General features: G+C 43.8%; 1 protein-coding gene across 1 annotated transcript; it reads right to left on the minus strand.

The window, feature by feature from the left end:
• Window positions 1–4,626: 4,626 nt before the first annotated feature.
• On the minus strand, window positions 4,627–49,330 carry LOC144821626 (uncharacterized). The gene is made up of 3 exons (XM_078678879.1): window positions 48,696–49,330; window positions 36,286–38,135; window positions 4,627–6,608 (listed from the first exon to the last, which is right to left on the minus strand). The coding sequence occupies exons 2-3, from the start codon at window positions 38,102–38,104 to the stop codon at window positions 5,257–5,259; spliced, it is 3,171 nt and encodes a 1,056-aa protein (XP_078535005.1). The 5' UTR covers window positions 38,105–38,135; window positions 48,696–49,330; the 3' UTR covers window positions 4,627–5,256.
• Between the last annotated feature and the right edge of the window lie 22,759 nt (window positions 49,331–72,089).

Raw genomic sequence — 72,089 nt, forward strand, 5'->3', positions numbered from 1 at the left:
TACTGGATTCATGGCCCACACGATCTGCCTAATCAGTGCCTGGAGAGAGACTCCGCACACCCCCACAGAAACTTTTCAAGGCTCCAGCCCGCCAAATAGGAGTTTTTGATCTACTGAACACTACATCACATGCATGGTGGAGCTTGTGAGATCAACAAGGGGCCCACTCTTGTATTCCCGCATGTTAAACTAGAGTGGTGCACCTGGCTCTCATTAGTACTGGTAACAAATATGAGAACTGCCCTTCAAACGCAAGGGGTAACAAAGATGGGAGATCTTTTTCACAAAGTAAAGGTTGGGAATTGGAGGAATATCCCTGAGCAAGGCACCCGCCATCAGCCCTGACTCGATATCACGCCCATGAATTGAGAGAACTATTAGGACAAGACTTGCAAGAGCCACCAGACATGCTGGCACGTTCTGCCCTGAAACAGAAGAAGCCCCAGACAAGTTAGTAAGAGTGCTCTATGCTTACGCACAGGCAATCGCAGACCCAGTGTGACCAAAGCAAGATCGGAATTGCCGAGAGACTTGGGTAGGCCCATAGAAGATACAATATGGCAGTCCTGCTGCGCTAGAACTAAGGAGGGATCTGTAAATGGGGACACCAGTTGATACACTTTAAGTACATAAACCGTGTGTATTATACGCTGGAAAGATTTACCGATATGGCCTACGGGAATCTGCAAACTGCCTGCGATGCAATGAGCAGGAACCGGGGTTTATACATGCTGCTTGGAACTGCCCAGCGATACTTCAATTCTGGGAGGGAGTTTTCCGGACATTGACTGTTATAACAGCCTCACTCTACAGATGGAACCAATGCTAGCTTTATTGGGATACGATAAGGACATAGAAAAATCGGTCAGGAAGCTACTCGCTATTGGACTACTATTAGCTAAGCGCAGAGTAGCGATGCGCTGGGCAAGTGGCCCAGACCCAAAATTGAGGGTTCGGCACTCGGACATGGCACACTGTAATGAGTAGTTGGATACTTTTAATGAGCTTCAGTCTGCACAGAACCGCGCTAGGGACTACTGGGCCCTTTATAAGGTCTGCTTAGTGGACAAAGGCGAAAATTCAGAGGAGGAAGAGCACGCAGAGGGGCGATGCAGGACAAAGGATACTAAAAGAGGATTGCAGGTTGCAGCGCGGTGGGCTTTGGAATGGGGCTGCGGTAACACCAGACCCCTGCAAAAGACGAACGAATGTATGCAGTTGAAGAATGTATGGACAATAGGTCATGTGGGGCAGATCCACTGCGGACATCTGCAGCACGCAGAGCACAGCCTTGAAGCCTTTTAAGATGCCACACGTCCTTGACCCTTCTTTTTTGAAGGCGTCCCCTCCCTATGATGGGGAATGCTATACAACAAGTGGACTGGAGTATAATGGACATAAGGTGTGGATATTTTTAAAAGGGTTGATGCGTGTGTGTGTGTGTCTGTTTTGTATTTCCAAAAAGATTGCAGGTATAATCCTATGTGCTGTTCATCCCACTAAAATCTAACTTTGCCGTTGCATTTAGGAAGCAAACTGTGTTGTTAAATGAAACATACGGGAACCTTATGTTAGGCAGAATGAAGTCCCGCATGAACCAAGAAGAGGTAGATGAAGGGTTCCTGCTGCTCAGGCATCGGCAGTGCAGTGACTCGTAATAATAATAATTTTATCTGTTCATGGTCCTGAGAGATTGACTCTCTTTCTAAAACATACAGCCCTCCATCAGTGCTAGCAGTGACGCCCAGCTCGGGTTTATGCATATTTGTGGAAAGACCAGGATGCCATGAGCTCAGGCTCTGAGCTGGGATGGTGCAGTGAGATAAATAACGGTGATGGATCAAGCCCTGATCTTTGGACTGGGTAAGAGTGGTCTGTTTAATTCAGACACTCTGTTCATCACCACCCCCTTTTCTGAATCGTTTTTGGCCACTATAGGTGTGGCAGGGTATACTCAGACATGAGTCCCTTTCTCACTGCACCATCAGGATTCAAGCAAGCCGGGCCGAAGAAGGCTGAAATGCCAGAAACCGGTCCCCGGAAGCTTGTCTCCTTTCTGGTGAAGAATTGGCTTGGTAGTTTAGTCTGCCCTGTTCCCATGATGCACTGGGCCAGGGACAGACTGATTTGCATATAGCCAGGTTCTGAGCTGGGATGGTGTAGTGAGATTAATAACGGTGATGGATCAAGCCCTGATCTTTGGACTGGGTAAGAGTGGTCTGTTTAATTCAGACACTCTGTTCATCACCACCCCCTTTTCTGAATCGTTTTTGGCCACTATAGGTGTGGCAGGGTATACTCAGACATGAGTCCCTTTCTCACTGCACTATCAGGATTCAAGCAAGCCGGGCCGAAGAAGGCTGAAATGCCAGAAACCGGTCCCCGGTAGCTTGTCTCCTTTCTGGTGAAGAATTGGCTTGGTAGTTTAGTCTGCCCTGTTCCCATGATGCACTGGGCCAGGGACAGACTGATTTGCATATAGCCAGGTTCTGAGCTGGGATGGTGCAGTGAGATAAATAACGGTGATGGATTAAGCCCTGATCTTTGGACTGGGTAAGAGTGGTCTGTTTAATTCAGACACTCTGTTCATCACCACCCCCTTTTCTGAATCGTTTTTGGCCACTATAGGTGTGGCAGGGTATACTCAGACATGAGTCCCTTTCTCACTGCACCATCAGGATTCAAGCAAGCCGGGCCGAAGAAGGCTGAAATGCCAGAAACCGGTCCCCGGTAGCTTGTCTCCTTTCTGGTGAAGAATTGGCTTGGTAGTTTAGTCTGCCCTGTTCCAATGATGCACTGGGCCAGGGACAGACTGATTTGCATATAGCCAGGTTCTGAGCTGGGATGGTGCAGTGAGATAAATAACGGTGATGGATCAAGCCCTGATCTTTGGACTGGGTAAGAGTGGTCTGTTTAATTCAGACACTCTGTTCATCACCACCCCTTTTTCTGAATCGTTTTTGGCCACTATAGGTGTGGTAGGGTATACTCAGACATGAGTCCCTTTCTCACTGCACCATCAGGATTCAAGCAAGCCGGGCCGAAGAAGGCTGAAATGGTGGTGCAGTGAGATAAATAACGGTGATGGATCAAGCCCTGATCTTTGGACTGGGTAAGAGTGGTCTGTTTAATTCAGACACTCTGTTCATCACCACCCCCTTTTCTGAATCGATGAGCTCAGGTGCAAGCAAAGAAAATCACCAATTTGACTGTTGTTGGGCAGCTAATATACAGTAATTTACAGGGTCAACAGGCCCTCACAGCCCTGGTCCCCGTGCCACTGCACCTGCTGCACCAATGGTAAAGTGCACAGAAGCATGAGGAGTCAGCAGGCACCAGCAGGAGTGTGTGATGAATGGACCAAGAACAGCAGGAGCATCTGCCGTCCGCTGGGAAAACACGAGCATGGACTTCAAACAAAATTTTATCTCCAAGCCTAAGACTGAAAGAGATATCTTCAATCACGAGGAGCACAAATAAATGAATGCTTGCAGTGATTAATTTTTTTTTTTTTAAACTAAGTGCCGGTTGCTGCACACGGCAAAGCTGGCGCTGCCCCATTAGTTTAGTGCCCTATTGGCTAGTTCTCCTGCTGGGGGAGTAAATCATTAGGGGTCACTTGTACGAAGCATTTTTACAGTCAGAAACGTCCAACCGTAAAAATGCTTTTAGAAATGTACCAAATACAAATTGTGATTCAGTAACCCGCTATCTACTCGCAATTAGTGTTTGCGATTTGGTATTCAAAAGGGGCGTGTTTACGACATCTCTTCCAATTACTGAATCTGAATGCGCTGAATTAAGGTCACATTTTACTGACTCCCATTTGCAATAGGTAGGGGTCCTTTGAAAATGGAAAATAATAAAACAAATAATTTTAAGAACAAGCAGCTGTCCCACGGACCCCTCTGTCTACTCTTAAAAAATTAAATGAAAAAACGTATTTTCTTGTAAGTAGTAGTTTAGTGTGTGTTTTGTAAGATGCTGTGAGAGCGTTGCGGCTGTGCCCTCATGTAATGATGTGAGAGAGGTGGTAAATTAATCCTATATTCGGTTGGTACAATAGAATCAACTAGCAGTGAGAAAGACTCAGCACATTTATAAAGAAATACCACGAGGATGTGATTGGTTACCGATCATATCTCCATACTTGAATGGCTGCTCGCAATCACGCTTCACAGGTGACCAGAGCTGCAATTACGGAGCCCAGGTCTAGGCTGGGAAAATGACACTTCTTAATGATGCTGCCTCACTGGGGGCACATATGCCTTAGCATGCTTGCGGCAGGGTCAGAAATGACTTCTCTAAATAAGGTTAGTACAGGCATACCATTATGCACTGAGCCTTTTGAACACACCTTTAGCTGGGACTTAAACATCAGTATGCCATACATCATGCCCTTAAATACCGAACAATGCTAATTAGTGCATGGCCTAATAAAATTAATTAATCTGCAAGGCACGAATCACGCCCAGAGAGCCACAGCTGCCTCTAAAGCCCTGCAGCCTCTCTCAGAAACTAGTGCAGCAAACGGCATGTGAAGAAGAAAGATGCTGCACAACTTGTGACCCTCGGCAACCCGATACACTGCCGTTTAAGAGGCACGCTGCAACTTTCTCCCCTCTTCCACGATGGTATGTTGCTAGACCCAAGATCTGCTCTCTGTACTCCTTCAAGCAAGAGATCTTTTTTTCCACGCTGCTCCCTTTTTAAAAGCAAGAGCTGCAAATGGTGCCTCGGTGATGTATAAAGTGTATGCGCGTCGCAAAGGAGTTTGTGCGCTCAGGGTTATTACACTAAATGCACGTACCCTACAGGGAACACTGGCCATTAGGCATTTTTGACTATAAGCCCTCGCCAAGTTACAACATTCCAGTAAAACGTACTTTTGTGGTAAGCAGGACAAAAGATTGTTACAGTGAAAATGGATCTAGTTTGCATTTATTGGTGTTGTAGAAACTTTCGTTTTGAGTGAAGTTCCTGGCATAAACTGTGCAGTGATAGGGTTCAGTTTAGTGTGTATTATTTGGAGCTGTTGAAGATGTGCCTTTTGAGTTAAGCTCTTCTCACACACAGTGCAGTGATAAGGCCTCTCTCCGGTGTGTGTTCTTTGATGCAACACAAGGGTTACCTTCTGAGAAAAGAGCTTGGAAGGCACTGTGCAGTGATAAGGTTTCTCTCCGAAGTGTTTGGTGTTGCGAGACTTGACTTTTGATTTAAGCTCTTCTCGCACACAGTGCAGTGAAAAGGTTTCTCTCATGTGTGTACGCTTTGATGCTGTACAAGGGTTGCCTTACGAGAAAAGCGCTTTGAACACACAGTGCAATGATGAAGTCTCTCTCCTGTGTGTACGCTTTGATGCCGTACAAGGCCTCCGTTCTGGGAAAAGCCCTTTGAACACACAGTGCAGTGATAAGGTCTCTCTCCAGTGTGTACGCTTTGATGCTGTACAAGGCCTTTTTTATAAGTAAAGCGCTTTGAACACTCAGTGCATTGATAAAGCTTCTTTCCTGTGTGTATGATTTGATGCCGTACAAGGGATCCCTTATCAGCAAAGTTCTTGGAACACAGAGTGCAGTGATAAGGCCGCTCTCCAGTGTGAGTTGTTTGATGCAGTACAAGGTGTGCCTTCCGAGAGAAGGTTTTGGAACACACAGTACAATGATGAGGCCTCTCTCCTGTGTGTACACTTTGATGCTGTACAAGGTGTGCCTTACGAGAAAAGCGCTTTGAACACACAGTGCAGTGATATGGTCTCTCTCTGGTGTGTTTTCTTTGGTGCTGTAGTAGATTTGCTTTTTGATTGAAGCTCTTCTCACACATGGTGCAGTGATAAGGTCTCTCTCCAGTGTGTATTAGTTCGTGCTTTAGTAGATTTGCCTTTTGACTGAAGCTCTTCTCACATATGGTGCAGTGATAAGGTCTCTCTCGGGTGTGTTTTCTTTGGTGCTGTAGTAGATTTGCCTTTTGATTGAAGCTCTTCTCACACACAGTGCAGTGATAAGGTCTCTCTCCGGTGTGTATTAGTTCGTGCTTTAGTAGATTTGCCTTTTGACGGAAGCTCTTTTCACACATGATGCACCGATAAGGCTTTTCTCCTGTGTGTATGCGTTGATGCTGAAGAAGGATTTTCTTTCGAGTGAAGCTCTTTGCACAAACAGTACAGTGATAAGGCCTGTCTACTGTGTGTACACTTTGATGGGGCCTCTCTCCTGTATGTACACTTTGATGAGGCCTCTCTCCTGTGTGTAAGCTTTGATGTCGTACAAGGCCTTTCCTATGAGCAAAGCGCTTGGAACACACTGTGCAGTGATAAGGCCTCTCTCCAGTTTGTATTTTTTGATGCTGTAAAAAAGTAGCCTTTTGAGTGAAACACTTTTTATATGTTTCGCAGGGATATGGCCTGAGGCTGGTGTGTCCTTTTTTGTGCCTCACAAGAAGTGTCTCATTGATAAATCCTTTGTCACACACATTACAAGCAAAGTGTCTCTCCCTCATGTGCATTCTGCGCCGTTTTCTTAAGTAGCTTTTTTGAGTATAATTCATCTTGCCTCCAGAACCTTTATGGCTTTTTATCCCATTCATATTTTCTAGATGTGATTGTTGTTCTGCAAAATAGAAAAAACATTGAAAATTACATGAAGAAAATATTTTTTGAAAAAGCTGCATTGATATAATATGGAGAAGTGAACAGTTACAATTCAGAGAAAACAATGTATGTTCTAAGAAAAAGAGTCACACTTCCTTTTGAGACACAAATGGTGGCTAGTCCTCCTACACAAAGTGCGGTGACTTACTTCTACAGCAGGAGCATGCTGGGAAATCAAGTGATTCACAAGAACTACTGTTAGACATGGGCTTTCTGGTTGGCTAGGGTAGACACCTAAGCCAGGCAGAATCCACCACTCTAGTCAGTGTAAGCCAGATACACACCTGAGATAATCTGCGCTCACCCTCTGGTAGCTTGGCGCAGAGCAGTCAGGCTAGTTTAAAGATGCAATGTGCAGAGCATTTGTGCAACACACTAGTGCAGCAACACAGTGAGTAAACCACAAAAGGGAATCCACGCAGGATTAAGTAAAAATAGATTCTATATTGTACATCAAACAAGACCAAAATGACTTAAATCACACCGTTAGTGCAAATAATGCAGGTTTGAAAGAGAAAAACACAAATGACTATGAAAACATAGGTCACAGCGCACCTGCGCTTCTATTACACTTCATACGGTAATTATAGTGAACGTGGTTAAAGGGATTGCATTTAGAAACCAAACGTACGGCGCAGGAGCACCTACTAAACGCTAAACAGTAATTGAGCTTGAGTCTTCCAGCAGTTCTCCTCTATGGACGGCCCTTCGCCATTCTTGCAGTCATCTCCAGAGCAGAGACAATGCTGAACAAGAAATGCCCCTCGCGCTCTTGCGAATTTGGAGCCTGCCGGGGCCGCTTGAATCGCGTCTCTTTGCCCAAGGGAAACCAAGCCACCCGTGAAGGAGAGCAGGGCGGCTTTACCACTCTTCTGGACCCAACCCGCCTCACAGTACCTTCGTGGGTGCCGGGTCACTGTCCTCAGGGCATCTGTAACTTGCTAACAATGTTGTCATGTCTCTGGAGTGGGACCCGACGTTGAGAGCTTCGTGCAGTATACGCGTTAAAACCGGAGGGTGAGTCTGGCTGGAATGAGCCTCAGAATGCTGGCCCGCCACATGTTACAGAACAACGTGTCGTCGAAAGGCCTGCCTTGAAGGCTTTCTGCAGCTACTGTAGCTCTGCAGCCTTAGACGCTGCACTGTACCACCTCAGAGCAGTACAAGTCTTCAGGGGGCTGTTCCTCGAGTCTCACGACCAGAGGGGCCACACTAGTTTGTTCTTGGTGGCATCTGACGGTGGCGATATCTTGCAGGCTCCGGGGGTGAGGGTCACAATACAATTCAGCTGCAGTGAGCACGATGCTCAAGGACGTGTTTGTTTCTCTGGTAATGCCTCCAGGCGAAACAACGCTGTTCACGCTAGAGAAAAACGCTCACCACATGCTGGTTTGTAAAAGATGGAGCACTTCCCTAGAATGCACAAAGGCACTCCCTTGGTCAGGGCGCTGCACTGTAGGCCCATGGTGCACTGTCCTGTAATGCACAAAGTTTTACCTTGGTGTAGAAGGGAGCACTGGCGACATGCTAGCCCTTGTAAAATGGGCTCACCCAGCAGAAGTCTTGGAGAAAAGAGGCAACAAGGTCTTTGATGGCCCTGAGATCTCGAGAGAACAGGGGGCAAGCAAACAAGCACTTCGGGGCACAAAGGAGGTGGCAGGCAGCAGACAGCACATTTATTTATTTTGAAAGTTTTATAGAGCGCGAACAAGGCCCTTGCGGGTATCAGAGCGCTTTACAGTAAATGTGTATAGGCATAACAAACAATAAAATTAAGCAGGATCATAAGAATAACATCAGAAAACTTAATAAACAAAAGGATAAATCAAACATTAAGGATAAACAGGACCATAATGAAAATCAGCAAAGACAATCACAGATAGAAGGACAAATCAGATCAGATAAGGTGCAGAACCGGACCTCGGTCTGAAGGTGATGGTAATACATTGATGATAAAGACGTCAGATAAATGGACCAGACTATACATATAAAAAGCCATGCAGTGCGGTGCACAGCAAGGGCGAAACATGTGGATCATGGTAGTGGCAAAAATTGATTAGGTTGTTAGGTAGGATGAATGGAGTAGGGGGTCTCACAGTCATATGAGGCTATGTTTACGTAAATTTTGCCATAAGGATGCCTTTTACTTCCAGTTTGAAGGAAGAGGTGAAGGGGTTCAGTCTTATTTCTGGTGGAAGGACATTCCCTATCCTGGGTGCCAATCCTGAAAAGGAACAATTATACGTTTTTTTCTTATTTAATTTTTGTGGCTTCAGAAGGAGGTTTTCTGCACTTCTTTTTGATCTTGACCCTCCAGATATTGTGAGGCTTTGTGTGAGATAGCTGGGTGCATTATGATGTAAGGCCTTGTGCGTCATGCAAGCTATTTTCAGGTGGGTTCTGGCTTCAAATGGCAGCCAGTTTAAAGTTTTTAGATCCGGGGAGATGTGTGCCCTTCTTTTCGAGCCAGTGATGAGTGTCGCTGCCGCGTTGGTGCAGGCTCTTAGAGGAGCTGTAGTGGCTTTGGGGAGACCGCATAACGAGACACTTCCATAGTCCAGCCACGGTAGAACTAGAGCCTGAACCACTAACTTGTCATTGGGAGGTAGGAAGGGCTTCAGCTTCCTCAGTGTATTGATATGAAAGTTTGCTCCCTTCATTGCATTACTAATATGCTTCTGCATATTGAGGTTACAGTCCAGAGTTATACCCAGAGATTTTGCCGAATCCACAATGGTTGGTTGAACATCGAGTGCTGTGAGGTGTTTGATCAAATTGTGCATTGTGGGGACTTGGGCAGGTGGGGCAACAAGGAGGAATTCAGTTTTTAACGCATTCAGTTTGAGGTGATTCACTGCCAGCCATGTTTGGGTGGTCTTAAGAGTATTGTTAAGCAAACTAATGTCGTCCAAGGTGTTGATCTTGAGGTAAAGTTGAACAACCAGATATGGAGACAGAATGGAAGGCGCACTCAAAGGAATTACGCGGGTTCTTGTAGCTTTGGATTTTCTTTTCTTTATTTAGGCAATTCTACCAAAAAGGACATACACAGCCAACGCGTTTCATTTACGTGTTGTAACTTCGTCAGGGCTAGGTCTGTGATGTTGATTCAGAATAGTAAGTGACCAGTAAAGTACAGAGGATAGGCGTAGTATGAAGCAGGCACCGTAACAGGTAACGGAAACTCTAGATAATATACTGGGTGAAACTGCTCAATATGCCTCGTTCCAAAAAGAAGTGAAGCGTGGCCTGCCGCCATTGATGGAAATCAATACTGATAGGTACAGAAATCTTATCTCTGTGATACAGCTAATGATGGTTTCTATATCGGATGTCGCTCAGCAACATGTGTGGTATAACGAAATAATTGGTGCGATGCATGCTATTGGGCTGCGTCGGAAATGAAGACAACGGCCCACTGGACATAATAGTCTCCCCAATAAGAAATGACGGTCTCCCGGCACGGTAACACGGGTTCGGGAGGTAAAGTTGGGTATCGTCGGCATACATGTGAAATTGCACGCTGGATGTTTGTAGCAGATCGGTGAGTGGTTCCATGAACAGGTTGAAGAGTGTAGGAGATAAAGAGGAATCTTGTGGGACTCCTAGCGTAACAGGAACTGGTTTGGACAGGGTGTTGTTGACCTTGAATTTTTGAGTCTGGTTATACAGAAAAGAGGTAAACCATTTGAGCACTAATCCTGAGAGACCCATTCTGTGTTTCAACAGATCTATCAAGTGTTCCTGTTTGACGGTGTCGAACGCTGAGGAAAGGTCTAGTAGGATGAGGAGGCATGCTTCTTTTTGATCAAGTAATTGAAGTGCATCATCAATGATGTATGTCATGGCTGATTCCGTGCTTTGATTTGCACGGAAGCCGGATTGGTGTTTGTTTAGGAGGTTGAAGTGATCGATATGTTTTGTCAGTTCGTGTTGAACACATTTTTCCAGAAGTTTGGCCAGGGTGGGAATATTGGAGATAGGGCGGTTGTTGTTAAGGTCCGTGGGGTCAGCTGAGGGTTTCTTAAGGATGGGAGCCACCTGCCCCACCTTTAGGGAGTCGGGGATGCAGCCTTGTTGAAGTGAGCTGTTGATGATCTTGGTCCATAGGGATAGTAGCATAGGTGTAAGACCTTTAACCGCATTTGCGGGAAGGAGGTCAGTGAGGTGATTGAAAGGCTTCAGTGCACTGAGAAATTTGCCTATAGATTCTTCAGAATAGGTGTAAAAGTATGACCATGTTGCATCGTTTTCTAAGGTAAACTTTGATATGATTTGTTGAGAAGCGTTTTGGGGTAGGGGGGAGGTTTTGATGAGGGGGCCAGAATTAGAGATTAGGTCCTTAAGGAGATCTTTCTTGATGTTCTCAGTCTTTAGGTTAAAGTGGTTAGAAAAGTCCTGACATGTTGGTTGTGGGTGAGTTAGTTCTTGTGGCCGTTGAGGATGGTCCTTAGATTGCGTTTTGATTAATTCAAAAGGTTTTTTGGGTCAATTTCTTGCCTGGTTAAGTTGTTGACTGAAGAAGTCTGCTTTGGCAGCGTTTGACCTATCGAAAATAAGCATTTCTCTTTCTTTTTAGAGTCAAGAGGAGCTTGGCGGATAGTACTGATCTCCAGTTATGTTCGGCAGTTCTGAGAGAACTTCTGTCCTCATTAAGGAGACCGTTGAACCAGGGTTTAGAGTCTTTCGTGGAGATTCTCTTTAGTTGCAAGGGAGCAATTCGTTAATTATCGAGGTCATGGAGTTTAGGTAGTGGTTGGTGAGGTCAATTACATTGGAAGTTCCAGCAGGGTGTAGAAGTAGATTCTGACTAGAGGTGGGTAACGTGTTTGTTTTGAGCTTTTTCGATCTCTTTTCCATATCTTCGCCTTTGTGGCTTGGGCCGAGTTCAGTTTGATTGTTTCCTTGATGAAGAAGGTGATGATGTGATGGTCAGACCAATCACAAGGGAGGATAGATTCCAGATGTGTGGAATCAGTCTTAGAGATGATTAAGTCTAAGATTGCGGCTTTATTGTGCGTCGGGCTGCTGCACAGTTGGTTGAGGTCTAAGGCGTTGAGGAAGTTTTTGAGGCTGTTGACCACTGTGTCATTAGGGTCATTCCAGTGGAGGTTAAAGTCACCCAGAAAAATGTGTTTGTTTCGTCGACTGGTGAGTGATGTGATCAGGTCCATGAGGTGTTCTCTGAATAGGAGGTTGTCGCCAGGTGGGTGATAGATGATGTGGAGCGAGCAGACAGGTTTACCATTACTGTTGATGTGGAGGCTGATGTATTCACAGGAAGGGAGTAAAGAGGGTATGGCTCTATTTACGGTGATGTTGCTCCGGTGTATGCATGCAATACCACCTCCAATCTTGCCTGCAGACCTGTCTAGTCTGATGATGTCATAGTTGGGGGAACCAAAATGCAGCCCAGCAGCAGCAGGTCAACACAACAAGGCAGTTAGTCAAAATTGTTATTGCTCCTGGCAGCACAGCAGTCCTCATGGCAATGAGCAGTTTGTAGAGCCAACAGTGTCTGGCTACAAGTCCCAAGCAGCGTCTAAAAACATGGGATCAGAGCTCCAGTACATATACTCAAAAATGTCTTTAATGAACGGGTGACTTCAAATGAACCCTCAGAAGTGTGCAACAGTCCCTTGCAGCCCATTCCTGGCTCGAGATGATCAGCAGGGGGTAAACCAGCCCTTTGAGTGAGGGCAGGACACAACCTATTCAAATGAAAGTGTGAACCACCTCTCTCCCAGCCCAAGGAGACTATCAGCATGCAGATGTATGCAGATGTATCCCCTGTAACACCAAGCCCCTCCCATTGGGAAAGCTTGGTTGTCATGGCTCTTCCCAACATGATAGTTGCAGGGGTTTCCTCTGTGGTCGAGTGAGGGGGTCACACGCTAACCTCAAAGAATAGTGTTCAAAGCACCGTCAAGGTCGAGCTTTCCCAATGCAGAATGCTGAACAGCTTTATTTAGAGTACTCATGAGGCGTCTACCAGACCATTGGCCTGGGGTCAAAGGGGAGTGCTTTTGATGCTTTATATTGAGGTGATTTAGAACGCTTTTTAATTCTTGACTATTAAAAGGTGGGTCGTTGTCAGATTTTAAGATTGCAGGTACAAGTCATGTCGCAAAGATGTCATCTAGTTTTTGAATAACCCTGCTCATGTGTAGTGGATGAAAGGTCTTCTACCAATGGAAAATGGGAGTATTGATCAACAATAACTAGAAGATGATGTCCATTCTCTGGAGTCCCATAAAAAATCAATAGCAATTCTCACCCAAGCATGATGTGGCAATTCTGACATAATCAAAGGTCGCTGACTAACTTGGGATGAAAGATAGTTGCATATGTGACAAGTCTTCAATTTTTTTTGACCCTTTTGTCAAGATCCAGAAACCAGACTTGATCACGGAGAGCTCTCTCAGAGGCAACTATTCCTCGATCTCCTTCTTGGGCAAATTCGACTACTTGTTGTCAGAGACTTTGCTGAATAACAATCTGTGTACCTTGCAGGATGAGACCTTCCTGCGTTACTGAAAGTTCATCTCTTACATTTCAGAACTTCATATACTCGCTGTCATTAGTGAGAGGTCTAGAATACTGGTCCCACAACCTTTAATCTTGACATGTCTTGACCTTGGCTTGTGGCAGTGACAACTTGCTCTAAAGACATGGCAGTTGGTGTGCTCAATTTCACAATACATTTGAAGTAATCCTCCACTGTCTTAGATGGGGGACCAGGGCACAATAAGCCAGTTTCTGATCATTCCCTGGATGATGAAGAATCGTTTAGTTGTAATTCTTGTGACCTCAAACCCCAATGCTCAATTCTAGGAGGCATTTTTGCTGTGGGATTGCCAAATATCATCAACAATGCTTGGGGATCAGCCACTAATGTGAAGGGCTTTCCATACACAAACACATGGAAATTATTCACAAGCCCAAACCACTGCCAAACTTTCTTACTCAGGTTGCAAGTAAGCACGTTCAGTTTGTGACAGGCTCTTATTGGCATGTACCACAATATGTCTTCGGGCATTTGGCGGTCCGTTATGCTGTGCAAGGACTGCGCCTAACCCTACAGGGCTAGCATCAACTACAACCTCTGTATGGAATTTGGTATAAAAGTAGGGCATTTCAATGGCGTTCTCAATGGCTTGCTTGATTTTTTGGACATCCTTCTCACACTCACGTGCCCATTGAAGAGACACATTCTTTTTGGTTAGTTCTGGTGCAATGACCATAGCAAAGTCTTGTATGAATCTAGAACAGTAATTGACCGTTCCAAGAAATGATCGTAAGATAGAAATGCCTTGTGGTGGATTTGCAGTTGACAATGCTTGTACTCTAGCTGGATCAGGTTTCATACCCCCATCACCAAAGACATGGCTGAAGAATTTCCAGTTTTTCTTTTGGAATTCACATTTGACAGCATTCAAAGTTAAGGCAGCATCATTCGGCAAATGACATACTTGCATGAGAGTTTTGTAATGTTCTTTCTGTGCAGCCCCACAATACCAATATATCACTATAGTTAAATGTATTTACTACAGGCTATATGATAAGTCAAATGACGTCTTGGAAAAGTTTTGCAGCAGAGGATATACCAAAATTCAATCACTTGTAGCAAAACAAACCAATATGCATAGAGAAGGTTGCAAAGTACCTGGATTGTTCTTCACGTTCCAATTGGTAAGATCCTTTATTTAGGTTGAGTCGAGAGAAGAACTTTGCGCCATTCAATTGAGTCATTATATCAGCAATGTGCGGACTGTGAGGTTTCTCTCGCTCAGTTGTCTAGTTGGCCTGACGCATGTCAACACTTATGCGTACAGCTCCTTCCCTGTCTCTTTTAGGCACTGTTACAATGGGAGAAAGCCATGATGTCGGACCAATGGAGCGTTCAATGATGCCATGTATAAGTTAAAAATGAAGTTCCTTTTCAACAGCTTCTTGCAAGTGAAACGCGACCCGTCTGTGTCTTTGATGAAAATTCTCATTTATGTGTAACCTTACTTTCATTGTTTGACTTTTTCTGACCCATGAAATAATGAAGGAAATTTACTTACAATTTCATGATGAGCATTCATAGTGTTGTTCACTGATATCAGTCCCATATCAGCAGCACTATGGAAACTCAACAAACACTTGAAGCTGTTCCTTGAAGTATATGAATAGGCGCATTCACCACAGTTTTCACATCTTTCATCGTGGCTACAAATTTTTTATTTGACTTTTGAAGAGCATTGAGGCAGCCCAGGAGTATACATTAGTTTTTGAATTGGTAAGCTGTGGTACTGGAGATATTTTGTGATACATCACCAGGGGTATAATATTTATCGAAACACAGCTGTCTTCATGTTGAATTGTTTTCAAATTGGATTTTTTCTCACATTCGACTAGCCCCATATGTGCATGCCTTTTTGAAGTAAACATCAATATTGCACAATTGTCATTGTCCCTTTCATTGTAAACAGACACAGAGGAATTATTTCTCTATGATTTAGACGATGATCAACTTCATTTTTCGTCGATTTACCTTAATTGGTGTGACCAGGAGTACGTCGAATGTCACTGATGTAGCGTTTGGTCGGCCATTTTGTCTTCACGCTGTAATGCACTTACGTTTATCTTCACGCTGGAAGTCATCACAAAATGATTCGCTTTACCACAGTCTATACATATCTGTCCAATGGCGGGTCATTTACCTTCGTGTGGAAATGACATTCAATATCTGTAAAAAGTTTTCTTTTTCTGTGGAGACAGGACATTGTGCCCTCTGCCTTGAACCTTGGCTTACTTTTCATGCTCATGTCCGACGCACTTTGGACGCCTACGGCCTCCATGTCTGTCACTTGGCGATAGGCACGCTTGTCAGCGCAAACAGCCTTGAGAACTTGATACAAGTTCAGTTTCCATCAGCATTCTTCTTTGAAATGGGATCACTGAAACAATATCGATGTAAAGAATATCGAGTTACAAAAATATCGAGTTCAAAATATCTAATACCAAAATATCGACCTCCTATCTCCAAACAGGTAAGTACGAAAATATCGAATCAAAAATATCGATGTAAAAAATATAGTTAGTCAAAATATCGAATTTTTTTAAATGCTTTAAATTAATTAAAAATTAATAAATAATAAATATAATTAACTTAAACATAATTAAACTACTTAAATAACTTGAAAATTAATAAATAATGAATGTAAGTAAAAAAAAAATTTTTGAAAATTAATTTGTTAATACATATATATATATAAACGTAATATTAATTAAATATTTACAATATTTTTACCGTAGGATAGCGAAAAGTGTAAAATTTACTATAATCAGTCCATTAAGTGCAACAGTAGAGAAAGCGTTGGATAGCATAGGGTTAAAATTACTATTCAAACTCCAGGGAGTGCAACAGTAGGGAAAGCGTTGGATAGCGTAGGGGTAAAAATTACTATTCCCACTCCAAATAGTGCAACAGTAGGGAAAACATTGGATAGCGTAGGGGTAAAAATTACTATTTCCACTCCAGAAATTGCAACAGTAGGGAAAGCGTTGGATAGCGGGAGGGTTAAAATTACTATTCCCACTCCAGAGAGTGCAACAGTAGGGAAAGCGTTGGATAGCGTAGGGGTAAAAATTAATATTCCCACTCCAGTGAGTGTAAATGTAAATGTAAATGTATTTGAGCTTATATAGCGCACAGCTACCCACAAAGGGTTTCCCGGCGCTTGCTTAGGGAACCCGTCCTGGTATTCCCCTGTGAGATAACCCCGGCAGGGTATCCACAAGGTGAAAGCCAGGCATCCCGCCGCGAGGGGCCGTTGTGGAGATTAAGCAAGCTATTGCCCAGAGTCGCAGAGTGTGAACCCATGAGTCGAGAAGGCACCGGAGCGAGAATTATCGAGTCCGTGGAATTTTTGAGCCCAAGACCCGCCGAGGCGGGGAATTGAACCCTGGTCCAGGGCCGATCTCAGCTTCTGGGTCTGCCGCCTCTAACCCCTGAGCCACACTTCTCCACAACGTGGAGTGCAACAATAGGGAAAGCGTTGGATAGCGTAGGTGTAAAAATAACTATTCCCACTTCAAAGAGTGCAACAGTAGGGAAATTATTGGATAGTGGGAGGGTTAAAATTACTATTCCCACTCCAGAAAATGCAACAGTAGGGAAAGCGTTGGATGGCGTAGAGATAAAAATTACTATTCCCACTCCAGAGAGTGCAACAATATAGAAAGCGTTGGATAGTGTAGGGGTACAAATTACTATTCCCACTCCAGAGAGTGCAACAGTAGGGAAAGCGTTGGATAGCGTAGGGGTAAAAATTACTATTCCCACTCCAGTAAGTGCAACAGTAGGGAAAGCGTTGGATAGCGTAGGGGTAAAAATTACTATTCCCACTCCAGTGAGAGCAACAGTAGGGAAAGCGTTGGATAGCTTAGGGGTAAAAATTACTATTCTCACTCCAAAAAGGGCTACAGTAGGTAAAGCATTGAATAGCGTAGGGGTAAAAATTACTATTCCCTTTCCAAAAGGTGCAACAGTAGGGAAAGCGTTGGATAGCGGGAGGGTTAAAATTACTATTCCCACTCCAGAGAGTGCAACAGTAGTGAAAGCCTTGGATAGCGTAGGGGTAAAAATTACTATTCCCACTCCAGTGAGTGCAACAGTAGGGAAAGCGTTGGATAGCGTAGGGGTAAAAATTACTATTCCCACTCCAGAGAGTGCAACAGTAGGGAAAGCGTTGGATGGCGTAGAGGTAAAAATTACTATTCCCACTCCAGAGAGTGCAACAATATAGAAAGCGTTGGATAGCATAGGGGTAAAAATTACTATTCCCACTCCAGAGAGTGCAACAGTAGGGAAAGCGTTGGATAGCGTAGGGGTAAAAATTACTATTCCCACTCCAGTGAGTGCAACAGTAGGGAAAGCGTTGGATAGCATTGGGGTAAAAATTACTATTCCCACTCCAGTAAATGCAACAGTAGGGAAAGCGTTGGATAGCGTAGGGGTAAAAATTGCTATTCCCACTCCAAAGAGTGCAACAGTAGGGAAAGCATTGGATAGCGTAGGGGTAAATATTACTATTCCCACTCCAGAAAGTGCAACAGTAGAAAAAGCGTTGGATAGCGGGAGGGTTAAAATTACAATTCCCACTCCAGAGACTGCAACAGTAGGGAAAGCGTTGGGTAGCGTAGGGGTAAAAATTACTATTCCCACTCCAGTGAGTGCAACAGTAGGGAAAATGTTGGATAGCATAGGGGTAAAAATTACTATTCCCACTCCAGAGAGTGCAACAGTAGAGAAAGCTTTGGATGGCGTAGGGGTAAAAATTACTATTCCCACTCAAGAGAGTGCAACAATATAGAAGGCGTTGGATAGCATAGGGGTAAAAATTACTATTCCCACTCCAGAGAGTGCAACAGTAGGGAAAGCGTTGGATAGCGTAGGGGTAAAAATTACTATTCCCACTCCACAGAGTGCAACAGTAGGGAAAGCGTTGGATAGTGTAGGAGTAAAAATTACTATTCCCACTCCAGTGAGTGCAACAGTAGGGAAAGTGTTGGATAGCGTAGGGGTAAAAATTACTATTCACACTCCAAAGAATGCAACAGTAGGGAAAGCGTTGGATAGCGGGAGGGTTAAAATTACTATTCCCACTCCACAGAGTGCAACAGTAGGGAAAAGATTGGATAGCGTAGTGGTAAAAATTACTATTCCCACTCCAAATAGTGCAACAGTAGGGAAAACATTGGATAGCGTAGGGGTAAAAATTACTATTTCCACTCCAGAAATTGCAACAGTAGGGAAAGCGTTGGATAGCGGGAGGGTTAAAATTACTATTCCCACTCCAGAGAGTGCAACAGTAGGGAAAGCGTTGGATAGCGTAGGGGTAAAAATTAATATTCCCACTCCAGTGAGTGCAACAATAGGGAAAGCGTTGGATAGCGTAGGTGTAAAAATAACTATTCCCACTCCAAAGAGTGCAACAGTAGGGAAATTATTGGATAGTGGGAGGGTTAAAATTACTATTCCCACTCCAGAAAATGCAACAGTAGGGAAAGCCTTGGATGGCGTAGAGATAAAAATGACTATTCCCACTCCAGAGAGTGCAACAATATAGAAAGCGTTGGATAGTGTAGGGGTAAAAATTACTATTCCCACTCCAGAGAGTGCAACAGTAGGGAAAGCGTTGGATAGCGTAGGGGTAAAAATTACTATTCCCACTCCAGTAAGTGCAACAGTAGGGAAAGCGTTGGATAGCGTAGGGGTAAAAATTACTATTCCCACTCCAGTGAGAGCAACAGTAGGGAAAGCGTTGGATAGCTTAGGGGTAAAAATTACTATTCTCACTCCAAAAATGGGCTACAGTAGGTAAAGCATTGAATAGCGTAGGGGTAAAAATTACTATTCCCACTCCAAAAGGTGCAACAGTAGGGAAAGCGTTGGATAGCGGGAGGGTTAAAATTACTATTCCCACTCCAGAGAGTGCAACAGTAGTGAAAGCCTTGGATAGCGTAGGGGTAAAAATTACTATTCCCACTCCAGTGAGTGCAACAGTAGGGAAAGCGTTGGATAGCGTAGGGGTAAAAATTACTATTCCCACTCCAGAGAGTGCAACAGTAGGGAAAGCGTTGGATGGCGTAGAGCTAAAAATTACTATTCCCACTCCAGAGAGTGCAACAATATAGAAAGCGTTGGATAGCATAGGGGTAAAAATTACTATTCCCACTCCAGAGAGTGCAACAGTAGGGAAAGCGTTGGATAGCGTAGGGGTAAAAATTACTATTCCCACTCCAATAAATGCAACAGTAGGGAAAGCGTTGGATAGCGTAGGGGTAAAAATTACTATTCCCACTCCAAAGAGTGCAACAGTAGGTAAAGCATTGGATAGCGTAGGGGTAAAAATTACTATTCCCACTCCAGAAAGTGCAACAGTAGAAAAAGCGTTGGATAGCGGGAGGGTTAAAATTACAATTCCCACTCCAGAGACTGCAACAGTAGGGAAAGCGTTGGATAGCGTAGGGGTAAAAATTACTATTCCCACTCCAGTGAGTGCAACAGTAGGGAAAATGTTGGATAGCATAGGGGTAAAAATTACTATTCCCACTCCAGAGAGTGCAACAGTAGAGAAAGCGTTGGATGGCATAGGGGTAAAAATTACTATTCCCACTCAAGAGAGTGCAACAATATAGAAGGCGTTGGATAGCGTAGGGGTAAAAATTACTATTCCCACTCCAGAGAGTGCAACAGTAGGGAAAGCGTTGGATAGCGTAGGGGTAAAAATTACTATTCCCACTCCACAGAGTGCAACAGTAGGGAAAGCGTTGGATAGTGTAGGAGTAAAAATTACTATTCCCACTCCAGTGAGTGCAACAGTAGGGAAAGCGTTGGATAGCGTAGGGGTAAAAATTACTATTCACACTCCAAAGAATGCAACAGTAGGGAAAGCGTTGGATAGCGGGAGGGTTAAAATTACTATTCCCACTCCACAGAGTGCAACAGTAGGGAAAAGATTGGATAGCGTAGTGGTAAAAATTACTATTCCCACTCCAGAAATTGCAACAGTAGGGAAAGCGTTGGATAGTGGGAGAGTTAAAGTTACAATTCCCACTCCAGAGAGTGCAACAGTAGGGAAAGCATTGGATAGCGTAGGGGGTAAACATTACTATTCCCACTCCAGAGAGTGCAACAGTAGGGAAAGCATTGGTTAGTGTAGGGGTAAAAATTACTATTCACACTCCAGAGAGTGCAACAGTAGAGAAAGTAAATACTTCATATATGAATAAAAATAAAATAAATATTAATAGCAAATACAAATTAATTAAAAGTAATTAACAATTTTATATAATATAATAATTAATCAAATACAAATACAAAAAAAATGTATCACAAATATTTACCTATTAATACAAATTATTTACAAATTAACAATTAAATAGTAACAATTAAATATGTATTAAAATGTACAACAAAACAAAACCAATAAATAAATAACAATATGTATTTATTCACAAAATTAATTCCCACCCTATTCCCCTATAAATCCACAACCCGCTACAGACAATAAATTAATAAAATTAACATAATTAACAATTAAACTATTAATTAAAATTAATTACCAATTATATTTTAATTAATTACCAAATAAAAATATACACTTTTCACACATATACTAACATAACAAATACTTAAAAAAATTAATATTAACTTACTTACCTCAAATTCTATATTTTTGTTGTCTATATTCTGTCTTTCTATATTTTTGTTGTCTATATTCTGTCATTCTATATTTTTGTTGTCTATATTCTGTCCATTCGATGTTTTGTCCATTCTATATTTTTTAATTCGATATTTATGCTATTCTATTCGATATTTTTGTATTCTATATTCTGTCCATTCGATATTGTGTCCATTCTATATTTTTAACTCGATATTAATGTAACTCGATATTAAAAACTCAATATTTTGACTGTATACCGTTGAAATGCATACAACAGACATCCATTGATTACTCCGAGGAGGGTAGCCTCCTCATCATAAATTAATTGAATTTACAGTGCTTTACCAAACATCCAGTCTTTCAACAAACTCATCAATGGTCTTACCTGGTCTCTGGCATTCTTGGCTGAATATGTATCTTTTATAATTCACATTTGGCACTGGCTTAAACTTGACATTAAAGGCCTTTTCGATTTGATCATATGTCTTTTCACATTCTTGTAAATTCTTTTTCATGGCTTCTTTCACTCCTTCACCAGCCATGTTTCTCAAGATACTTTATACTCTTTTTCATCTATTGCATCTATGAACTCTTCAAAAGTCTCTATCCATCCATCTATCGCCAATATTATGTGGTACCCTATGTAAAAGCTCTCAGGACCAACTAGGCTTCCCCACTGGTACTCCCTAGCTGTCCGCGGCCAGGACCAGGCCCTAGGCCAACCAGATGCCACTGGTCCTTGCCCATCCACAGAGTGGGGGTAGTTACCCCTGGCACATAGTAGACATTCTCCACTCTTCCCCTCATCAGGTCAGTTCTAGACTGCCACTGATTCTCCAGCCTAGGGTCCGCACCTTCAGGCTGACCAGAAGTCATGGACGAGGCTTTCCTCCACCTACCTCTCCTCCTAGTGTTCCGCACTCTCCTCCTTTGAGAGGCCCCCCCAGAACACAACTCTCCCACCAGTTCAGGACGTCTCTCCAGCAGCTGGTCTCCAAACCTAGGGTCTAAACCCTCTGGTTGCACCGGGGTCAGAGGCGCCCCATCTGCACCCCCTTCCAGAGTTCTGCACCCTCACAACTGGAGCGGTACCACTGAAATCCAAACTGGTCAGGACACTGGTTACAGATGTCCCTCCCTCCAGGTCAGCAGATCCTGAACCTGTCCTTCCAACCCAGGGACTAACCCCTGGGGTTGAACACTTGCCTGGTACGCCAGGACTTCTCGGGGCACACACAGGCTCAACCACATGAGGGTAACACATGACTCATGTGTCGTGTGAAGGTCTGCCTGGCGCAGATCTCCGACCCCTGTTCATCTGACAGCACGCGAAGACCCCCCAGGACAGAAGTGGTGTCACCACTGCCATTTATCGGTGTCTCATCCCTTCTGGCTGGCCCCTAACCCACTGGTTCTTCCACTGGGGAACGCATCCCCCTCTCACCCCTCAATTTGGACTTCTGCACCCTCCCAACTGGAGCGGTACTGGCAGACAACAGAACCACTGGAGCTCCGTTTACAGACGCACCAGGGTCTCCTGACACTAGGAGATCTCCCTCAAATGGCTTCCTAGTACAGCCTAGGCCCTCAACCTGGTGTTCCCTTAGGGAACCCTCCAGGCCCTGAGACTGGGTTTGGGGCACCTGGGGCACCTGGGGACACACAGTCCCACACTTACTCCTACTCCACTGAGACAGGAAGTGAGCCCCTACATCCCTCCCACTACACAGGGACCTAGCTGGGCTACACTGAACCTCTTCCCCCACACAAGACGGGAAGATACCCAAGCCACTACTTTTGTAATCACTCTCCAATGCCTTGGCAGAACTTTGGGCACTTACCCAGAAGCCTGCCTCCTGTGCAAGTTCCCAAGGATTAAAGGACTCACACTCCAACAGGTGTTGCACAACCCCGGCAAACAACAACTGAGCATGTGCTCTTTGATAACCATATTGATCAGTCCCTCAAAATCATGTTCCGGGTTAACCGTCACCCTATCAACCAGTGCAACAAAACATTCATCCGCAAACTCCCCCCAAGACTGGTGAGACAGTTCCTTACTGCCCCCGAACTTCAACCTGTACTCCTCTTCTTGGGAACAAGGTACCATACTTTGGGAACTGGGAACTGGGACTTCCTGCACTGGACTCCATATTGCTGTCACCACTGGACCCCACCCTCACTAGTGAATCCAGAAAACCACAACTGCACTCAGGGGATAATCTACCCTCCAGAGATAATTTCTCCCTGGCGAAGGCCCTCTCAGCCTCTGCCATCTTCTCCTACGCTAAGACCCTTTCGGTCTCTAGCATTTTCTCCTCCACCCTCTGTTGCGCTATCTCCTTGGCATGCTCTAACCTGAACTTCTCCAAAGCCAGTTGATGCTCCCTTTCTTCCCTCCTGTCTACCCACTCCTCTGGGGATAGGGAAAGAGATGGGGCACTGCCCCGACACTGGACCCAGCTAGAGACTCCCTATCTATGGGGTCCTCACTATCTACTAGCGTCCCTGTCCTGTCATTTTCTTCCTCCCCTTCAGACTCTACAGGGCCCCCCTCAGACCCAACATCCTCTTGGCGTGCTGTCAGGGCCTCATCTCCTCATTGTGCTCATGTTCCCATTCATCCTTTTGCCATTGGATGAGGTTTTCCCGAAGTTTGACGTGGTGTCTGACCCACTCACTGCTATGTCTCTCTCCTCACAGAACCCACCAAACCCCAGATACTGTATCTAATCAGACAATAAAAATTAAAGGCAGACTCCATTTTGGCAGGACGCTCAGAGACATGTGCAACACAGGAGACCTAGGTGCAAGAGCTGCAGCAGGGGTACGTAATGAAAAAAATGACACTTTTAGGAGAAAAAATCAAATAAAACTCAGAAACAATAATCCCCAAACATGTTATTGGGAGACCCCAGCAAAGTGCAGCCAGGCAGGCCAGCACGCAGGGACCCCCAGGAAAGAGAAACTGGGTCCCACGGTGGTTCCTCCTGGCAGAGTGTCCTCCCAAAGTAAGAACAAGCACAACACTTTCATGGGGTCACAGCCCCTACATTTATAGGACAATTTGCTTTGTGTTACAGCATTGGGCATGAGAAACCAGATGCAACTGGTTTTGGAGCACTCTGTTTATCAGGCTCCTCTTCCCTATTGTTAGGTGGGGGCTCAGTTATCAGACGCACCACAGGGGGTGGAGCCAGCATTGTGGAGGGAAGGCACAGCCCCATTCAGGTCCCAGGTGCAACTCCTCTCTCCCATCTGCATGCAGATCTTTCTATTCACTACTGGGCTGACTCACCCTGTCTCCTGGAGCCACCTACACCATCCAGCCCCTGTCACTCAGAAGCCAGACATGCAATTCACATCAGGCAGGCAGACACAAAGCAATGGCAACTTCTAAAAGTGGTATTTCTCCACCAGTCACCATAAATCTGTGCACATCATTGCTCAGCATTTATTCTCACGAGTTCATACATACTAAACTCGACCCTGCACTCCTCTCATACCAGGAATTACCATGGACACACATATCCCCCATGCATTCCTATGGGAGGGCAGGCCAATCTCACCACATGTACTCAGAGAGCACACACACTCTACACTGGGCCACAGTGCTAAAGTGCCCAGAGGTCTAAAATCACTACCACCATGTCAGAGCTCAAGGCAAAAAGTTCAGGGGTGAACCTGCCAAAAGGGCCAAGTCCAACACAGATGAAAAGTGGGTGGAGTCAAGGGAAGAGCGAGCGCCGCACTCAGCTTTAAAGTTACAAAATAAACCTTAAAAGACACGGCTGAAGCGGCGAAAGGAGAGGGGGTTGTTTGTAGTGACGCTTCTGGTGTATGCGTAGAAGGGGGGTAAGATTGATGAAGCAATAGGAAAAAAATGTGAGTAGACTGACAGCAACATACTGGTTACCTTGGACTTCTGCGCATTATACACTAGTATCCCCAAATCTGGGGGGATTGCCGCCATACAGCATTTTTTGGAAACACCACTCTACTTGAGCATTCTGAAATGCTAATAGATTTGAATACTGTTGTTTTGGCTAACAATGACTTTATCCGGAGAGTAGTATGGCTTTACAGCAAGTTGCAATAACTTAGCATGGTCTGATTATCAGGCACAATCTGTTTTAGGATTTCACCCGATGCACTTGGCTCCTCACAAGGTATCCTTCAGGATCACAACAGTGTTCTTCTTGTTCTATCTGGTGGTGGTGACTTAACAGCTGCATTTCTTATCCCTATGTCGTCGTTACAATTGTGTAAGATACTTTATATATCCTCTTGCAGCCTTGAAAAAGTCTCTATGACAAAACACGTGACGGCTGTGTGTCAGTAATGGATTTTACGTCTCCGACGCAAGAAAGGCGAATAAGTGTGGAAACAATAAATCACACAAACATCTCTGATCTTGCAGTACTTCTTTACTGGCCACAAGGCATGGCCATTGGACTACGCTGAGAGCGTCAGTATTCCTCTGTTCATTTGGAAGCAAGGTGTGGCAGGATAGGCCTCTTTGACTTAACAAGTGGGAGCAGCTGTCACTTATCACATAGGCTCTGCATGAGCACTCTAACAAGGGAGTTATCATTGGTCTTTTGTGACTCCAAACTAGCTGGACCCAGGGCAAGGAGGAAGGGGATGCCTGACACGTCATGGCGGTGGAAGCCTCTAGAAACTCCTACTAGTGGGCGCAAGGTATAAATATTGGACTCCAGACCGCAAAAGAATGAATGAGGTCCCAGTGCCACCTACGGTCCCTTCTAATACTTCATGCCAGTAAAAACAACTCTCAACAAAGTCCCACAAATTATAGTGTCTGAGACAATTTACATCACTGACACCTAGTGAGCCCTCCTAACATATCTCACCATTGAAATGAACTCTCAACGAAGTTCCACAATGCTGAAGTGTAAGATGTTCTCTTGCGTGTTTACTGTGTCTTTATATCTACACTGTTTTTCTAAGCCTACATGGGGATTGTTTTGCCCATCTTCTTCCAATATTATCTCGTGCATATACTGTTATCTCAAGTTGATGCTGCTTCCTATCCTACCATGTGCCTATAGCAGTGAGCCATCCTTGGTGATGTCTACTAGTCTATGCTGATATTGATATACTACCTATGATGTGGGTGTATAACTTGTATATATGCCATCGAATATAAAGGACGTTTCTGCAGACTGACCACTAAACTCCATCACAACCACCAGCTCCTAGATACCATGGCCACTAAGAACCCAGTGACATCAACAGGCCCTCTGGCGCTTTTCAGCATTCAAGGCCCCCTAGGGAACACACACTGAATCCCCCAGGCAGAGTTAGAAGCATTAGTCAGTTCCCAAATTCCAAGGTGATGACCTGACCGGCCACTACAAAACAAAAATGGGAGAACTCCTTGACATAAACGCCCCTTTGAAACTGAAGAAATCAAGAAGTATCCCTTTCAGATCTTGGTTTGGAGAGGTGTGGTGCAGCGGCCAGGGCAGCTGACTTCGGAGCACAGGGTTCATGGTTCGATCCCCGGCTCTGGCGGCAGCTCAGCCAGCACCATGTGACTTAATTTCCACAACAGCCCCAGCTCCTTGAGACCCACAAGGGTGACTAGTTCTGCACTTTACAAATACGGATTTAGATTTTATTTGGTTTAACAATGACCTTAACAAAGAGGCAACAACTCCGATTTGCTGAAAGAAACTGAAGACAACAACCCTTGGTAACACATCTTGCGATCCAGGGAGCTAAATGTATAAAATACAAAAAACACCTCTTCAGAGAAAAATCCCCCTTCTTCTGTGTCAAACTTGACCGTTCTGGGAACAGACCTAAAGGCCTTCTCAACATCATCAAACAGCAAACCTCCTCTTTCCCTCAAAACTCAATAAAAGACTCTCCCATGCGCTGAATTTAAGGAGGCTAAAATTCTCATCGATAAACTCAAGAACAGAGGGTACCCGAAGAAATTGGTACGCCGCTCTCTAAAAAGAGCTTGGTACTGCCCCCGTGAGGTCTTGCTAGAACCCAAGCCCAAAAAGAACCAAGACAGACTTATATGCGTGACTACTTTCTCACCAGCCTCAAACTCTATAAGGAAAAGCATACTGTAATAAATTGGCCAGTACTGAATGCAGCGGAACTACAATTAGAACGCCCCATGTTTGCTTTCAAATGGGCCAAAAATATGGGCCAAAAATATCAAAGACCACCTGGTACATGCGTCCCTCCCACAACCCACACCCAAAGTCACATTAAATGATGTATGGGGACTACCCGCACTAACTGGCCACACGAAATGTGGAAACTGTGTAGCCTGTGACTCAACTATTGAAGGCAAAACCTTTTAATTTGACTCAATCAAGTTTGAAAGAAAACAATTTACTAATTGTAATTCATCAAATGTGGTGTATGCAATCTTTTGCCCATGCATGAAAATATATATAGGTCAAACCACCCAGAAAATAAAGCTTCGCATTGGGCAGCACAGGAGCAGAATAAGATGCAACACGGAAAACGCCCCCTTGCTGGAACACTTTATAGAAAAGGCACACAATTAAAGAGACTTGACTTGGACAATTACCACACAGATCAAACCACCACCACGTGGTGCGGATGTGTCACAACTTCTAAACAAGGAGGAGCTCCATTGGATACTAAGAACTAACAGTATCCGCATGGGACTCAACCGCCTTGAGGATTGAACAACCCTCCTCTAATTGAATGACCACAATATGTCTGGTTAGAAATTACTGTGTCAAAGAAATGTTCTGTCTCTGTCTATGGATAGAAAATATTCTCTCAATGCGATCATCTGTCTTCATTTTCTAATAGCTGAATTGTCATTTTGAATGTACATTATTACCACATTTTTGAATTTTTCACTGTAACTCACGTCACCACCACTACCACTTTACAACTTCTCATTTCTCCACTCCAAGATGGCCCCCGTGTCTTAGCTACCTGACTCCCAATCCAAAATGGCCACCACACTTCTAGCGTTAGTCCCTCCTTTATTTTTCCAGACCACATGCCCAGTGCTAGCTTTATAGCCGGCTCTCACAGTACAGTCTAACAGCGATCCCCGCCAGAGATGCCATGCCCTGCGATCCTGCAACCGGTACAACTGTAAGTACACCAACCCTACCCCGCATAGCCTTGCTCTGGCCCCATTGTCACATAATTCTGAATTGTGCCCGTGCTTCCTTTCCCTAGCGAGCCGTGATTTGGACGGTTTCCCTGACAAACACGCGGGATATCCTGACAATATCGCGCTACCATTGGTAACTATACTCTGCCCACTTTTCTCACGCCCAATCTGCCCTAACTGCACTATACTTATATACTTATGAATGCTACCTTCCCCATAGGTCTTAATCAAACCACTCCTCTCGACCTGAGCTATCTTCCCCGCCCTAAGGATCAGCCTCGGAAATACCTTTTTCCTCAAATGTCACCGCGCCGCTTTCACTAATATTGCTCATTGAATAGACACAAATGTCACTGCGCTGTTTTTACAAAATTGCTCACTGTATAGACAATTGTGTACCCAGCACTGTTAAGGATCAGCCTTGTGAATACCTTCCTCCTCATATGTCACCGCGCCGTTTACACTAAATTGCTCACTGTAGAGACAACTGTGTACTTAGCAAATGTTAAGTCTCCGCTAATGCACGGACCAATTTTGACCCTTTCACTTCTATTCCAAATTTTGCCTCGCACTGCGCCATTTATATCGACCCGTTTTTTAACTTGCCTTTTTTCCCGAAATGTTTTCCTTATTGTTCCAAATCTGAACTCTGGTTTTTAACTCAAACACCATTTCACACTGCGCCGTCATGTATCTATTGCTTCATCCTTCTATTTTGCGACGAGCACCGATCACAGTTCCTAGACAAACTTCACTGTACTGTTGTTTAGTGCACAGCATGACATCATTGTTCTAGCACTAAGCATGCCAGAAAAGAACAGTCTTTGAGGTGCGAACAGTAAACTGTACCACTACCTGTATTCATGTCGCTTCTGTTCTAATTTAACATGCCTGGCCACGTATCCACAGTGTCTTTCCCTTCTCTCCTTCATTTTTCCCACAAATGTCGTTTGTATGTAGCATGAAAGGCAACTGTTTATAATTCTAAGACAAACATGATTTATATATTTGTCCTGAAGATGATGCCATTTATCTTGTTTTTCGGCATCGAAACGTCATCGACACAATAGGATCATATGTACTGAATATGCTTGTGAATACTATGTACAATGGTCACTCAAACTATAATCAAGTCTGTTCCCTGATTATAAGTATACAGACCGAATTGCTCGCTCTTGCCTATATTTGTTGTTTTGTCTTGTTCACTGTATGTCACAGGCTGTGCCCCCTTGACATCACTTTCTGATTTTGTGTATCACCAAATAAATTCCTGTCCGGCTGGACAAAGGACATAAATGCTATTCAGTTTGTGTCTATCCTTATCTTGATTCCCCAAACTACTAGGGTCCACTGTTTTTTGTAATAAGAATCTCAGTCACATCATATCTTGCCTGCATGGACCAAAATCATCAACTCCTCCTCTTCGAGCAGCTCCATGCTGACATCCCTCAAACTTGGCCAAGTCACCCCCCTCATCAAACAACACCGACGCCGTCTAGAACAACCTTAACAATTACAGACCTATATTTATTCACATCTACCTTCAGAAGCAAGTCTCATCAAAGCACAAGAGTGCTAATTTTTTTTAATTTTATTTCTGAATTTGTAAAGCGCATGGTTACACTTTCAGTGTGTCCCCGCGCTGTCAGAAGAGCCATCTACTCCGTCAGTCAGACAAGACGGGCTAATCTTTAGGAAAGAGGAATGTTTTGAGCTTTCTACGGAAGATGAGCTCCGATGTTTCCACTCTTAAGCTCAGGGGGAGAGAGTTCCATTTATGTGCCGCCAAATGGCCTAATGAACTTAGTAGTCCATACGCTGGTACTTTTCAGACTGGATTATTGGAACTCTTTCCTGTCTGGCCTTCCCTAAGAAAATTAGCATCACTGAGAGAAATGCTTCATACAGTTATCCACGTTGTGACAGGTCACAGCATATTTTTTTATTGCATTTCTTCTGTACTTCGCATCCTACAATGGCTTCCCATTGAAGCAACAGTCCAATGTAACAATGAATACATCACCCACAAAGCCCTCCAAAACTCCACACCCTCCTACTTGGTAGAAAAACTCAAAATCTCTGGATCTGAACAACGATCGAGAATTTGTAAAGTCCTTCTGTTGGAACAAGCGACATTCAGGCAAGAACGCTATATAAAGCTCGCCTTCTCTGCCAGCGCTACAAGGATCTGGAACTCCCTCCCACAACCTCCTTGAACAACCACAAGTCTTGCCACAATTAAAAAGCATTCGCATAGCCAATTGTTTTAGTCTTTGGGGCCTTGTAAGTGTTTGACCATGCAACAATTAATGTTGTTGCACCAAGGATATTGTGCTGCATAACTAAATACTTATAAGGTCCCAAAAGCGAGACCTATTGGCTATGCCAATGCTTGTTATCTGAAGACTTTGGGGAATGCTCGGTAGGTTCAATTTTGGGGATCCACACAGATTCCAGAGCGTTCCACAACAGAAATTAGAGGTTTGTTTCTTATTTACAAAGTTTGAGGTTTGCAAGGGATTCTGGGTAACAGAACCTGGTGAGAGCCATACAAGTAATGCAACACGTGCACGTTTTTGCAGGGAAAGCTGTGTCAATTACTGAAGGTCTCTTTCCTATGCAACGCATGCGCGCTGTGTGGGCGAGACCTAAAAAGGAACTCAAAATCTTCCTATTTGTGAGACGCTTTGGATAAATCTGTGATCGATTTTCTGCATCCACTTTTCCAATGTATCCAGATTTTAACTGTTTGAACTTTTTTCCCTGACGTGATCTGTGGGATTAGTCTATTTTCTTTGATGCTTATCTGTTATTTTATGGCACATCTAATCTGCATTTTGGTCTTCCTTCTTTAGAAAAGTGCTTCAATGCCCTTCAGCCAAGATTGCACTATATATAACCACAAAATAAACACATTTGGTATAATAAAGAGAAACCAGAAAAAAGATCTTTTTGAAAAGATTGTGCAGATTTGTCAAAAGATTCCAAAGTTGTTAGCAAAGAAATAATTGCTTTTCAATAGAAACTCTTATAACCACAAACTACGTGGGAGGGAAGGAAGGAAGAGTGGGAGAGAGAGAGAGAGTGAGAGAGAAAGAGAAATAGAGAAAGATAGAAAGAGTAAGAGAGAGTAAGAGAAAGAGAAAGAGAGAGAAAGATAGAAAGGAAGAGAGAGAGAAAGAGAAAGATAGAAATTAAGAGAAAGAGAGCGATAGAGAAGACGGAGAAAGAGAGAGAGAAAGAGAGAGAGAATGAGAGAGAGAGAATGAGAGAAAGAGAGAGAGAGAGAAAGAAAAGAAAGGGAGAGAGAAAGATAGAAAGAGAAAGAGAGAGAGAGAGAGAGAGAGAGAGAGAGAGACACACACACTATGGTTTAAATGAGTTTCAAATCATTTTTTTCATTAGGATGTTAAAAGCAATCGCAATTTTAACTTCACTGTAACCTTTGTGTTTTAGATCCACGACTGCCAGACAGCACTAAAGACATCTTAAAGATATTCAGGAAGCATCCCTGGGAATACATTCCAACCATTCCTTACCATTGGGTTTGTGGCAGGTTGAGTTGTAGAGTTCTTTGTTATGAGCTGGATTTGGAATTAGGCGCCTTGATGCCCATTGGGCTAAGTTTGCGCATGATAAGATCCCTTTATTATTATTATTATTATTTGTAACTCACATCAGTCCCTCCCGCTGCCCAAACCTTGTTTACTTTATTCTTCCACAAACACGCTTTCTGTAAAAAAGGCCTTTAAATCTTGTTTTTATCTGGTCACATTTGCTGTGCATTCAAAGACAGAGGTCAAATGTCAAGCTCTCTCTTTGAGGGAGCTTGGTGTTTACTTTTCTTCCTATGTCTTCAAAATTAGAGAATGTTTGTGACAATTCTGCTGAGTATCCATACAAGAGGAGAAAGTGTAAGATTTTTTTCCTAGCACACAACAAAAAAACAAGCACTGGCAAAGCCAATTGGTCTTTCCTTGCGAACCTACTAACTTTGCAAATGACTTTTAGCAGTGTCCCACACCATCAGTCGAAAAATAAATATCCTACTGCATTTTGCCGGTTTACAAAGATTGACACATAGTTATTGAGGCCTACCCTTTGAATTTCAATCAAATGTGGTGGATATGATTAATGAAAATAGAATGCCGGGAACAGAGAGTTACTGTGCCACCAATAAGCTCATTAGGTGCTGCACCTAAAAATGCTAAGATTTAAAAAAATTCTGAATGCCGGGAAAGGGGGCTATTAGTCTGAGAAGAAGCTAGATACGGTTGCTCGCTGTTGCAGGGAATCCCAGCTCACAATCAGAGCCTGAGAAGTCTTTCCCTAGTGTGAGCATGTTATTTTTTAAAAGTAGTTTGATCGCGCCATACTTTACTTGACTATTTTCCTCAAGATACCTTTAGCAAAGCACCCAATGATTTCCAAATCAGCCTACGGGCTTGCGGTCTTTCACGGTATTGGGTGTAAATGCCTGTGATGTTCTGATAGTTTTCTGCTTGAATATGGCCACCATGCAGGCAGCATCGAATGCGCTGGCCTTGCAGGGCGTGAAGGTAATTTAACAGCCCTCACACACCTCCTTCACAGCAGGCACAAGGTGTGGGGGGTCTCCCCGCACTCAGGTGTGTTATTTATTTATTCATTCAGTGTTTTATATAGTGCGAACGTGACCCACTGGGTATCAGAGTGCTTCACAATTCTATAGCATTGTACTTCTGACATTTGGGTTGATTAGTCCTTTAAACAAACTACCAAGTATATATATTCAATTTTAAGTGGAAAGCATTTCTGCTTTACAAATAATACATGTCCTAAACATTACTAGAGATCAACTTGCATTACAATAGTATGTGTCGTAAATATTACAACATGTGACATTTTAGAAATACATGTACTAAGAATACCTCATATCATTTAGTACAGTGGATTGTACGTAGCAAACAGACTGGTTACAGAATATACAGCTATTATCCTATACTGCTTTTGGCCCGGAAATGTTGTACAGATGTGGCAGGGTCGTGTCATGATGCTGCTTGTGACAGCTGCCAGAAGATGCTTCAATGTCACAACCCTCTGTACATGCCAATGTCCGCGCCACCCCAAGCCATCCTTCCATTACCTTAGGTGCCAACTTTACAGTCGACAGTGAAGTTTCTGTTCCGCAGCAGTATACATGAGCACTTTAGTTGAAACGGCTGCTACCATTATGCGAAGGGGAGGTGGTGAAGGCAAGAAAATGAAGTAATTTGCTTTTATAAATAACAAGCAAGGAGAGGCAAGCAGCAATGAGTGAGACGGTGAGGAGCTGGCTCTCTTACTTTGAAGTCAGAGAAAGAACAGGCTTTTTAGGGAAAACATCGTCTGACATTTGATCTCGGTCTGTGAATAAACAGCAAATGTGACGAGATATGAACAAGAATTACAGCCGTTTAAAAAAAAAAAAGCTTGGAGTGAGTGAAAAAAGTGCTCATATGAAGTGCTCTTAGACAAAGAAAAAAGAAAAAGTGCCTAAAACAGTTGATAATATGGGACCATTGCAAGGATACAAGTAACGGGACGGTGCTCCATGGGAGGGAACAATCTACGAACATTTGGAAGCAAGGCTGTTTAAAGGAGATTGGAAGAAACAAATAAAAAGCAATGGGTGGGCAGTAAGCCCACAAAGTTAAGCGCTGCTGCGGCAAGACCTAAAAAAAAGAACTGTGCGGATGTTTCAGAATATATCAGAATTAGTACAAATGAAGCCCATTTGTTTTGAATTACTGAAGTGTGGAGAAAAATATTTGAATATGATTGAAACACATTAATACACTAGGGGATGACATTTGCAAACATTATCATTTGTGTGCAGTAAAACCATATTTCGGTGTAAATGTAATGATCATTTCAATTGAGAATGTGTTGTTTGTAATGGCAGTGCGCTACCACACCAAGTATACACCACACTACGCCACTCACCTCCACACCACACCACTCCAATCTATGCCACTCACTCCACGAAACAAGCAACACCCACTCCATGCTCCTCTACTCCATACCACTTAACCCACACCAATCCACCCCACTCCACTCCAATCTATCCCACTCCACTCCAATCTATCCCACTCCACTCCAAAGTACGCCAATCCATCCCACTCTAGTTCACCCTATTCCAATCTATCCATTCCCAATTTACCCACTGCAATCTACCCCACTCTAACTCAATCTTCCCCATCCCACTCCAAACTACCCCTCTCCAATCTACCCTACTACACTCAATCTAACCCAATGAACCCCACCACACTCCAATCTTCCCCACTCTACCCCAATCTACCGCACTCCACTCAGATTTAGCCCACTCTGCTCCAACATACCCCAGTCTGCCCCCACTCTACTTCAATTTCCCCCAACTCTAATCTACTCCAATCTAACTGACTTCACCCCAATCTACCTCACTCTACTTCAATCCAACTTACCCAACTCCATTTCAATTTACCCCACTGCAATCTATCCAACTCAACTACCACAATCTACCCCACTCCATCCAATCTATCCCTCTCCACTCCATCCAATCTATCCCTCTCCACTTCATCCAATCTACCCCACTCCATCCAATCTACCTCACTCCATCCTATCCACCCCACTACAATCCACCCAATCTACCCCATTCCACTCCACCCTAATCTACCCCACAACACTCCAATCTATCCAATTCCACTCCACTCCACCCAAACCTACCTCATTCCAGTCAAATCTAATCGACTCCACCCTACTCCAATCTACCCTACCCCACTCCACCCCATACTTACCAATCCCAATCTAACCCATCCAATCTACCCCACTCAAATGTACTCCAATCAATTCTACCACACTCTACCCCACCCCAGCCAAATCTACCCTACACCACTCTATATAGCTCCACTCCATTCTACTCCAGTCAAATGTACCGCAATCCAAACTACCCCAATATACTGCACTCTAATCTACTCCACTCCAGTCTTCCCCACTCTACTCCAATCTACCTCACTCCATTCCACCCCAATCCATCCTACTCCACCTCAATCTACTCCACTCCACCCAAATCTACCCCAATTTAATCTACCCCACTTGACTCCAATCTACCCCATTCTACTCTACCCCAGGATGGCACCACAGCTCATATTGGCTTCTATAGTATTCTTACAGGATTATTGTAAGTCACCTCAGAGTTCCATAACCTTATAAAGGAACTCTGCCTTCCTCGTTCCTCTATATGGTTATGGAACACCTTGTTGACTTGCAATATCCTTAAAAGGTGCGGCAGGGGTTACTTTATCCATGATATATTTTCACTAATTTTGGTTAAAGTGACGTTGTAGATGGCTTTGTTAAAACACCTTAATGGGTCTTTAAAAAAATCAGAAATTCACTTAAAAACAAGGGTAAAGTGTATATATGGTTAAGACTAAAAGCCGAACAAACCTCTGAAATGTGTAAGTTATGGTTAGAACCACAATCCATTACTCGCACTACAGGTGTGCAAACCCTAACTCAGCATGTTACGTGTGATGATGCAATGACATTTTCATAATTAAAGAGTTTGCTACAGGTAGGATGCTGCTGTAGGGAGATCATGGCTACGTTTGTCTGCCCATAAAACAATGAACTCTTTACTGAGCTAGAGGTTGGGAGGGTGAACTCACAAGTGAGACATAACAAATTACTTTGTGTATCTGTCTACCATGAGGAGGTGTGCACTCCTGGAGAACCCTGCAGTGGCAACAACATCCCTGGTCGGCCCTGTTGCTGAGGCCGAATACAGATTAGGATTTTTATATCAGGAACTGGAGACGACTGCGTCTTACCCAATGTAACTGTGCAACAGGAAACAGTTCCCTCTCTAGACTGTGCATGTCGGCTATTCTCAATGAACACCACATCACTTACATCCGACTATTACGTGTGATTCTAGCCAGTAATTCCTACCATGAATAGCGCTATTTCCAGTTCCTCAGCCTGGAATAGGGACAGACAAGGAAGAACGAGAGCTGCTGGCCTACTTGTCTCATGCAGAGTCCCATAACCAGGCCTGTTTCTGCACAGGAAGGATGCAGTCCTGTGTGGAACCAGAGAAGGGTGCAGGGACTCATCTGCACCCAGTGTACTCGGGGGTCAGTATCGCTCAGGGGGTTCCACCCAAACCCAAATGATCACCTTGGAGACTTTGTAAATTCTGCCCATATGCATTCTCAAGAGGTTACATGTGTTAGTGCACTCCACGTGTCCATGTATAGCGAAACACATACCTGGGGTGGCTTTGGACGGCAATACATGTGATTTTGCATTTCTTCTCTTCATGGAGTCTTCATCTGCAGAATTTGTGTCCAGTTCTAGGCATGATGGGGGCACAGGCTGACCCCGCTCCTCAGGACAGAGCAGTTCTGTGTTGCAGTTCTGATGTTGATCCTGTGATTCAGGGTTCAGTAACTTGTTGTTCTGATCTGAGCCCTGTGCATCAGTACAAGCTGGTTCTAGCATGTAGTTCTGATTTGAATCCTTCTCCTCAGGGTGCAGTGATTCCACCGTGTAGTTCTGATCTGGTTCCTGTGCTTCAGGAAGCACTGACTCTAGCTCTCGGTCCTGTGCCACAGTGTGCAGTGGTTCTAGCTTGTACTTCTGATCTGAACGGTGTGCATCAGTACAGGCCGGTTCTAGATTGTCATTTTGATCTGGTTCCTGTGCTTCAGGGTGCATAGATTCTAGCTCGTAGTTCACGTTTGGATCCGGCGCATAAGGAAGTTCCTGCTTCAAGCATAGGTGTTGCTGTAGGCATTGGGTTTGTTGTGACCCCAACTCATCAAAGGATAACAGCACAAACTTTATGTGTTCGTCTGATGACATCCCATCAGGTGACACGGGTTGTAGGCTGCGGTTCTCCTGGGGATCTAGGAAATCAAAACACATCAATTCTTTCTCCAAGGGATCATCCTGTCCATTCCCATTTAGTAGCACGGGTTGTACACAGTGGTTTTGCTGTGGTTTGTGTCCATCAGGAAATAGTGGGTGTGGGCAGAGGTTCTGTTGCTGGTCCCAGCTATTAGTAGACAATGGGGATGGTTCTTGCTTCAGGGGCGCATCTGGTTCACTCTTTTTTGGGAACGCTGATTGTATGCTGTGGTCTTGCTGTGGTGTCTGCCCATCAACAAATTCCGAGTGAAGACGCCGCTTTGCCTCCAGTGATCTGCCTGGAGGATCTGTCTGAGGGCACCTGGATACAGTACAATCCTGCTGTACTCCATTTCCATCTGGAAACCCAGTTTGCATGCACTGGTCTCGCTTTGACTTGTGTACATCTGGAAATCCAGGTTGCATGCACCGGTCTCGCTTCGACTCATGTACATCTGGAAACTCAGGTTGCATGCACTTGTCCTGCTGGGACTCATGTACATCTGGATACCCAGGTTGCATGCACTCATCCTGCTGCGACTCGTGTACATCTGGAAACCCAGGTTGCATGCACTGGTCTCGCTTCGACTCGTGTACATCTGGAAACCCAGGTTGCACGCACTGGTCCTGCTGTGGGTCACATCGATGTAGAAACATTGGCTGTAGACAAAGGTTTGGCTCCTCTGGACGCCCTTGAATATTGGTTGGAGAAGAGAGCGTACAGTCCTGCTTTGGTGCATACCCATCAGAGAACACCGGCTGACGACACAAGCTCGGTCCACCTGGCCTATCAGGCTGAGGTGTCGCACGAGACCGGCTAACAGCACAATCTCTAATGCTCGTCGGACAGACCACCTCCAAAGACACTGCGCCATTATCTAGGGAACCTTGATCCTTTTCTATCCAGATTTTCTTAATCATCACAGCAACTCTAGAAGGTACGCCCTCCACAATACTCAGCAAGTTATCCAGTTTGGCTTCCAACTCCTCCAGCATGGATAAAAGGATAATGTGGGGCAGGTCCTCCAAAAGCGATTCCAGGTCCTGGTCCCTCTGAGCATCATTTCGGGATCTTGAAGTTGAGACGTCATGAAGAGGTAAAGATGGGACTGTGGCTCTTACGGATTTACGTGAACACTGCACTTTCACTTTCTTTCCTGGAGCCTGTCTTCTACCCATTCTGGTTCTCTGATTTTCAAGTCTCAAGTGTCTGCAGAGGAAAGGAAAAGAGAAAAGACAACACGTTATCACAGGACAACTAGGTCAAAATACTCCTTCCTGTATCACCAACCCCAGTGTGATCAGAGGAAATTGCGAATTTTTAACACCAGAAAACAATGCAATCATTAAAATGTAACAATATGTCTGTTCCTTGGTCTGCTCAAATTGCACACTTTTATGAAAAAAATTGAATACTGTACCAGCCTTGCAGCAATGAAAGGTTTATAATACTCTAGAAGACAAGACTGCGCTATCATTTTCACCTGCACTGTACACCTCTCTTTTGCAATATTCGGTTCAGTGACTGAAGCACGCGCCAACATATCAAACCTCTACAGGATCTACAAAATGCTTGTTATGTCATTGCATATATAGAGAGAATATTCAAGCTGGGGTGTCTTGGCACTGAATCAGAAATACATAAAAGAGGCAACAACCAATCAGACCAGGGAAGAATCTAGCATGAATTGGTTTGTGGGTTGTCAGATTTCTGGGACAACACTTGAAGTTAGATTCAAAATGGATTTCGCTGGGAGAGAGATCAGAATGGAAGGAGCTTGTACCAAAGCTGCTTCCAACTGATCTGATTTTCTGTAATTTGGAATAGAAAGTAAATTCAAGTGAGTCGATCTCTGGTTTTGTACGGGTGTATGCATTTTCACCTGGTTTGCAATGAAGTGAGGGGCTAGACCTCTCAACCCTTTAGGGCTGAGGCAGAGGGTCTTAGTGAGTTTGTTATTTCAATATAGGTGTGGAGTGTGCTCACCTCTGAAGATGATGTAGTAAACAAGCTGCGTCGCTGTGAATTACTTCTAGGCTATGAATGGTGATACTGGGTAATCTTAGATATACTCGGTTGGCATAATGCGTTCTAGATAGGACTGCGGCCTCCACTATTGCTTTTCTTGTCTTGTCTCTTGGGAGGAGTGGGGTTAGTTTCTAAAGCAGTTTCAGCACAAATCTGTATTTAGATCCTACTGCTCCAGCAGCTGGGTCTTGCTCAGATTGCTATCGATTATCACTCAGAGGCTTTTAGCTGTGGGTTTAGGCTCCGGTATCAATCTACTTTTTGTTGGAGAGTAAAGTTGGTTCTAAAGATTGGTCTTATTCTTTAGAATTACAATCTCAGTTTTGTCAGTATTCAATTTTAGCTGATTGAACCTCACCAAGTAATCATCAAATTGCATCATATTTTGAGACTGGAGTGGTGAGACGGAAATTCTGCCCACACAAATTAACAACTGAGAGCCGGTGTAGTTATAAAGCCTGGAACCTCTTGAAGACAGGTCTCTAACCAATAGTTTTTGCAGGTTAAGGGAGCAGAGGTATTGGCCTATAATTCTTGGTTATATCCGGGACTTCTCCCTGGTTTTTCAGTGACTTGAGCTCTACAGCATTTTGAAACGCACTTGGAGCGACAGCTTGAGCTGCTGAATTGACAAACGCTCTGCAGGGGATTGCTCGAGACCTGGCTTTTCAACGGAGACGCAACACCCTCAGCGCCCAGATATCCTTGGAGTGCACCTTAGAAATGCTGATTGATTGATTGTTGAGGTCAGAGATTCTATGACTGCTGGAGGGCAAGGGTCAGTTTATGACCCGGATTTTACCTTGCATTTGAAATTTACAAGGGAACCCAAGGAAGCAATATGCTAGGGACCTTAGGGTGATTATATCTATAAACAGGACAGTGGTCCCTAGACACAGCAATATTGTCAAATAAATATAGGCTAAATAGACACTATATTCTTAGTCCAGCCGGACAGATTTATTTTGTAAGACAGTCAGGGGCCGATAATACGGTCCACGTCCGAGGATAGATTCACCTCGGACGTGGACCATATTATCGGCCCCTGACTGTCTTAAACAGCCTATCCCCTTATCACGGAGCATATACTGTTGCCATATCTGGTAGCTCCCACACCCCCAGGATAGTGACTTTTTGCGCCATCCCTACAGGGGTTGAGCAAGTTAATTTAAACCTTGTTACAATTCTTATAAAAGTGAAAAGGCATATAATTAATGTCCTGAGGATGAACCTGTATTAATCATAGGTTCGAAACGTCGTCGACTGAACCACACTATATGCAGTTGAAATGTACATATTGATTCCAGCAATAGTGTGTTTATAATATCCTCTGACTGTGAATTTACTACACAGACTGTTGAGTTGCCTTGTCTGTTTTCTTTGTTAGTGTGTCAGTTGACATCGGCTGGTGTCCTGCTGTTAACACTTTTTATAAAGGTTTCTAAAAATTGTTTATTACAAAATAAATCTGTCCGGCTGGACTAAGAATATAGTGTCTATTTATTTGACAATACCGGATTTTACCTTGATCATAAATTCATGAAGCTTGTTTATTTCTACAAACAAGGATAAGAAGAGTAGAGTTCTTTTCAGACTCAACTTCAGATGTACTGCTGCTGTAATTGTTAATACTATCTTTAAAGATTTTTTTTGTAATTATTTAAATTGTCAAAGAATGCCTCGATAGGAGTCAGGGAAGTTTTCATTTCATCTGGGGGCGACAAATCATTCAGGATATCAAAAAACTATTTTTATTATTTGCCTATTAAAAGGGCTTTGCATGTGCGGTTTTGCCTTTATATTCTGCAAGTTCTGCTTTAAATTTGATTTTGCTCTCTTCATCATCCCTTTCCCGCCAGTGTCGACGCAATGCAGGTTTCAACTCGTTTAACCGTGGCTTGTACCAGGGCACTGGTCTGGTGCGGAGAGAATGTCTTCAATTGATGGTAAGAGGGAGGAGGTGTGCATATGGTTTTTATTTCCTGCTTGTGGATGAAGTTAGAAAAATCCACTGGAATACAAAAATTGATCAAATAATGATTGGACCATATGAAAGGAAGGACGATTATATTGGGTCGTTTCAAATTATACAGCCAGATCAGATCTATGGGATTTTGTTTTATGTGACCTGAGCATGTAATGTGTTGGTGTAAATTCAACGTCATTAACTCAGCAAATTCATTATCTTTAGAGTCCGAGTTGAAGTCATCAATTCCAAAATTGAGGAAGGGAAGCAGATCTACACCTTCAGCTTGAGTAATTTGTAAAAGAGATGTGTGGATCCACTGGTGAATAATTGCTGATATCTCACCTCCATTCTCTGAGCTCGTTCTCTTTTGGTCATCTTCGGGTATGGCTTCTGAAGATCTGGAGTAGATTCCTCTGACAACCAGGTTTCAGTTAAGAAAAGGGGGGCTTATTATCAAGCACAGCGTTAACATAATTGCCGCTTTAGCAGCATAAAACTGACGCTAAAGCAGCGATAATGGTCTTGATAATACACCGTAGAGAATTCCCATAGAAGCCCATGTTCACACCAGAACATGGGCTTCTTTGGGAATTCACAAGAGCGATACTTCATATATTAGCGACGCGCGAAAATATGGAAAATGTACAAGGTTTAAATATCGCATTGTGGGAGTACTGAGGGTATGTAATTTTATGTTAAAAAAGCCATTGAAGTAGGTGATAACACGGAGAAACGTTGTCACTTCTTCAAACACTCCACACATTGCATGTGCACTGCACATCACAGTTCAAAAACCACCTGTGGAGCACTTTACAGCACAAACACAACCTGCCCTGCACTTCACAGCACAAACAGAACCTGTGGAGTGTAGAAGGGTTACTCTATGTATAGGATTTTGTACTTGTAAGAATCAAGGAAGCAGTGAAGTCTTGAAGTAGATTTATTGAGGAGAAAGAATCTCACCCACAGGAAGGATGTCTTCAGTTCAACAACCAGGAATAAACTGCCTCAACTTTAAACATAACATTCTTGACATCATTACATAACATTCCAAGACTCCTAGCAACAGGAACCAAGATGCCACACATCCCCCTTATTTACAAAATAAAGTTGAACAAAAGGAGATAAAATACACAAAAAAAACTATTTCACAAAGTCTTTTAAGTAAGCAGGTGCATGAGAGACTCTTGAAGATTTCCGAATATTTTGAGGAGCAACAGTACCTTTCCAAACATTTTGTAGAACAGTACCATTTATTTGAGTATTCTGAGGGGGAATAGAAACAAAGCATTCCTAACCACCACCACCCTATTCAAATTCCAAATGCGATGGTCTGCAGTCTTGATAGCATTATTGAAAATCTTGATGACTTAAATAGGTTTGAGAAACGTTGTAGATAAATGTTGTTGTTTTTACATGGATTCTTTATGAGAACCCAATCACCTACTTTAACATAGGTTTTTTTAACATTCTTTTTTAAGTCATAAACTCTTTTCTTGGACTCAATTTTATCTGATTCAGCTAGTTTCCAATTGCAATTCTCATTGTCAGAAAACAAATTAGGTTGCATTTCATTGACCCAAGGTGGTGCCACAATGGTATTTGCACACCTTCCTCTGACAAGTTCAAATGGTGTACGATTGGTGATGGCATGTGGAGAGAGCTTGTATACCTTAACTTTTTTTAAAGATTTCAGTACGCCAATCCAAACCTGAAGACTTAGCCATCCTTATTGTCTCTTTGAGGTCCTGGTTGAACCTCTCAACCATGCCATTGGTTTCTGGGTGGTACAAAGAAGACCTCTTATGTTTTAAACCATGACTAGCCAAAAATGCTTCCATTTGTTTAAAAACTAATTGAACCCCATTATCCGTGAGAAGAGTATTAGGAATTCCTTCTCTGGCAAATAATTTTTCTAAGAACATTACCACATGCTTAGTTTCTATACCTCGAGTGATGGCAATTACCAGCCATCTTGGAAAAAAAAATCAACTAATACAAAAACATACCATTCAGTTCCAGACGAGAATATTGGCCCAAGAATGTCTAAACCTACTTCTTTCCAAGGTCCATCCGGACGATCTCGTATAATCATTGGTTGAACCTTGGGTTTTGCCTCTCCTTCACTTAAAGCACAATCCATGCAATCTTTTACCCTCCGCTCAACCTGCACATCCATGTTTGGCCACCAGTAATGCACCCTCAATGTCTCTTTCGCTTTTTAAATTCCTAGATGACCCATGTGTGTCAGGGAAATAAGTTCATCTCTAATTGAACTTGATGGAACTAATCTTGTGCCTCTAACAAGTAAACCGTCATGTTCTGAAAGTTGATCCTTAACATGCCAAAATTTCTCTAAATTTTCATTATTCTTGGGTTTAACTTTACTTGGAACACGGCGACCCGGGAGGGCTCGATGTTGGACGTCCTACAAACCTATATCGGGACCACCAGGTGCTCACCCGCGCCAGTGGAGACTTGACTGGATCCTCTCCCGGGATATAAGCTCAGCTTTCACTTGACCGGAGCTTACTCTCCACAAACAGACGCCTACACATACTTTGGCATTGGAGAGTGACTTGAACTCTTGAAGGAGCGTTTTCCATTATCCGGAATAGCTCACATTGGGGATATTCATCCACATGGTCACGGGCCCTGCCGGGTCGGAAATATCACTGGTAGTGCAACCTATTTGCCATATTACCTTTAACGCAGCCATGAGGCGTCGCGAAGACACTGTTCCCACGTGACAAAACATGTGTCGGCTGGTTGTGGAACCATTAAACCTTCTCAAAGAACCTCTGCGTCAAATATTGGGCTTGTTGTTCTGTTGACTGTGGCTTTTCCTGAATTGTGTGTCATAACTGTACACAACTGTGAAAGATTTCTGTTTCTGTGTGCATAGGCATTTCTGTTTCTGTGTGCATAGGCATTACTGTAGCAGTAACTTTCCAACCTGTATTAATAAGACTCAAAATCTCTATCAAGTCAGAATCGTCTTGTAGTGCCCTTATCCATTTATCTTTGTCAATCACATTCTCTTCTATGGCACATACCATCTCTTCATCATCTTCAACATCCTCCTCTTGAGAAAACTCATCTTTGGGTACGAGACATGACAAAGCATCTGCAACTTTGTTTTCAACACATGGCAAATACTTCACCTCAAAATTGTAATCTTGCAAACCTACAACCCACCTAGTGATTCTGCTTGAAACTGCTTCAATTCCTTTATTTTTCAAGATTTCACACAGCGGTTTGTGATCAGTCCTTATTTCAAATGCGCTTCCCCACAACAGATTCTTTAGCTTTCTTATGGACCAATATACAGCAAGGGCTTCTCTTTCTAAAACTGAATACATTATCTCAGCACTTCTTAAACTCCTGGATAAAAATAAAATGACCTCTTCTTTACCATGTATATTCTGTACAAGTACAGTCCCTAACCCTTTAAGGCTGGCATCGGTTATTATAATAGATTTTCTTTCTGGATCAAAACTACTCAATTTCGGTGCACAATTCAACCTTTCTTTAAGAAGACAAAATTCATCTTCGCATTTGTTATCCCAGACAAACTCGTACCCTTTCCTCAGTAAGGCTCTCATATTAACACACAAAGACGCAAAACTGTCTATAAATTTACTATAATATTCAGCCATACCTATAAAACTCATTAATTCTTCCTTGTTGGTGGGAGAAGTCATCTTTAGTATGGCAGCAACCAAACTTTCTTTTGGTAAAATTCCTCCTTCTGAAACGGTGTGATCCAAATATTCTGATCCTCTTTTAAACTTACATTTCTCAATTTTAACTGTCAAACCAAATTCACTCAATTCATTCAAAACATCAAAAAGTCGCGCATCATGCTCCATATCATCACATCCAAAGATTAGGATATCATCTTGATAAATCCTGACTTCGTTCAGCCCCTTCAACACCTTCTCTAAAGCCCTTTGAAAAACAGTAGGGGCTGAAACCAACCCAAATGGGAGTCTTACAAAACGGAGAGTCCTAAATGGAGTAACGAAGGCTGTCAAATTTTAAGACTCCTCATCTAATCTAATCTGGTGGTATGCAGATTTTAAATCAATTATGCTAAAAATTGTAGCCCCTTTCAATAACATCAACATGACAGCAGTTTTAGTAAAGGGTGGCTATCAACCACCACATACTTATTCAATTCTCTAAGATCCACACATAGGCCGAGGGACCCATCCAATTTATTGGCGGCTACAATCGGAGCAAGTCATTGAGTCTCCTCAACCTCTTCAATAATACCATCTTTGACAAGATGTTCAAATTCATCCTTGACCTGTTCTCTAACGGCCACAGGAGCATTGCGAACCTTACAGCAAACAGGTTTAGCATCATTCTTCAAACAAATGTGATGTATATAATTTCTTAAACAACCCAATTTCTCAGAAAAAACCTTTGGGAATTTTTCCTTTACTAAGGGGCACATGCATCATTGTAGGAATTTACATTTCCTAAATTGCGAAAATTAAGGAATCGCAATTTAGGAATTGTAAAATCCTATGCATCAAGAAATCCTAAAATTTTTTAGGATTTCTTAATTTTCGGAATTTGCGATTCCTTAATTGCGAATTGCAATTAAGGAATGGTATTACATTGATTCCTATGGGCCTAGAGGCCCATAGGAATCAATGCCGTTTTGCATTTCTTTGTTTTGGAATTCGCAATTTGTTGATGCATTGCAAGGGTGCAAAGGGGTGTCCAAAGGACCCCCCCCCTGCACCCCTGAAATGCATTTTAAAGTGCATGTTTCACACATATGTCCTAAGGACATGTGTGTCTGTAACATGACACTTTCCAAAATGCATTTTTGTGCTTTTTTAAAGAATTTCGCAAATTAACACGAGGGTCAACCTCATGTTAATTTGCACTTCCTATTTCAAAATTCGCATTTTTTAAAAAATTGATGCATTGCATTTAAGGAATCGCACAAATGCGATTCCTTAAATGCATTCGCATTTTTAGGAAATGCAAAAAAAGCGAATTTTGAAAAATTGTTTCATGCATCCCAAAAACGTATTTAGGAAGTGCAAACGGCCGAATTTACCGATTCGCACCGTTTGCACTTCCTAAATAGGTTGATGCAGGTGCCCCTAAGTCCCCAAAATTTTTGTTCGAGTCTTGGTCAACAGCAGAGATGGTTTTGGACTTAGATATAAGAGGTTCCTTCAATATAATAGGCGGAGATGAGTTTGGATCTAACATTACCCCTAGATCCCTTTGACCAAACCAACTTAGTATGCTATCGGGCTTCTGAGATATGTACATTTTTGTACTGGTTAATCTACCCTTATAGTCAATAAGGGCCCAGAAGTAACCAACAAGTTTAATTGGTTCCCCACTGGTCACCAGTCCCCTAGGGTAGCATGGCACGAGCGGGTAGGCATCCGAAAGCACATGTGTGAAGCGATCATGCAGCAGACACTCACACTGAGACAGAAACCTGGGCACGCAATAAATGACTCCACTCCAGAGCTTGTATAAAAACAAGTGATATGTATTAAGATAAATAATCAGGTAGATAGATAGATAAATAGAGCAGGATCAGGGAAATCACAAATTCATTAAGAATAATTATTCCATATAACAAGGTTGGGTATCCCTTTGGGAGAACTTCTCATTGGGCCCAGCTAACCATTGCATTAGCCAGCACTAACTAGGAGAAAACATTGCAATCTAGGTAACCATCCCCTTGTGCAGGTTTAACTGTATCAGGGCTGCACCAACATTCCATCAGGGAAGTAGAAATCCCTACATTGAGCAGGTGTAAGTAGATCTCTGTTATAGCAGGGGTATGAGACCCTTGCCTGGGCAGGAGTAAACATTGCCTCAAATGAGGACAACACCTTTCATTAGCCATAAAGTATTTCTTTAGGCATCACACACCTGATGCCTGAACAGGCAGGGCCTTCCCCCTATTAATCAGGAGATTACAGGTAAAGCATTTCCTGCAATAGAGCTAATCAGTTTAGCAGAAGTAAAACACTTCACTGAGGGTAAAACATTTCATTAACCATTTCCTTAGGCAGGATTGAAACTCCTATGGCAGGAATAAAAACACGCCACTGCGGATAAAACACCTCATTAGGCAGTGTAACTATGTCCTTATAGCATTAACGTTCCCCTACTCAGCAATCAACAGTTAACAACTCTTCAAGGCAGAGATAACCATTTTTAACAGGCAAGCCTGAGCTTAGAAGACTTGGTTTATGCATGTAAAGCCTTTTAGTAAATGTAAACATTTCTTTAAAGCAAGGAGCACCTCACTCCATAACTGTGGGCATGTGCTCCACCTTTCAACCAACATGAATAAATGTTTCATTAGTCAGCAGACACAGTTCATTATGCAGCTGTTGGCGTTTCCACCCCCAGGTCAGAATCAACATTCTAATTCCTACATTAAGCAGGCATAAACCTTTCAGCACCCAAGAGTAATCCTGTAAATAAGTAGAGGTTATAACACTGGGGCAGGGGTGTAATAAAACTTCTATAGTTCAGAATAATCCTGGTTCCAAGCAGGAATAACCACTTCAAAACTCTTCCCCAATCATAGGTAACATCCCCCTAATCAGGAGTAAACATTACAGGGAAGGAATCAGGCATAGGCATTTCATTAAGTAACTTATAAATAGAACATTACCCATTGCTAGAGAGCAACATCTCATTAAGCAAGCACAGGCCTTGCTTTAGACTAGTAAAACATTTCTGTTAATTAAGGTGAACATTTCAATAAGCAATTCAGTAAAGCATTCTCAATGAGCATTTTACTATGCCTTGGACTCCCCTATGCAGGACTAAGCCATCGCAGGTGAACTCAGTATGTCTTTAGGCCTACGCCGGAACCAGGGCCCAAACAGTTAATGAATGGCAAGCCTGTCCTCAGGCATAAACAGTAACTTAATGGCCTCCACATCACTAGAGGCACATAGGGGCCAACAGGTGGGCACTTAAGGTCAAAAATACAGCGTTTCTCTGGGGCCTACAAGAGAGCGCTTGGAGGCACAATTACAGCGCTTCCATGGGACATTCAAGAAAGCCCTTGGAGTGAAATGACAGCGCTTCCCTGGGCACTACCTCAGTTCCTCACATGACAGCGCTTGGCCACAGGCAATGCTGGGGACAGCGCTTCAGGCAGGAATCAGGTTTAGATAATAGCACCCTGCAGGTACAGCACTTCACAGAGCAGCAACCCCCTTCATACCTCAGCACTCTTCACAGGGACAGCAAAGGAGCGTTGGGGTAGCAGGGAGTCAGCGCTTCAGAAGGCAGCAACTTCTAGAGCCACAGAAGTTCTTGGTGACACAGCGCTTCAGGGGGATAGCGCTTTTCAGGATTCACAGCGCTACGATATAGCAGGCAATTCACAGCAGAGGTAGCGCTCGGCAGACAGTTCATTCCAGGTAGCGCTGCTGAAGGGCACCACAGAATATAGCGCTTCAGGCAGGAATCACGCCCAGGATTCTAGCGCTTCACAGACAGCAGGGTGCAGGGCTATAGCGCTTTGGCCCACACGAGGTGGGGGCAAGACCAGCAGGTCTAATAACATTCAGTTCAGGGCGCTGCAGTTCAGGCAAATATAGCGCTTCAGAAGGCAGCAACCCCCTCCATTACTTCAGCGCTCTTCACAGGGTCAGCAAGGGCAGCGCTAGATATACAGGACAGGTGACACCCCAGTAGCAGGTTAGCAAGGGAGACCCCAGGTGACATCAGGAAACGCAGGGTCAGTACCGCGCCAATACCTGTTTGCTTCTTCAAAAGTCCTGTGATGATTTAATTTCTTCCTAGCGCTTTAGGTGTCTTGCGCCCTTGTAAATAGAGGCTTAGTTTCTTCTTGGCGTGATGTTTCTTGCGCCCTTGTAAATAGAAGCTTAGTTTCTTGTTGGCGTGATGTTTCTTGCGCCCTTGTAAATAGAGGCTTAGTTTCTTCTTGGCGTGATGTTTCTTGCGCCATTGTAAATAGAAGCTTAGTTTCTTGTTGGTGTGATGTTTCTTGCGCCCTTGTAAATAGAAGCTTAGTTTCTTGTTGGCGTGATGTTTCTTGCGCCCTTTGGTTTCTTGTTTCCTTGAAGGGGGTTAAGTTGGTGGCTGGTGTTAGATCTCCTCAGCCAGTCCCCTCAAGTGGTCCCTGGGGGTTCCCTGCCGCGGGGCTAGGTCAGGGGGGGGGGGGGTACAGGATACCTCAATACTTGAAAGGCAGCTCCTAGGCCCTGTCTTTTCCAGTATCATAAGTCCCTGTCCTCACCCTCACTGCCTATCCTCCTGCGTAGGTTCTTCCCCAGGTCTTCCCCTCAGTCACTCTGACAGGAAAGTTTACCTTCCTTTCCTTATACAGTGCCAGTTGACAGTTGGCAGTGGCAGTTGGTGTCACCTCACCTGTTCCAAAAGGTTCCAGGGGGTTCTAGGAGGTTCCACCATTCTACCTGTGGGCAGGCTGGCAGGCTAAGTTGATACATTGTTTGGAGGGTTCCAGCCAGGCCCTAGCCACTAGAATGCGCCCACTAAACCCCGCTGCAGCAGCAGTGGTCAGTGGCAGCCATGTTAGGGGTATAAGACACCTGCATCTTAACATCAGTTTCACAGTACACAGGGCTTTCCTCACTACACAAGGCCTATACATTGTTGTTACCATGAGGGCATTCTGATTTAAAAGGGAAATAAAAGGCGAAAAATTTTAGGGAAAGGGCCAAGTCTCACACATCTCCCCCCCAGCCAAAAGCCAGGGTAGACCGATCATTCCCTTGATGGGCTTCCCTGCTTAGGGCGGAAAAAGGTGGACGCAGGCCCATTACCACCATCAGCTTCTCGCTAATCCAACCACCCCACTGGTGTTCCCCAGTGAGATGCAGCCAGGACGGACCTCTAAACAATTCAGATGTCTCTGGCCCTTGCTCTCTCTCAGAGTGGGGGGCAGTAGCCCCAGGCCCGTGGTACCCTTTCCACTCTCCTCTCAACCTAGGGTCTAAACCCTTAAGTTGAATTGGTGACAGGGGCGAGACCTCCCTCTCCCTGCACCCCCTCCCAGGGTTCCGCACCCTCCCACCTGGAGTAGTACCCCTGAGAGTCACAACCGGGGGAATTCTGAATACAGAGATTCCTCCCGCCAGGTCAGGCAACCCCTGAACCTGGCCACCCAACCCAGGATCTGAACCCTGTGGCTGGACCGGTGCCAGAGGAGAGTCCTTCCTCCCTCTGCACCCCCTCCCAGGGTTCCGCACCCTCCTCGCCGGATTGGTACCCCTAGAAGTCACACCGGTAGGGTCCATAGTTACCGGTACCCCACCCTCCAGGTCAGGCAATCCCTGCACCTGAAACCCCAGTCCAGGTTCTACACCCCGTGACTGGTCCAAACCCCGAACCTCGGGTACGCTGCCACCATGGAAGTACCTGGCACACATGATTTCAAGGTCTTCAGCTCTGTCTCTGTTAGCTGAAGCCTTTGCACCAGCTTCCCTTCCTTCATTGCAAGGCTCACACTCTCCCTTTTCTGCTCTAACCTCTTTGACGACCCACACCACCTTCCAAGGTTCTCTGGTGTGCCCGCCTCCCTGGGTGTGACCTGCCCCTCCTGTCCCTATCCCCTCTGCCCTCTGGGTGGGCACCTACCCGTGCCCCAAAAGTGGTACGGAGTTCCTTCTTCCCTCCGCCCAACAGGCACCCCCATCCCCTGACAACACTCCAGTACGCCAGGTGGGGACTCAGATAATTCAGGGAAAAGGTTCTAGGATGTGGCGACAGAATGAGGTCCAACAGGCCCTGATACACTCACAGGCTAGACAGTGGAGGGGTCAATTCCTAAGGCTTGCACACACAATAATTGTGCAGCCCAATTGCTGTGCACCCTGTCCCAATGGAGGGTGCTGCATGGTCACAAGTCCTGGATCCCACAGCTCGACACCAATATGTTGGAACTGGGGTCACCAGTCCCCTAGGGTAGCATGGCACGAGCGGGTAGGCATCCGAAAGCATCATGCAGCACACACTCACACTGAGACAGAAACCTGGGCACGCAATAAATGACTCCACTCCAGAGCTTGTATAAAAACAAGTGATTTGTATTAAGATAAATAATCAGGTAGGTAGATAGATAGATAAATAGAGCAGGATCAGGGAAATCACAAATTCATTAAGAATAATTATTCCATATAACAAGGTTGGGCATCCCTTTGGGAGAACTTCTCATTGGGTCCAGCTAACCATTGCATTAGCCAACACTAACTAGTAGAAAACATTGCAATCTAGGTAACCATCCCCTTGTGCAGGTTTAACTGTATCAGGGCTGCACCAATATTCCATCAGGGAAGTAATAATCCCTACATTGAGCAGGTGTAAGTAGATCTCTGTTATAGCAGGGGTATGAGACCCTTCACTGGGCAGGAGTAAACATTGCCTCAAATGAGGACAACACCTTTCATTAGCCATAAAGTATTTCTTTAGGCATCACACACCTGATGCCTGAACAGGCAGGGCCTTCCCCCTATTAATCAGGAGATTACAGGTAAAGCATTTCCTGCAATAGAGCTAATCAGTTTAGCAGAAGTAAAACACTTCACTGAGGGTAAAACATTTCATTAACCATTTCCTTAGGCAGGATTGAAACTCCTATGGCAGGAATAAAAACACGCCACTGCGGATAAAACACCTCATTAGGCAGTGTAACTATGTCCTTATAGCATTAACGTTCCCCTACTCAGCAATCAACAGTTAACAACTCTTCAAGGCAGAGATAACCATTTTTAACAGGCAAGCCTGAGCTTAGAAGACTTGGTTTATGCATGTAAAGCCTTTTAGTAAATGTAAACATTTCTTTAAAGCAAGGAGCACCTCACTCCATAACTGTGGGCATGTGCTCCACCTTTCAACCAACATGAATAAATGTTTCATTAGTCAGCAGACACAGTTCATTATGCAGCTGTTGGCGTTTCCACCCCCAGGCCAGAATCAACATTCTAATTCCTACATTAAGCAGGCATAAACCTTTCAGCACCCAAGAGTAATCCTGTAAATAAGTAGAGGTTATAACACTGGGGCAGGGGTGTAATAAAACTTCTATAGTTCAGAATAATCCTGGTTCCAAGCAGGAATAACCACTTCAAAACTCTTCCCCAATCATAGGTAACATCCCCCTAATCAGGAGTAAACATTACAGGGAAGGAATCAGGCATAGGCATTGCATTAAGTAACTTATAAATAGAACATTACCCATTGCTAGAGAGCAACATCTCATTAAGCAAGCACAGGCCTTGCTTTAGACTAGTAAAACATTTCTGTTAATTAAGGTGAACATTTCAATAAGCAATTCAGTAAAGCATTCTCAATGAGCATTTTACTATGCCTTGGACTCCCCTATGCAGGGCTAAGCCATCGCAGGTGAACTCAGTATGTCTTTAGGCCTACGTCGGAACCAGGGCCCAAACAGTTAATGAATGGCAAGCCTGTCCTCAGGCATAAACAGTAACTTAATGGCCTCCACATCACTAGAGGCACATAGGGGCCAACAGGTGGGCACTTAAGGTCAAAAATACAGCGTTTCTCTGGGGCCTACAAGAGAGCGCTTGGAGGCACAATTACAGCGCTTCTATGGGACATTCAAGAAAGTGCTTGAAGTGAAATTACAGCGCTTCCCTGGGCACTACCTCAGTTCCTCACATGACAGCGCTTGGCCACAGGCAATGCTGGGGACAGCGCTTCAGGCAGGAATCAGGTTTAGATAATAGCACCCTGCAGGTACAGCACTTCACAGAGCAGCAACCCCCTTCAGTACCTCAGCACTCTTCACAGGGACAGCAAAGGAGCGTTGGGGTAGCAGGGAGTCAGCGCTTCAGAAGGCAGCAACTTCTAGAGCCACAGAAGTTCTTGGTGACACAGCGCTTCAGGGGGATAGCGCTTTTCAGGATTCACAGCGCTACGATATAGCAGGCAATTCACAGCAGAGGTAGCGCTCGGCAGACAGTTCATTCCAGGTAGCGCTGCTGAAGGGCACCACAGAATATAGCGCTTCAGGCAGGAATCACGCCCAGGATTCTAGCGCTTCACAGACAGCAGGGTGCAGGGCTATAGCGTTTTGGCCCACACAAGGTGGGGGCAAGACCAGCAGGTCTAATAACATTCAGTTCAGGGCGCTGCAGTTCAGGCAAATATAGCGCTTCAGAAGGCAGCAACCCCCTCCATTACTTCAGCGCTCTTCACAGGGTCAGCAAGGGCAGCGCTAGATATACAGGACAGGTGACACCCCAGTAGCAGGTTAGCAAGGGAGACCCCAGCTGACATCAGGAAACGCAGGGTCAGTACCGCGCCAATACCTGTTTGCTTCTTCAAAAGTCCTGTGATGATTTAATTTCTTCCTAGCGCTTTAGGTGTCTTGCGCCCTTGTAAATAGAGGCTTAGTTTCTTCTTGGCGTGATGTTTCTTGCGCCCTTGTAAATAGAAGCTTAGTTTCTTGTTGGCGTGATGTTTCTTGCGCCCTTGTAAATAGAAGCTTAGTTTCTTGTTCGCGTGATATTTCTTGCGCCCTTGTAAATAGAAGCTTAGTTTCTTGTTGGCGTGATGTTTCTTGCGCCCTTTTGTTTCTTGTTTCCTTGAAGGGGGTTAAGTTGGTGGCTGGTGTTAGATCTCCTCAGCCAATCCCCTCAAGTGGTCCCTGGGGGTTCCCTGCCGCGGGGCTAGGTCAGAGGGGGGGGTACAGGATACCTCAACACTTGAAAGGCAGCTCCTAGGCCCTGTCTCTTCCAGTATCATAAGTCCCTGTCCTCACCCTCACTGCCTATCCTCCTGCGTAGGTTCTTCCCCAGGTCTTCCCCTCAGTCACTCTGACAGGAAAGTTTACCTTCCTTTCCTTATACAGTGCCAGTTGACAGTTGGCAGTGGCAGTTGGTGTCACCTCACCTGTTCCAAAAGGTTCCAGGGGGTTCCAGGAGGTTCCACCATTCTACCTGTGGGCAGGCTGGCAGGCTAAGTTGATACATTGTTTGGAGGGTTCCAGCCAGGCCCTAGCCACTAGAATGCGCCCACTAAACCCCGCTGCAGCAGCAGTGGTCAGTGGCAGCCATGTTAGGGGTATAAGACACCTGGGGCCTTATTTATGAAGGGCTTGCGCCGCCGGTGCGTCACTTTTTCCCATGTTAAAAGTGACGCACCGGCGGCGCAAGTCCTTCATAAATAAGGCCCCTGCATCTTAACATCAGTTTCACAGTACACAGGGCTTTCCTCACTACACAAGGCCTATACATTGTTGTTACCATTAGGGCATTCTGATTTAAAAGGGAAATAAAAGGCGAAAAATTTTGGGGAAAGGGCCAAGTCTCACACCCACCATATGCAAATGGTCGCATATCAGGATGAAACACCTTAGTTTTATTTCTCAATTCTTTAAGATGAAAATCTTAAAGATTTTTGCACCAGAGTCGAAGAGTACCTTTGTGGGTTTCCCATCAACCAAAATGTCATCAGTGGGGCAGTTTCTACCTGCATGACTGTGTATGGCCTGTACCAAAATCTGTCCAAAATCAACCTCATCAGAATTTCCACATCTCATCAAAATCATAAAATATCTCATTAACCTTTCCCTTGTAGTTTTTTCCTTTGCAAACGACTGAAAAATACCCCTTTCTTTTACATTTATTACAAGTCGCCTTCCAACCCGGACACAACCTGTCGTTGGCAAAGTGACCCATTTTCCCACAACGAAAACACCTTACTTGTGAAAAGTCAAATTTGCCTTGTGGCTTCCCACTAGAATAACTTTTGTTAGAAGGAACCTCACTATTAACCTCTTTTGGACTAGTATTGTCTTTTTGCACATTTTTTATAGCATGTACAGAACTTTTCTCTTTGTTTTCACCATTCTTCTTAATGACTTCTACGCATTTTATAGATTGTTATATTCTTTTTGCAATCCGTAATAACATCATCTAGGGAGGGTTCATCTTTCTGCCACAATTCCTCTCTAACATGTTCAATATTGCACCTCAGCATAAATTGATCTCTTATTCTTTCATCTATGGACATCCCAAACGTACATGTCGATGCTAGTTTTCTCAGGGAAGTTATGTAATTCTCAATACTCTCTTCTTCTAAGTGCGTTCCCCGACCAAAATGATACCTCTCCAATATGGTACTAACCTTTGGAAGGTAATGCTTATCCAGATTTGCAATACAGATTTCATATTAATTTAAATTATGGTCATCAAGGTCAGGAAGATGATCAACAACTTCCTGGCCTTCAAAAGCCCAAACAATGTAACAACAACGCTGTCTTCCTTTCCGCACTCAATGAAGATCCACAAACTCTTGCGTATCTTTCAAAAACCTTTCTCCATTTCTGCCATTTGATGAGGGATCTCAAGTAGAAGACAGAAAAAATGGAGGAGCCGTTACGTTTTGCATCTTGTTGGGAATGGTATTAAAACGCAAAATTAAAATGTACACACTCCTCTTTAGGAAAATGTAAATACACCTAACCTAAGCAGAAACATACATGAGCAATCAATAATTGAGATTTCTGCAGATATGTTATAAATCTAAGTACAGAAAATAAAGACTTACAAGGTGCATATCTTGAATAACATCTCACTATAGCTAAATTAAGTTTCACTTGTAGAATAGAATATAGAAAAAACGTACGTGTTACTGTCATACACACAAAACAATTTGCAGTCTCCAGTGTGCGTGTCCTTGTTGTAACACGCGATGAGAAGGCCCCCAAAATTGTTCTTTCAAGTGTGAGTGACACTGTAATACGCAATAAAAACGTGGAAAATGTTTTTCAACAGGGTGTGTATCACTGTTGTGATATGCGATGATAATGTTACCAAATTGTTTCCAACGTACCTTTTATAATAAAAACGAGGCTGTCCAGTGTGCGTGTCACTGTAGCGACACGCAGGAGAAACGCTTCCCAAAAACAACAATCCTGACTTTGTATTACTTAATAAACTGTCAAATAGTTGACACGAACAATCAGCGTAAACGAAAAATATTCCTACACCTAAGATGGCCGCCACGCTAGCGTCAAAATGTGATGGCGCTTAACGCGGCGTAATCTCAAAATCCAATGCTTCCTTGTGATGTTTGAAGATGTCGCTTGTCCTGTTGTAGGGGATGACGCTCCCTGTCATGGAATCTCATTCGAACGGTGGAGAGTGCTCTGCCTTATCCGCGAGGCAAACGCTCGAGTGCGGTAAGTTTGAAAAATGCACTCTCCGTACTTCTACATTGAGATTAATAAATTCATGATATTTGAAGACCATTTCCTTTAAAAGTGCCAAGTTTCTCCTAATAGAGCTGCTGCTACAGTTCACGTTACATGCTCTATTTTCCGGCGAAATAATTGACTGACAAGATGAAAAGTCACACATTATTTCCTTAAAACACCTGTATACAAAGCGATGATTACAGGGCGATAAAGTTACCAGAGCGAGTAACTTTGACAGGATCCCTTGTAGATAACGTTACGTGCTCCAGTTAGTATTCATTTAAATAAATTAAAAGAAATTGTTGTCAGAAGTCCGGATCACATTTCAGTCTGTATAGTTTATCTCAAGGCTGTTAGAAAGAGAGCTTCATCCAGAAATGTCAGGGAAAAATCCCAGCAAATTAAAAATTACAGTACCTTTAACACGCCTGTATTCAAAACGAGTTTCAAAGTTCTTTCTTCATTAGAAAGCGATTAATCCAGGTGTAGTGTTGAGATTCTTCCATCCAATCCCATCCTCTGTCGCCAAGTGTAAGAATCAAGGAAGCAGTGAAGGCTTGAAGCAGATTTATTGAGGAGGTTGCCTTAGTGCTGACACCTTGGAGGATTGCTGTTGCTGTTCAAGCGCCACGCGCTACACATAATTATCTTACCGGCGCCTTTGCCCGCCCGCCTCCCGCTCCCATCCAGCTCCAGAACTCGTCGAGCGGAGCGCGGTGCTGGGCGAAGGAGACTACAACTCCCAGCAGCCCTAGCGGCACCGGCCGCGTCAGTTTCGCGCCAGGAGGCGCAGAAAAACGGACTCACCCCGGTCGAGGGGGTTGCCTTAGTGCTGACACCTTGGAGGATTGCTGTTGCTGTTCAAGCGCCACGCGCTACACATAATTATCTTACCGGCGCCTTTGCCCGCCCGCCTCCCGCTCCCATCCAGCTCCAGAACTCGTCGAGCGGAGCGCGGTGCTGGGCGAAGGAGACTACAACTCCCAGCAGCCCTAGCGGCACCGGCCGCGTCAGTTTCGCGCCAGGAGGCGCAGAAAAACGGACTCACCCCGGTCGAGGGGGTTGCCTTAGTGCTGACACCTTGGAGGATTGCTGTTGCTGTTCAAGCGCCACGCGCTACACATAATTATCTTACCGGCGCCTTTGCCCGCCCGCCTCCCGCTCCCATCCAGCTCCAGAACTCGTCGAGCGGAGCGCGGTGCTGGGCGAAGGAGACTACAACTCCCAGCAGCCCTAGCGGCACCGGCCGCGTCAGTTTCGCGCCAGGAGGCGCAGAAAAACGGACTCACCCCCGTCTCGCGGGACGCGAGCGGGACGCCGGGCTAAGCCCGGGCAAAGGGCGGGCCCTCTGTGGCCCTCAGTGGCCGAGGTAGGCTGGGCTGGGCCCACTTTCTAACAATATTTTTAAATATAACATCAGTCGATATAGCTGACGATTATTTGGCGAGGAGACCATTCTCTCATTTGGTCTGGCACATACAGCATAACCCGTGCATTGACTTTTTATAGTTCAAGACAATCCATTTCCAATTTTTTATCACAGATTTTAATCTTACAAATACTGTTGTCACAAAACGGCTGACAGGTTTCTGCAGTGCGCACTATGTCAGCTAGGAAATTACGCTCTGGAAGAACGCTTGAAGGGCGGTCAAATGCATTAATAAGATCGAACCCCTTGCAGAACAAATACGCTAATAGCTTGCAATTGAAGGGACAAATGCAGTTAATGGAAATTTGGGAAAATTCGGCCAAAAAGGAAATGGAAAGATCTCCTCCAAAGGATGAGGGGTCGCTACCACAATTAGACTTTCCTTTTGAGTCTGATTTTAATCAAGACTCAATTACAATGATTCTACCAATTTCTAAGGAGGCAATTACTTTGCCAGCTTCTACTGACAGTGAGCTCCCTAAGTTGTTATCGTCAAATTTAGAAGTAAAACAGCAAAATGAGAAAGTCGGACAGATGGAGATGGATGCAGTGGAACTATCTATGTTGTCCAGTATTGATTTAGAACTTTGTGGTCGATACATGGATGAGGGAAAGGGGAACCAATCCGAACTGAACAAAACCCCTAACAAAGTAAATCCCCCTGGACTAACATTATATAGTAGTACTCCTTCCATTGCATCCAATGACATTCCCTCTATGCAAAGTGAGATGAAATCTCCAAACCTAAATTTATCAGGGATTCGAGCCTATGTAGAGTCCGAATATCCAAAAAATGAAAAACCGATTTCAGACTCTTTAATAGCTCTTGAGGACCTACTGGCCTCTATATTATTGCTATTAGGAAAATTTGCTGTGAGTACTGATTGTATTATGGACTCAGTAACTGAGATTTTGAAAGTATTAGTGGCAAAGCATACGGAGAATGGAATAGTCATTCCCAGTAATCCAGTGACCTCAAATACTGCGGAAAGCAATAATATATTAAGAAAAACTCCAGTGGTTGGGCCAACGCTCCAGGTGGATGTTCATGAGCGTGTTGAAACTACAATACCAACCTCCACAATAAAGCTGAATGAAAAACAAAGAGACTCTATAGTGATGGAAGAAAGTTCACGCCTCACATCTGAATCTACAGCAAAGAGTCAAATAAAGGAGGAAGAATGCCCTGTAGAGGACAATCAAACCACTGGAAATGCGTTATTCCCTATCTTTAATCATGACAAAAAAGAATATGAATCAACATCTGGTACTAAGGGAATCAAAAAGGGAAAAGGTAAAAAATATAAAGGAAAGAATAGGAAGCCAGTTCGCAAGTATACGAGGAGACGACAAAGTCAAGTTATATTTCAACAACATTTAAATGAAGCTTCGGATGAACTAGAAATCTCAGAAAACTCCATATTAGATACCAATATGAAAGTGGCAGAGGCTTGTGTCACCAGTTCTGTTGTGAAAGACATTCCTGCTGTCAATATTAGCGATGGAAGAGCCCCATATTCTGAGATTAATGAGTTAGAACCACGTGTATCAGCAGAAGAAAACATAAGAATTGAGACTACGGTAATACGGACACTTAATCCATCTGCCCCTATTTTTCGATTGCCTTCTGAAGTACCACTGGTATCAATAAACGTGCCACCGAAAGATGCTCCGGTGTGGGTAGATACACTGTCATTGGACTTTTTGCCATTATTCGACTCTGACTTAACTCTGAATAGGTCATGGCTGCTTAGCTGCCTTAAAGATATTGAAAGTTTAAAATTAATTCAGTCAAGTGACATAGATCTGGTTTCAATAGTAACATGTGAGAATGGTCAACGAGCAAGGGTTAAATTCTGCTCAAAAATAATTGCTAATATCATTCTCCAGCAAGCAGAAGCTTTTCAATGTCGAGGTATAGATGTATTACCATTTACTAGTATTTGCTGTAGAGAAGGACCATTTAAATTGGGTGTTAAACAAAATGTCTTGTCCGCTTGTAACAAGGATTTAAAAATCTGTGTATCAAGGGGAAAGCGTATGGTTTCAAAGATTCCAACATGTAATGAGAACGTGATTTCGTCTCAATGTCATGACCCCCAGCAATGGAATTGGCTACCTGGAGCATTATCGAGCAACACATCGATTAGTAAATGTCTATTTCAGCATCTTTAACAGACAATTAAATATTATCTCTTGGAATGCTGCAGGACTGTACAATTCCCCTGAGAAATTGAACTATCTTCTTTCTCTGAATGCTGATGTATTGTGTATCCAAGAAACATGGTGTAAAGATATACAATATGGGGGGAAAGACTATTTTGTTTTTGAGGCCCCCGCTACACCATCAAATAGAGGTCATGCAAAAGGGGGAATTGTCTGTTTTTTATCTAACGCTTTTCAATGGCAATTCTCTCATTATATTGATATTAGCAAACTTTTTCAAGTAATAACCATCAATAACCTAGCTTTAGAAGGTACTCGAAAGTCACTTGCAATTATTAATGCATATATACCGCCAGAACATAATTTTAATCCTGTCTTAAAGCGAATGTTCTCGTACATAAAACAGTTGCTAGAGGGGGCTGTGCCTCCATATATCCTTCTTATGGGTGACCTGAACAGTAAAGTCTCTAACATAAGTTTAGAGCTATTTAGAAATGAGGCAAAGGAAGAAGCGTATAATATACCTCAATCTGTATTTCCTAATAAAATAAAAACCAACAAAAGAGGAAAGATCTTATTAGAGGAAATAAGTTTGGTAGAGGGGCTTATAGTAAACGGCAGAATGCCCTCTGATGTCCCAGCTAAGTTCACTCATGGGTCATATAGAGGTGAATCTATTTTAGATTATGTTATCACAGACTATGAGACGTACTCGTTTATTCAGGATATTGTGATTTCTAACTCTACTTTGAGTGATCATAAAATCGTTAATATAACAATTTCCCTCCAACCCCCTGTGACTGAGTCCTGGTCTTTGAGTAATACAGGAATCACTATTAAGCATAAGGGAGGGAGATGTTTCTGGGATTCTAGCTCTGTAAGGAACGTTCAAAGTATCCTTGCCCAAACCATATTGGAACTAGATGAATGGCAAGGATCAGAACTCCTTAAGTTTGAAATACTATCGCAGAAACTAAGAAGGATGGCAAAGATAAATAGAAATCCTAAGAATCTCCCACGCCCTCCGCCTTTATTACTATCCTTAAATAAGGAAGTAAATAAACTTGTTAGGCAACAATATCTAAACAGAACTAGAGAAAATGAACGTAATTTAGCCTTACTCAAAAGAAGAAGGAATAGATTAAAAAATAAATTAAAGAAAGAAAAAGAAGACAATCTATGGATACGGTTAAGAGAGGCATCTGTCAATAATAATTCTAGAGACTTCTGGTCTGTAATAGGAAAAGGATGCGGAGCGAGAACTCTTCCCACTCCAGTTTCTATTGCTGAGGAAGTATGGATGACATTTATCTCTAAACTCTACGCTTCCAATGGAGTGGAGGATAATAATTTTGAATTAATCCTGAATAACGACAATAATATAGATCTTCCTACTGAGGAATCCATAGCAGCTGTGATAAGAAGTATGCGCTCTTCCGGAGCCATGGGCCCGGATGAATTGCCCATGACTATAATAAAGCAGGATGTTACTTCATGGAGTAAGATATTACTCCCACTGTTTCATACATGTTTTATTACTAAATTAGTCCCCAATTCTTGGAGGGGTAGTATTCTGATTCCCATATTTAAAAAGGGAGAACGGGATAACCCTAAGAATTATCGCTTAATAGCACTTTTAGATTCAATAGGGAAAATTTTCGCAAAATGTGTTCTACTATTAATTATGAAATGGATAGATGTAAATGATATCTTACCTATGCAGCAAACTGGCTTTCGTAAAGAGCATGGAACTCTTGATAACTTAACTGCCTTACAGGTGCTTGTAGACAAATATGTCCGTGTTCGAGGAGGCGGAATATATGTGGCATTCATTGATTTTTCAACCGCGTTTGATAAGGTAGATCGGTCAATGCTATGGAAAAAACTTGCCACAATGGGTATGCCAGTATATTTACTAGAATTGGTAAAGTCCCTTCACACCAACACATGGTGCAAGTTGTTACTAGGTGGGGAAAGGGGACTTTCCCAATCAATCCCTTCCCCGAATGGATTAAAACAAGGGTGCATATTGGCCCCTATACTGTTCTCCCTATATACAGCAGACCTACCTTCCCAAATAACATCTAGTGGAGGACTAGCCCCAAAAATTGGGGGAGTACCGATATCTGTTTTAATGTATGCAGACGACATACTTGTGCTTGATTTAACCCCGAAGGGCCTGTCAAATCGCCTGCATGCATTAACACTCTTCGCAGAAACACACTTTATGAAGATTAATGCTACTAAAAGCAAGATTATGTGCATTTTCGGTAAGAAAAAATGCAGGTCTGCAAACTACAACTGGATATTAGGAGGACAGAAATTAGAGGTCGTTAAAACCTACACCTTTTTAGGAAAAATAATTACAGCAAACATAAGTGAGACTGCCCACATAGAGCACAATTCTCGTAAAGCATTATCACATGGGATGGGATTGTGTTCCTTATATAATGCTACGGGAAAGAGACATTTCACATTATTCCTTGATGTATTTAAAGCAAAGATACCCGCTACTCTCCTGTATGGGATTGAATTAGTGGATTTAAAACACTGGGGATTTGTGCAGAAAACAGAAGGAAAGATCTTAAGGAAAATATCTTCTCTTAATACGGCCTGCTCTGACATTTCATGCAGGCTAGAATTTGGTTTGAGAAGTGGTTGGGTACAGGGGTTGATTGCCCTTGTAAGATGGGTAGCCTGTCTGGTTAGAGGTAAAATTGGTTCCCTTAGAGAAGCGATTAAAAGAGAACTTTTGGGGGACCTCAACGACTTCTCTTTATTGGTAAAAAACTTTAGAATGGCTGTAAGTCTACTAGAGTTGGATGCAAACATCTTGTTCTTATTAGACCCTGTTGAACTTAAGATGAAATTAAAAAATGCATCCTGGGAACTATGTTACAAACTAGATAGGATAGCCCAATCAAGAAAAAAAGAAAGACAATCTCTGTTAAATACATATTTGTTTAAACAGCCCCAACAATATCTTATTTGGAACATCCCTCATAGAGTCAGAAGGTTATGGTTTTTATTGAGACAAGATCTGCTTCCTTGAAATTCTCTTCACGCAAAATGGTACGGTGTGTCTCCTGTATGTAATTTCTGTCATAATGCTGTACAGAATCGTAACCATGTTTTGTTTGTATGTAAGGTATTGCGCCCTTTTCGCCTTAAATGGCTAAAACCAATTTGTCTGCAACTAGGAATTTTAAATGTAAATACTTTTCTCCATGCACTTTATTGCCCGCCTAATGAAATGTTTTGCTACAGAATTTTTAATTTTTTAAAAAGTTTTTTAGATATTTATTAATAATGCACGGGGAATTGCTGGGGATTGCTCGACTAATGATTGTATGTGTCTCCTCGCTTATGCTCGACTGTATGGTTTTACTTTGTTGTTTTTTTTGTGATGTATACTGTGTGTTTTACTTTATGTGGCCCTCATCGAGAGCCAAAACATAATAAAACTTTTGAACTTTGAACTTTGAGAGAGAATCTCATCCACAGGAAGGATGTCTTCAATTCAACAACCAGGAATAAACTCCTAGCAACAGTGCTAATCCTATGCTAGACAGCACACACACCTCTGGCCTATGGTGTAAAGGTTTTGCGTGGCACTAGGTAGACTGTGTACTTGTGCCAGGTTAGTAAGTTGCAAAAAACACAGTTGATGGTCAGAATGCAGAACAATGTCTTACATTCACACCAGTACAAAGATCTGGGCCTAAATCCATCATTTTTTTGCACTCCACACCACCCTAGGTCAGACAATGGCTATATGCAAATCAGCTCTGACCCTGTGCCTCATGGTAACAGTCCAGCCCGAACTACCAAGCCATGTCTTTCCTAGACCGGAATCAAGCATCCAAGGACTGGTTTCTGGCTATCAGCCTTCTTCAGCCTGGATAGCTTGACTCCAGTGATGTGGAGAGCCTGGGACTCACGTCTGAGCATACCCAGCCCACTTGGGTGAAAATTGCAAAATACACAGTTGGTGGACAGAATGCAGAACAATGTCTTACATTCACACCAGTACAAAGATCTGGGCCTAAATCCATTGTTTTTTTGCACTCCACACCACCTTAGGTCAGACAATGGCTATATGCAAATCAGCCTTGACCCTGTGCCTCATGGGAACAGTCCAGCCCGAACTACCAAGCCATGTCTTTCCTAGACCGGAATCAAGCATCCAAGGACCGGTTTCTGGCTATCAGCCTTCTTCAGCCTGGATAGCTTGACTCCAGTGATGTGGAGAGCCTGGGACTCACGTCTGAGCATACCCAGCCCACTCGGGATGAAAATTGCAAAAAACACAGTTGATGGACAGAATGCAGAACAATGTCTTACATTCACACCAGTACAAAGATCTGGGCCTAAATCCATCGTTTTTTTGTACTCCACACCACCCTAGGTCAGACAATGGCTATATGCAAATCAGCCTTGACCCTGGGCCTCATGGGAACAGTCCAGCCCGAACTACCAAGCCATGTCTTTCCTAGACCGGAATCAAGCATCCAAGGACCGGTTTCTGGCTATCAGCCTTCTTCAGCCTGGATAGCTTGACTCCAGTGATGTGGAGAGCCTGGGACTCACGTCTGAGCATACCCAGCCCACTCGGGGTGAAAATTGCAAAAAACACAGTTGATGGACAGAATGCAGAACAATGTCTTACATTCACACCAGTACAAACATCTGGGCCTAAATCCATCTTTTGTTTGCACTCCACACCACCCTAGGTCAGACAATGGCTATATGCAAATCAGCCTTGACCCTGTGCCTCATGGGAACAGTCCAGCCCGAACTACCAAGCCATGTCTTTCCTAGACCGGAATCAAGCATCCAAGGACCGGTTTCTGGCTATCAGCCTTCTTCAGTGGAACAATGTCTTACAGTAGCAGTGTGCTGTGTTTCATAAATATGGCTCAGCGCTGCTTCCTCCCCCTCGCACATCACAGCGCTGCACCTAAATGCTGCACTGAGTTGCACTAAAAATAATATATCTCTGCTCCTTACTGTGCATGTGTGGTCTGCCCAGCCTCCACCCTCACATTCTCTTGTGCACGCTTGGGGTGCCCAGCCTCAACCCTCATATTCTCTTCTGCACGCTTGGTCCTCCCAGCCTCAACCCTCACATTCTATTGTGCACGCTTAGTCTGCCCAGCCTCAACCCTCACATTCTCTTGTGCATGCATGGTATGCCCAGCCTCAACCCTCACATTCTCTTGTGCATGACTGGTATGCCCAGCCTCACCTCTCGCATTCTCTTGTGCATGACTGGTGCACCCAGGCGAACCGAAAGAGAAGCACCCGGGAAACCAAAAGAGAAACACCTGGGGGAACCGAAATCCTCACATTCTCTTTTGCACGCTTGGTCTGCCCAGCCTTAAACCTTATATTCTCTTTTGCATGCGTGGTCTACTCTGCCTCAACCCTCACATTCTCCTATACATCCGTTGTCTGCCCAGCCTCAACCACCACATTTTATTGTGCATGCTTAGTCTGCCCAGACTTAACCCTCACATTCTCTTGTGCATGCGTAGTCTACCCAACCTCAACCCTCATATTCTGTTGTGCATGACTGGTATGCCCAGCCTCACCCCTCACATTGTGCATGACTGGTGCACCCAGGTGAACCGAAAGAGAGGCACCCGGGAAACCAAAAGAGAAACACCCGGGAAACCGAAAGAGAAGCACCCGTGGGAACCAAAAGAGAAGCACCTGGGAGAACCTAAATCCTCACATTCTCTTGTGCATGCCTGGTCTGCCTAGCCTCAACCCTCACATCCTCTTGTGCACACTTGGTGTGCCCAGCCTCAACCCTCACATTCTCTTGTGCATGCTTGGTGTGCCCAGCCTCAACCCTCACATTCTCTTGTGCATGCTTGGTGTGCCAAGCCTCAACCCTCATATTCTACAGTGCATTCTTGATCTGCCCAGCCTCAACCCTCACAATCTCTTGTACATGCGTGGTCTGCCCATTCTTAACCCTCACATTCTCTTGTGCATGCCTGGTCTGCCCAGACTTAACCCTCACATTCTCTTGTGCATGCTTAGTCTGCCCAGACTTAACCCTCACATTCTCTTGTGCATGCTTAGTCTGCCCAGACTTAACCCTCACATTCTCTTGTGCATGCTTGGTATGCCCAGCCTTAAACCTTATATTCTCTTTTGCATGCGTGGTCTACTCTGCCTCAACCCTCACATTCTCCTATGCATCCGTTGTCTGCCCAGCCTCAACCTCCACATTTTATTGTGCATGCTTGGCCTGCCCAGACTTAACCCTCACATTCTCTTGTGCATGCGTGGTCTGCCTAACCTCAACCCTAACATTCTCTTGTGCATGCGAGGTCTGCCTAGTCTCAACCCTCACATTCTCCATCAGCTGGTGGCAATTACAGTGAAATGAGTGAGTTTCATCACTCTCTCCGTACTTCACCAAACCGTGCCGCTTAACCTATCTCTACTTCTCCATGTACCTCCACCCTGTCTATCTCTTATCTCTTTACCTCAGCCTCGTCTACCTCACCTCTCATCCAATATACCTCACTCTGCTCCATCTTTCTAGAACGCTCTCTCATGCCCTTACCTCACTTTAGCCTCTGTACCTACATCTATATCTATCACTCTTAATCCCCGCTCCCTTACACAAATCTCTCTACCTCATCCCTATCTCTGTACCACACTTATTTTGTTTCTCTATTACATCCCTGTATCTCTCCTCCTTCCATTTCACTTCTCAGACAAACTCATCTCTAGCTACACCTCACCTTAATCCTCTCTTCACGTCCTTTTACCTAACCTCTCTCCCCTTCTCTCTCATCCCTTTCTGTGCCTCACCATTCTCCTCTCCTTTGTAGCTCATTTCTCTCTGCCTCAACTCTCTCTGCCCCATCCATCCCCTCACTCACTGAATACATTTTAGATTTAACTCTCTTTCTCTCTCCCTCACTCACTCTTTCACTCAAACACACATCATTCTCTGGACCTCCTTTTTCATTTTACCTCACCCCCTATATCTCAACGATCTCTCTCAAAGTTTATCTGTACGGATCACTCTGCCTGTCTCTTCCTCTTTAATTTTCCCACAACTCGATATCTCCGTATTAACATCACCTCTCTTTCTCTATTTCATATGTTTTCAAATTCCTCGTTTCGCTCTACAGCAGATTCCTCTTTTTACACTTCACCCCTCTTCACTCCCGTTACCTGAAATGTTGTGCTCTACCTCTTCTCACTTTGGACACTCTATCATGCATCATCCACTTCTTGCTACTTTTACCTCTCACTAATTCACCTTTTATCTACATTACCTCTCTCTCTTCACCTCCCCCTTGGAATACTGTCCTCTTCTGCCTGAAATAGGAATAACTCGCTGTCTGGATAGCCACATAAAATGTTTTTGCAAGTAAAAAATCTAGACCCAAACTCAAAAAGAAATAACTTTATCAATGTTTGCTCAAGCTTCTTTTGATAGTACTTGGCTGGTGGACTGTAGCCTGCTTGGGCTTTTAGATGCTTTTGCCGGCCCCGGGTTCTGAAGGTTTAACATGATTCAATCTTTTTTTGGCATCACAGGGACTTCAATTGAGCCTAAAAGTGGCCATGAATTCAAATGTATTGCTAATAGGGAGCCCCAAATATGTGTTGCCCGGGGTTCTACGAACCCTTAATATCTCAATGAACTGTAGGTTATAGTTTCATAAGCTAGTTTGAACAAGCGTCGCCAACGGAATGCAAAACAACTGCCTCAGGCTGAATACAGAAAAAACAGAAGAACTGATCTTCGGGAACACCGACTCTTGGTGGTTTGCTGAACTAAGACCCTCACCCACTGCTACAGACCATGGCCAAACTCACCAAAAGAAACCACATCAACGCAGTCTCCTCCGCCTGCTACTTCACTCTTTGCATGCTCTGAAGGATCATCAAATGTCTCCCAATCAGCACCAGACGCACTATCACTCAAGCACTCGTTACTAGCCGCCCTGTCAGGTTCTCACCTTAGTTTCTGCGGAAGCGCCACGGAACCGAAGAGAGGGCCACAACTTCCCCCAATCACCTATTGGGAATGACTATTGCCAATCCACAATAGTAATCCAGGGGAAGAAGGGAAAAAAGCAAGGAAAGGTAGGGAAGAGATCCCTCGACGCAAAACAAACTCCACAGGTCTTTTCGTCATAAACAAAGAAAGCTGAAAAATAGGTACAATAGGTAAGAAGGTAATGTAAGCACTCTATGGACTATACTCGTGATTTATCTTATGGATTACCTTACTGGTCCCATCAATAACGTAGGAATGAGGATAAGATGTGTAGTGGTGAGCGAGTGTCTATCTGCATGGAAAGAAATAAGGTTGTGAGTATTTATAAATGTTACACTCCAGTATGTATCTAGTATTAATTAAATAGCCCACCTGTGCTAGCTCAATTCCAAAAAACAATAATCTCCTGTGGATGTCTCACTGTGTGTCTGATAACCTCCGGAACATTTAAGGAATGAGAAACCTTTTCATTATGTTCAGGAATATCAATTAAGTTTGTTAAAGAAACATAAAAATATATGTACATCCCCCTATAAGCCCCCCTACAGGTTTGGGTTTATTGGGATGTCTTCTGTGAAATGAGCGCACTAATCTATGGGCATACACTTGACTAGCTGGCTCCCAGGTACGTACTTCAACTCCATATCCTTTCCAGTGTATCAGGTACTGTCCATATCAATAACACTCTTTTCCAAGTTGTAAAGTTTCTTTTCTTCTTTTTATTGTTCCAATTTCATGATGTCTTCATGTTAAATCAATTCGCAGTTCTTTCCAGCCACAGGGTAACCAATTTAAAGATTCTTGCCACAATCCATAGAAAAATTCTTCAGCAAATGAAAAGCCAAAAGATCTTGGCAACACGCGTTTTGTCCGGCTTATATGCCAACAGACTTCGTCAGGGCAAAGATATGTGTATTATTTGAAAGATGATAGAGCAATACAATGAATGGTCCAAAGGCCATACGCCCAAGCTAATTCAAATTCTCGGTAAATGGAAGCTGTCATCTATTATCAAAGGAGTCTAGCTATACGCCGCTCTAAGACACGTGCTGTGGATTACTATTCAACCTTCTTTTTAGTTTGAACTCGGGGTACTTACCGGGCTCTTGGATATACTTACTTGCTCACCTTGCTCTGGGTGTGGTCTGGGGTGGTGACTGGAGGACAACCTTACATCTATCTGTAGCAAAGCATATAAACCCTTCCAGAATTTGGAAATGAATTGAGCCCCCCTATCTGAAACCAGAACTGATGGAAGCCCATGTAACTGAACCACTTGTTGCAAAAACACTGAGGCCAAAATCTGGGACGTAGGGAGACCTGTCAAAGGGACAAAATGAGCTATCTTTGTGAATATATCCACTACCAACAAAAGAGTAGTATGGCCTTTCGAGCTTCGTGGCAATTTAACAATCAAATCTAAAGATACCGTGTGCCAGGGACATGGGGGTATGGGTAAAGGTTGCAAGAGCCCTAAAGGGTTTTGATGAGAAGCCTTTCCCTGCGCGCAGACATAGCATGTTTGTATATAGTGTTTGGTGTCTTTTCCCATAGTAGTCCACCAGAAATATCTCTGTATAGTTTCAAGTGTCTTCTTGAAGCCTGGGTGCCCTGCGAGTGTGTGACACCACTCCATGGCCTGTGCTTGTAACTTCTGAGTTGGGAGAACTACCCCTCCTGGCACCTAAAAGTACTCTCCTGGGTGCCTACTATTTCTCCCATGTCGCTGGATTGCTGTGCTACCTTTATTTTAGTTAAAAAGTCTTCCTCAGAACGCACGGCTCCTATTATCTTTTCCCTGGCTATGATGGTGGGTGATTCTTCCAAGACTTCCACTGGACCATATCCTAAACGAGAAAAGGTGTCGGCCTTTCCGTTCTTTCACCCTGCTTGAAACTGAAATTTGAAATCATATTCACAAAAAAACTCAATCCATCTTAATTGTCTCATGGACAGTGCTCTTGCAGATTTTAAGAGCTGCAGGTTCTGATGGTCCGTTAACACTGTGATCGTATGATTGGCACCTAATAGATACTGCCTCCACACCACAAAAATCCTTTTTATTGCCAAATATTCTTTGTCCCCTATGGTGTAATTATTCTTGGCTGGGGTTATCTTTTGTGGAAAAAATGCCACTGGATGTAAAACACCTGTGCTAGGGTCTGTCTGAGAAAGTATCTCCCCCACCCCCCACTGCCACTTGAGAAGCGTCAGCCTCTACCACAAAAGGATAAGCGGGTTTGGATGTCTTAATATGGGAGCTTGTGCGAATGCTTCTTTGAGTTTACAAAAGGCTTCTTCTGCCTCAGGTGTCCAGAGAAAAGTTTTTCCCTTTCGCAACAATTTAGTGATGGGAGATGCTAACTCAGAGAAATTGTAGATAAAACTCCTGTAGAAATTGGTAAAGCCAAGAAAGCTCTGTGTTTCCTTTACATTCTGTGGAGCCTGCTAACAATTGATGGCTGCTACCTTTTGAGGATCCAAACTGAGACCCTGGGGGGAAATGATGAATCCTAGAACGGTGATTAGTTGTGTGTGTATTTCTCTAGTTTGCAGTAAAGTTTATTGTCTTTTTGGCGTGTAAGCACGTTTCTTACATGTACCACATGTTCTTGCATGGACGAGGAGTAGATCAATAAATCATAGATGTAAGCTATGACATATTCATCCAACATGTCCTTCAGAACCTCGTTTATAAAAAATTGAAAGGCTTAAGGGGCATTACATAGCCCAAAGGGCATTACTAGATGTTCGTATAACCCATATTTGGTGCAAAAGGGTGTTTTTCATTCATCTCCCTCCTTGATGCACACACAGTGATATGCCCCACGAAGATCTTATTTTGGTGAACACCTGTGTATTCTTTACTCGATCAAGGAGGGAAAAATCAATAGCAAAGGGTACCTATTCTTAATGGTGATGGAATTAAGCACCCTATAATCAATACAACATCTAAGGCCTCCCGCTCTCTTTGGTATAAAAAAAAGAGAAGAGGAAGCAGGGGACCTAGAAGGGCGAATAAACCCTATCTTTAACATGTTACCCAAATATTCTCGTAGGTAGACGTTCTCTTTCTCGGTCAGAGAATACACCCTGCTGCAAGGAATATGTGCCCCTGCCGGTAAGTCTATTCTACAGTCGTAGATTCTATGTGGGGGAAGGCTAGTGGCTTCGTCCGCATCAAATATGGACCGAAGATCTTGATAAACAAGAGGCAAAGTTCCTTCATCAGAGTTAGCAAGAATAACTCGATCCATAATCCCATCTGATGAACAAAAAACATGCTTACTACAACAATTAGGCTTCAATTCCAGTGCAATTTTTTCCAATCAATAAGCGGGTTGTGTAACTGTAACCAGGGTAATGCTAGTATGTCCGGGAATTGAGCTGATTGTATAAGATCAAATTCCAAGGTTTCTAGATGCTTCTGCTCTATAGTTAATTGCAGAGGACTGGTAGCATCAGTGATGGGACCTGACTTTAAGGTGCTACCATCTATTGTAGTGACTTCTTCCAAAACTGTTTGGGGCACTCGAAGGAGAAGTGTGGCTCACTGGTTAGAGGAGGCAGACTTGGAAGCAGAGGTCAGCCTGAGACCAGGGTTCAATTCCCGGCTCGGCGGGGTCTTGAGTCCTAAAAATGTCCATGGACTCGACAATTCTCGCTCTGGTGCCTACTCGATTCACGGGTTCACACTCTGCGACTCTGGGCAATAGCTTGCTTAATCTCCACAATGGCCCCTCGTGGCGGGATGCCTGGTTTTCACCTTGCGGATACTCTGCCGGGGTTATCTATCTCACAGGGGAATACCAGGACGGGTTCCCTAAGCAAGCGCTTAGAAACCGCTCGGTGATTTGCGCTATATAAATTCCTGTACATTTACATTTACATTTACATTACTCGGTTGATATTATATTTTTGGGCCCATTGATCATCCATAAAATTGCCTTAGCCACCCGAATCTATCATGACTCTAACTTCAAGTGTTTGCTGTTCCCAGGACAATTGAGAGGAAACAAAGAAGTGACATGTCTGACTCGCTAGTAGATCTAAAGTGAGACAATCAACCCAGAGTTACCCGAAGCCCTCGTCTCATAGGACTTTCTAGTTTTCCGACTTGCTGGCTTGTCAGGGTTTTACAGGACATTCTCTAAGGAAATGGCCTTGTTTTCCACAATACAGCACAACTTGCTGTCTCTTCTTCTCTGTCTTTCTTCATTACTCAAGGATTCCTGTTGTGAATCTATCTAGGACCCTATTTAAATATTCCCGATTCATGCCCTTATGTGGTTATAACAAAACATATCCTT

This window comes from Lissotriton helveticus, chromosome 1_1 (genome assembly GCF_964261635.1).
Source record: "Lissotriton helveticus chromosome 1_1, aLisHel1.1, whole genome shotgun sequence".
In the NCBI taxonomy this organism is placed as follows: Eukaryota; Metazoa; Chordata; class Amphibia; order Caudata; family Salamandridae; genus Lissotriton; species Lissotriton helveticus.

What these genes read in the sequence shown, in the direction of transcription:
- LOC144821626 (XM_078678879.1), bottom strand. Translation starts at nt 38,104, where the DNA reads ATGGGTAGAAGACAGGCTCCAGGAAAGAAAGTGAAAGTGCAGTGTTCA. An exon ending in GCCGTCCAAAGCCACCCCAG is followed by an intron (nt 6,609 to 36,285) that starts GTATGTGTTTCG and finishes TCTATTTTGCAG; the next exon opens with AACAACAATCACATCTAGAA.